We start from the raw sequence: 72,089 nt of genomic DNA on the forward strand, positions 1-72,089 counted from the left end.
GAATTGCCTACTGACAAATGTTTACAGTTTATGAATAGTTTCACATAAATAGTACTATTTCCACATAGTAAAGTGCAATGTGATGTCAGAAATGGCTGACAAAATTAGGTAATAACACGAAATATATGCAAGGCAATATAAGGTATATGTATAGCTTGGAAATTTTCACCGTTGCTCGCTCGCTCCGCTCGCTCGTAAAAATCTAGTCCAACGTCACAACCGATGCGACACGTTCGCAAATTCGAAATATGTCTCCACCATATCGAATACTGAACGCAAGATGGATTGGTTTTAGGTTAAGCTATAGCTTTCGAGCGAGCGTAGCGAGCGAGAGCCGTGTAATGGTGTGTCACAAACCAACCGTTTGGCACATAGAGACATTGAAATATTACCACCAGCCCGAGGAGCCGGAAGTCTTTATCGAATTGCCTACTGACAAATGTTTACAGTTTATGAATAGTTTCACATAAATAGTACTATTTCCACATACTACAGTGCAATGTGATGTCCGAAATGAGTGACAAAATTAGGTAATAACACGAAACAAATGCAATGCAATATAAGGTATATGTATAGCTTGGAAATTGTCACCGTTGCTCGCTCGCTCCGCTCGCTCGTAAAAATCTAGTCCAACCTCACAACCGATGCGACACGTTCGCAAATTCGAAATATGTCGCCACCATATCGATTACTGAACGCAAGATGTATGGTTTTAGGTTAGGCTATAGCTTTCGAGCGAGCGCAGCGAGTGAGAGACGCGTAATGGTGTGTCACAAACCAACGGTTTGGCACATAGGGACATTGAAATATTCCCACCAGCCCGAGGAGCCGGAAGTCTTTATAGAATTGCCTACTGACAAATGTTTACAGTTTATGAATAGTTTCACATAAATAGTACTATTTCCACATACTACAGTGCAATGTGATGTCCGAAATGAGTGACAAAATTAGGTAATAACACGAAACAAATGCAATGCAATATAAGGTATATGTATAGCTTGGAAATTGTCACCGTTGCTCGCTCGCTCCGCTCGCTCGTAAAAATCTAGTCCAACCTCACAACCGATGCGACACGTTCGCAAATTCGAAATATGTCGCCACCATATCGATTACTGAACGCAAGATGTATGGTTTTAGGTTAGGCTATAGCTTTCGCGCGAGCGCAGCGAGTGGGAGACGCGTAATGGTGTGTCACAAACCAACGGTTTGGCACATAGGGACATTGAAATATTCCCACCAGCCCGAGGAGCCGGAAGTCTTTATAGAATTGCCTACTGACAAATGTTTACAGTTTATGAATAGTTTCACATAAATAGTACTATTTCCACATACTACAGTGCAATGTGATGTCCGAAATGAGTGACAAAATTAGGTAATAACACGAAACAAATGCAATGCAATATAAGGTATATGTATAGCTTGGAAATTGTCACCGTTGCTCGCTTGCTCCGCTCGCTCGAAAAAAACTAGTCCAACCTCACAACCGATGCGACACGTTCGCAAATTGGAAATATGTCGCCACCATATCGATTACTGAACGCAAGATGTATGGTTTTAGGTTATGCTATAGCTTTCGAGCGAGCGCAGCGAGCGAGAGACGCGTAAAGGTGTGTCACAAACCAACGGTTTGGCACATACGGACATTGAAATATTCGCACCAGCCCGAGGAGCCGGAAGTCTTTATCGAATTGCCTACTGACAAATGTTTACAGTTTATGAATAGTTTCACATAAATAGTACTATTTCCACATACTACAGTGCAATGTGATGTTCGAAATGGCTGACAAAATTAGGTAATAACACGAAACAAATGCAATGCAATGTAAGGTATATGTATAGCTTGGTAATTGTCACCGTTGCTCGCTCGCTCCGCTCGCTCGTAAAAATCTAGTCCAACCTCACAACCGATGGGACACGTTCGCAAATTCGAAATATGTCGCTACCATATCGATTACTGAACGCAAGGTGTATGGTTTTGGGTTAGGCTATAGCTTTCGAGCGAGCGCAGCGAGCGAGATACGCGTAAAGGTGTGTCACAAACCAACGGTTTGGCACATACGGACATTGAAATATTCGCACCAGCCCGAGGAGCCGGAAGTCTTTATCGAATTGCCTACTGAGAAATGTTTACAGTTTATGAATAGTTTCACATAAATAGTACTATTTCCACATAGTAAAGTGCAATGTGATGTCAGAAATGGCTGACAAAATTAGGTAATAACACGAAATATATGCAAGGCAATATAAGGTATATGTATAGCTTGGAAATTGTGATCGTTGCTCGCTCGCTCCGCTCGCTCGTAAAAATCTAGTCCAACCTCACAACCGATGCGACACGTTCACAAATTCGAAATATGTCGCCACCATATCGATTACTGAACGCAAGATGTATGGTTTTAGGTTAGGCTATAGCTTTCGAGCGAGCGCAGCGAGCGAGAGACGCGTAATGGTGTGTCACAAACCAACGGTTTGGCACATAGGGACATTGAAATATTCCCACCAGCCCGAGGAGCCGGAAGTCTTTATCGAATTGCCTACTGACAAATGTTTACAGTTTATGAATAGTTTCACATAAATAGTACTATTTCCACATACTACAGTGCAATGTGATGTCCGAAATGAGTGACAAAATTAGGTAATAACACGAAACAAATGCAATGCAATATAAGGTATATGTATAGCTTGGAAATTGTCACCGTTGCTCGCTCGCTCCGCTCGCTCGTAAAAATCTAGTCCAACCTCACAACCGATGCGACACGTTCGCAAATTCGAAATATGTCGCCACCATATCGATTACTGAACGCAAGATGTATGGTTTTAGGTTAGGCTATAGCTTTCGAGCGAGCCCAGCGAGCGAGAGACGCGTAAAGGTGTGTCACAAACCAACGGTTGGGCACATACGGACATTGAAATAATCGCACCAGCCCGAGGAGCCGGAAGTCTTTATCGAATTGCCTACTGACAAATGTTTAGAGTTTATGAATAGTTTCACATAAATAGTACTATTTCCACATAGTAAAGTGCAATGTGATGTCCGAAATGGCTGAGAAAATTAGGCAATAGCACGAAACAAATGCAAGGCAATATAAGGTATATGTATAGCTTGGAAATTGTCACCGTTGCACGCTCGCTCCGCTCGCTCGAAAAAAACTAGTCCAACCTCACAACCGATGCGACACGTTCGCAAATTCGAAATATGTCGCCACCATATCTATAACTGAACGCAAGATGTATGGTTTTAGGTTAGGCTATAGCTTTCGAGAGAGCGCAGCGAGCGAGAGACGCGTAAAGGTGTGTCACAAACCAACGGTTTGGCACATACGGACATTGAAATATTCGCACCAGCCCGAGGAGCCGGTAGTCTTTATCGAATTGCCTTCTGACAAATGTTTACAGTTTATGAATAGTTTCACATAAATAGTACTATTTCCACATAGTAAAGTGCAATGTGATGTCAGAAATGGCTGACAAAATTAGGTAATAACACGAAATATATGCAAGGCAATATAAGGTATATGTATAGCTTGGAAATTGTGATCGTTGCTCGCTCGCTCCGCTCGCTCGTAAAAATCTAGTCCAACCTCACAACCGATGCGACACGTTCACAAATTCGAAATATGTCGCCACCATATCGATTACTGAACGCAAGATGTATGGTTTTAGGTTAGGCTATAGCTTTCGAGCGAGCGCAGCGAGCGAGAAACGCGTAATGGTGTGTCACAAACCAACGGTTTGGCACATAGGGACATTGAAATATTCCCACCAGCCCGAGGAGCCGGAAGTCTTTATCGAATTGCCTACTGACAAATGTTTACAGTTTATGAATAGTTTCACATAAATAGTACTATTTCCACATACTACAGTGCAATGTGATGTCCGAAATGAGTGACAAAATTAGGTAATAACACGAAACAAATGCAATGCAATATAAGGTATATGTATAGCTTGGTAATTGTCACCGTTGCTCGCCCGCTCCGCTCGCTCGTAAAAATCTAGTCCAACCTCACAACCGATGGGACACGTTCGCAAATTCGAAATATGTCGCTACCATATCGATTACTGAACGCAAGATGTATGGTTTTAGGTTAGGCTATAGCTTTCGAGCGAGCGCAGCGAGCGAGAGACGCGTAAAGGTGTGTCACAAACCAACGGTTTGGCACATACGGACATTGAAATAATCGCACCAGCCCGAGGAGCCGGAAGTCTTTATCCTATGGCCCACTGACAAATGTTTATAGTTTATGAATAGTTTCACATAAATAGTACTATTTCCACATGGTAAAGTGCAATGTGATGTCAGAAATGGCTGACAAAATTAGGTAATAACACGAAATATATGCAAGGCAATATAAGGTATATGTATAGCTTGGAAATTGTGAACGTTGCTCGCTCGCTCCGCACGCTCGTAAAAATCTAGTCCGACCTCACAACCGATGCGACACGTTCGCAAATTTGAAATAAGTCGCCACCATATCGAATAATGAACGCAAGATGGATTGGTTTTAGGTTAGGTTATAGCTTTCGAGCGAGCGCAGCGAGCGAGAGACGCGTAAAGGTGTGTCACAAACCAACGATTTGGCACATACGGACATTGAAATATTCGCACCAGCCCGAGGAGCCGGAAGTCTTTATCGAATTGCCTACTGACAAATGTTTACAGTTTATGAATAGTTTTACATAAATAGTACTATTTCCACATAGTAAAGTGCAATGTGATGTCCGAAATGGCTGACAAAATTAGGTAATAACACGAAACAAATGCAATGCAATATAAGGTATATGTATAGCTTGGAAATTGTGATCGTTGCTCGCCCGCTCCTCTCGCTCGTAAAAATCTAGTCCAACCTCACAACCGATGCGACACGTTCGCAAATTCGAAATATGTCGCCACCATATCGATTACTGAACGCAAGATGTATGGTTTTAGGTTAGGCTATAGCTTTCGAGCGAGCGCAGCGAGCGAGAGACGCGTAAAGGTGTGTCACAAACCAACGGTTTGGCACATACGGACATTCAAATAATCGCACCAGCCCGAGGAGCCGGAAGTCTTTATCGAATTGCCTACTGACAAATGTTTACAGTTTATGAATAGTTTCACATAAATAGTACTATTTCCACATACTACAGTGCAATGTGATGTCCGAAATGGCTGACAATATTAGGTAATAACACGAAACAAATGCAATGCAATATAAGGTATATGTATAGCTTGGTAATTGTCACCGTTGCTCGCTCGCTCCGCTCGCTCGTAAAAATCTAGTCCAACCTCCCAACCGATGCGACACGTTCGCAAATTCGAAATATGTCGCCACCATATCGAATAATGAACGCAAGATGGATTGGTTTTAGGTTAGGTTATAGCTTTCGAGCGAGCGCAGCGAGCGAGAGACGCGTAAAGGTGTGTCACAAACCAACGATTTGGCACATACGGACATTGAAATATTCGCACCAGCCCGAGGAGCCGGCAGTCTTTATCGAATTGCCTACTGGCAAATGTTTACAGTTTATGAATAGTTTCACATGAATAGTACTATTTCCACATAGTAAAGTGCAATGTGATGTCAGAAATGGCTGACAAAATTAGGTAATAACACGAAATATATGCAAGGCAATATTAGGTATATGTATAGCTTGGAAATTGTGATCGTTGCTCGCTCGCTCCGCTCGCTCGTAAAAATCTAGCCCAACCTCACAACCGATGCGACACGTTCGCAAATTCGAAATATGTCACCACCATATCGATTACTGAACGCGAGATGTATGTTTTTAGGTTAGGCTATAGCTTTCGAGCGAGCGCAGCGATCGAGAGACGTGTAAAGTTGTGTCACAAACCAACGGTTTGGCACATACGGACAATGAAATATTCGCACAAGCCCGAGGAGCCGGAAGTCTTTATCCTATTGCCTACTGACAAATGTTTACAGTTTATGAATAGTTTCACATAAATAGTACTATTTCCACATAGTAAAGTGCAATTTGATGTCAGAAATGGCTGACAAAATTAGGTAATAACACGAAATATATGCAAGGCAATATAAGGTATATGTATAGCTTGGAAATTGTAATCGTTGCTCGCTCGCTCCGCTCGCTCGTAAAAATCTAGTCCAACCTCACAACCGATGCGACACGTTCGCAAATTCGAAATATGTCGCCACCATATCGATTACTGAACGCAAGATGTATGGTTTTAGGTTGGGCAATAGTTTTCGGGCGAGCGCAGCGAGCGAGGGACGCGTAAAGGTGTGTCACAAACCAACGGTTTGGCACATACGGACATTGAAATATTCGCACCAGCCCGAGGAGCCGGAAGTCTTTATCCTATGGCCTACTGACAAATGTTTACAGTTTATGAATAGTTTCACATAAATAGTACTATTTCCACATAGTAAAGTGCAATGTGATGTCAGAAATGGCTGACAAAGTTAGGTAATAACACGAAATATATGCAAGGCAATATAAGGTATATGTATAGCTTGGAAATTGTGATCGTTGCTCGCTCGCTCCGCACGCTCGTAAAAATCTAGTCCGACCTCACAACCGATGCGACACGTTCGCAAATTTGAAATAAGTCGCCACCATATCGAATAATGAACGCAAGATGGATTGGTTTTAGGTTAGGTTATAGCTTTCGAGCGAGCGCAGCGAGCGAGAGACGCGTAAAGGTGTGTCACAAACCAACGGTTTGGCACATACGGACATTGAAATATTCGCACCAGCCCGAGGAGCCGGAAGTCTTTATCGAATTGCCTACTGACAAATGTTTACAGTTTATGAATAGTTTTACATAAATAGTACTATTTCCACATAGTAAAGTGCAATGTGATGTCCGAAATGGCTGACAAAATTAGGTAATAACACGAAACAAATGCAATGCAATATAAGGTATATGTATAGCTTGGAAATTGTGATCGTTGCTCGCCCGCTCCGCTCGCTCGTAAAAATCTAGTCCAACCTCACAACCGATGCAACACGTTCGCAAATTCGAAGTATGTCGCCACCATATCGAATAATGAACGCAAGATGGATTGGTTTTAGGTTAGGTTATAGCTCTCGAGCGAGCGCAGCGAGCGAGAGACGCGTAAAGGTGTGTCACAAACCAACGGTTTGGCACATACGGACATTGAAATATTCGCACCAGCCCGAGGAGCCGGAAGTCTTTATCGAATTGCCTACTGACAAATGTTTACAGTTTATGAATAGTTTTACATAAATAGTACTATTTCCACATAGTAAAGTGCAATGTGATGTCCGAAATGGCTGACAAAATTAGGTAATAACACGAAACAAATGCAATGCAATATAAGGTATATGTATAGCTTGGTAATTGTCACCGTTGCTCGCCCGCTCCGCTCGCTCGTAAAAATCTAGTCCAACCTCACAACCGATGGGACACGTTCGCAAATTCGAAATATGTCGCCACCATATCTATTACTGAACGCAAGATGTATGGTTTTAGGTTAGGCTATAGCTTTCGAGAGAGCGCAGCGAGCGAGAGACGCGTAAAGGTGTGTCACAAACCAACGGTTTGGCACATACGGACATTGAAATATTCGCACCAGCCCGAGGAGCCGGTAGTCTTTATCGAATTGCCTACTGACAAATGTTTACAGTTTATGAATAGTTTCACATAAATAGTACTATTTCCACATAGTAAAGTGCAATGTGATGTCAGAAATGGCTGACAAAATTAGGTAATAACACGAAATATATGCAAGGCAATATAAGGTATATGTATAGCAAGGAAATTTTCACCGTTGCTCGCTCGCTCCGCTCGCTCGTAAAAATCTAGTCCAACCTCACAACCGATGCGACACGTTCGCAAATTCGAAATATGTCGCCACCATATCGATTACTGATCGCAAGATGTATGGTTTTAGGTTAGGCTATAGCTTTCGAGCGAGCCCAGCGAGCGAGAGACGCGTAAAGGTGTGTCACAAACCAACGGTTGGGCACATACGGACATTGAAATAATCGCACCAGCCCGAGGAGCCGGAAGTCTTTATCGAATTGCCTACTGACAAATGTTTAGAGTTTATGAATAGTTTCACATAAATAGTACTATTTCCACATAATAAAGTGCAATGTGATGTCCGAAATGGCTGAGAAAATTAGGCAATAGCACGAAACAAATGCAAGGCAATATAAGGTATATGTATAGCTTGGAAATTGTCACCGTTGCACGCTCGCTCCGCTCGCTCGAAAAAAACTAGTCCAACCTCACAATCGATGCGACACGTTCGCAAATTCGAAATATGTCGCCACCATATCTATTACTGAACGCAAGATGTATGGTTTTAGGTTAGGCTATAGCTTTCGAGAGAGCGCAGCGAGCGAGAGACGCGTAAAGGTGTGTCACAAACCAACGGTTTGGCACATACGGACATTGAAATATTCACACCAGCCCGAGGAGCCGGTAGTCTTTATCGAATTGCCTACTGACAAATGTTTACAGTTTATGAATAGTTTCACATAAATAGTACTATTTCCACATAGTAAAGTGCAATGTGATGTCAGAAATGGCTGACAAAATTAGGTAATAACACGAAATATATGCAAGGCAATATAAGGTATATGTATAGCTTGGAAATTTTCACCGTTGCTCGCTCGCTCCGCTCGCTCGTAAAAATCTAGTCCAACGTCACAACCGATGCGACACGTTCGCAAATTCGAAATATGTCACCACCATATCGAATACTGAACGCAAGATGGATTGGTTTTAGGTTAAGCTATAGCTTTCGAGCGAGCGTAGCGAGCGAGAGCCGTGTAATGGTGTGTCACAAACCAACCGTTTGGCACATAGAGACATTGAAATATTACCACCAGCCCGAGGAGCCGGATGTCTTTATCGAATTGCCTACTAACAAATGTTTACAGTTTATGAGTAGTTTCACATAAATAGTACTATTTCCACATACTACAGTGCAATGTGATGTTCGAAATGGCTGACAAAATTAGGTAATAACACGAAACAAATGCAATGCAATATAAGGTATATGTATAGCTTGGTAATTGTCACCGTTGCTCGCTCGCTCCGCTCGCTCGTAAAAATCTAGTCCAACCTCACAACCGATGGGACACGTTCGCAAATTCGAAATATGTCGCTACCATATCGATTACTGAACGCAAGATGTATGGTTTTGGGTTAGGCTATAGCTTTCGAGCGAGCGCAGCGAGCGAGAGACGCCTAAAGGTGTGTCACAAACCAACGGTTTGGCACATACGGACATTGAAATATTCGCACCAGCCCGAGGAGCCGGAAGTCTTTATCGAATTGCCTACTGAGAAATGTTTACAGTTTATGAATAGTTTCACATAAATAGTACTATTTCCACATAGTAAAGTGCAATGTGATGTCAGAAATGGCTGACAAAATTAGGTAATAACACGAAATATATGCAAGGCAAAATAAGGTATATGTATAGCTTGGAAATTGTGATCGTTGCTCGCTCGCTCCGCACGCTCGTAAAAATCTAGTCCGACCTCACAACCGATGCGACACGTTCGCAAATTTGAAATAAGTCGCCACCATATCGAATAATGAACGCAAGATGGATTGGTTTTAGGTTAGGTTATAGCTTTCGAGCGAGCGCAGCGAGCGAGAGACGCGTAAAGGTGTGTCACAAACCAACGGTTTGGCACATACGGACATTGAAATATTCGCACCAGCCCGAGGAGCCGGAAGTCTTTATCGAATTGCCTACTGACAAATGTTTACAGTTTATGAATAGTTTTACATAAATAGTACTATTTCCACATAGTAAAGTGCAATGTGATGTCCGAAATGGCTGACAAAATTAGGTAATAACACGAAACAAATGCAATGCAATATAAGGTATATGTATAGCTTGGAAATTGTGATCGTTGCTCGCCCGCTCCGCTCGCTCGTAAAAATCTAGTCCAACCTCACAACCGATGCAACACGTTCGCAAATTCGAAGTATGTCGCCACCATATCGAATAATGAACGCAAGATGGATTGGTTTTAGGTTAGGTTATAGCTCTCGAGCGATCGCAGCGAGCGAGAGACGCGTAAAGGTGTGTCACAAACCAACGGTTTGGCACATACGGACATTGAAATATTCGCACCAGCCCGAGGAGCCGGAAGTCTTTATCGAATTGCCTACTGACAAATGTTTACAGTTTATGAATAGTTTTACATAAATAGTACTATTTCCACATAGTAAAGTGCAATGTGATGTCCGAAATGGCTGACAAAATTAGGTAATAACACGAAACAAATGCAATGCAATATAAGGTATATGTATAGCTTGGTAATTGTCACCGTTGCTCGCCCGCTCCGCTCGCTCGTAAAAATCTAGTCCAACCTCACAACCGATGGGACACGTTCGCAAATTCGAAATATGTCGCCACCATATCTATTACTGAACGCAAGATGTATGGTTTTAGGTTAGGCTATAGCTTTCGAGAGAGCGCAGCGAGCGAGAGACGCGTAAAGGTGTGTCACAAACCAACGGTTTGGCACATACGGACATTGAAATATTCGCACCAGCCCGAGGAGCCGGTAGTCTTTATCGAATTGCCTACTGACAAATGTTTACAGTTTATGAATAGTTTCACATAAATAGTACTATTTCCACATAGTAAAGTGCAATGTGATGTCAGAAATGGCTGACAAAATTAGGTAATAACACGAAATATATGCAAGGCAATATAAGGTATATGTATAGCAAGGAAATTTTCACCGTTGCTCGCTCGCTCCGCTCGCTCGTAAAAATCTAGTCCAACGTCACAACCGATGCGACACGTTCGCAAATTCGAAATATGTCACCACCATATCGAATACTGAACGCAAGATGGATTGGTTTTAGGTTAAGCTATAGCTTTCGAGCGAGCGCAGCGAGCGAGAGACGCGTAATGGTGTGTCACAAACCAACGGTTTGGCACATAGGAACATTGAAATATTCCCACCAGCCCGAGGAGCCGGAAGTCTTTATCGAATTGCCTACTGACAAATGTTTAGAGTTTATGAATAGTTTCACATAAATAGTACTATTTCCACATAATAAAGTGCAATGTGATGTCCGAAATGGCTGAGAAAATTAGGCAATAGCACGAAACAAATGCAAGGCAATATAAGGTATATGTATAGCTTGGAAATTGTCACCGTTGCACGCTCGCTCCGCTCGCTCGAAAAAAACTAGTCCAACCTCACAACCGATGCGACACGTTCGCAAATTCGAAATATGTCGCCACCATATCTATTACTGAACGCAAGATGTATGGTTTTAGGTTAGGCTATAGCTTTCGAGAGAGCGCAGCGAGCGAGAGACGCGTAAAGGTGTGTCACAAACCAACGGTTTGGCACATACGGACATTGAAATATTCGCACCAGCCCGAGGAGCCGGTAGTCTTTATCGAATTGCCTACTGACAAATGTTTACAGTTTATGAATAGTTTCACATAAATAGTACTATTTCCACATAGTAAAGTGCAATGTGATGTCAGAAATGGCTGACAAAATTAGGTAATAACACGAAATATATGCAAGGCAATATAAGGTATATGTATAGCTTGGAAATTGTCACCGTTGCTCGCTCGCTCCGCACGCTCGTAAAAATCTAGTCCGACCTCACAACCGATGCGACACGTTCGCAAATTCGAAATATGTCACCACCATATCGAATACTGAACGCAAGATGGATTGGTTTTAGGTTAAGCTATAGCTTTCGAGCGAGCGTAGCGAGCGAGAGCCGTGTAATGGTGTGTCACAAACCAACCGTTTGGCACATAGAGACATTGAAATATAACCACCAGCCCGAGGAGCCGGATGTCTTTATCGAATTGCCTACTAACAAATGTTTACAGTTTATGAGTAGTTTCACATAAATAGTACTATTTCCACATACTACAGTGCAATGTGATGTTCGAAATGGCTGACAAAATTAGGTAATAACACGAAACAAATGCAATGCAATATAAGGTATATGTATAGCTTGGTAATTGTCACCGTTGCTCGCTCGCTCCGCTCGCTCGTAAAAATCTAGTCCAACCTCACAACCGATGGGACACGTTCGCAAATTCGAAATATGTCGCTACCATATCGATTACTGAACGCAAGATGTATGGTTTTGGGTTAGGCTATAGCTTTCGAGCGAGCGCAGCGAGCGAGAGACGCCTAAAGGTGTGTCACAAACCAACGGTTTGGCACATACGGACATTGAAATATTCGCACCAGCCCGAGGAGCCGGAAGTCTTTATCGAATTGCCTACTGAGAAATGTTTACAGTTTATGAATAGTTTCACATAAATAGTACTATTTCCACATAGTAAAGTGCAATGTGATGTCAGAAATGGCTGACAAAATTAGGTAATAACACGAAATATATGCAAGGCAATATAAGGTATATGTATAGCTTGGAAATTGTGATCGTTGCTCGCTCGCTCCGCTCGCTCGTAAAAATCTAGTCCAACCTCACAACCGATGCGACACGTTCACAAATTCGAAATATGTCGCCACCATATCGATTACTGAACGCAAGATGTATGGTTTTAGGTTAGGCTATAGCTTTCGAGCGAGCGCAGCGAGCGAGAGACGCGTAATGGTGTGTCACAAACCAACGGTTTGGCACATAGGAACATTGAAATATTCCCACCAGCCCGAGGAGCCGGAAGTCTTTATCGAATTGCCTACTGACAAATGTTTACAGTTTATGAATAGTTTCACATAAATAGTACTATTTCCACATACTACAGTGCAATGTGATGTCCGAAATGAGTGACAAAATTAGGTAATAACACGAAACAAATGCAATGCAATATAAGGTATATGTATAGCTTGGAAATTGTCACCGTTGCTCGCTCGCTCCGCTCGCTCGTAAAAATCTAGTCCAACCTCACAACCGATGCGACACGTTCGCAAATTCGAAATATGTCGCCACCATATCGATTACTGAACGCAAGATGTATGGTTTTAGGTTAGGCTATAGCTTTCGAGCGAGCGCAGCGAGTGAGAGACGCGTAATGGTGTGTCACAAACCAACGGTTTGGCACATAGGGACATTGAAATATTCCCACCAGCCCGAGGAGCCGGAAGTCTTTATAGAATTGCCTACTGACAAATGTTTACAGTTTATGAATAGTTTCACATAAATAGTACTATTTCCACATACTACAGTGCAATGTGATGTCCGAAATGAGTGACAAAATTAGGTAATAACACGAAACAAATGCAATGCAATATAAGGTATATGTATAGCTTGGAAATTGTCACCGTTGCTCGCTCGCTCCGCTCGCTCGTAAAAATCTAGTCCAACCTCACAACCGATGCGACACGTTCGCAAATTCGAAATATGTCGCCACCATATCGATTACTGAACGCAAGATGTATGGTTTTAGGTTAGGCTATAGCTTTCGAGCGAGCGCGGCGAGTGAGAGACGCGTAATGGTGTGTCACAAACCAACGGTTTGGCACATAGGGACATTGAAATATTCCCACCAGCCCGAGGAGCCGGAAGTCTTTATAGAATTGCCTACTGACAAATGTTTACAGTTTATGAATAGTTTCACATAAATAGTACTATTTCCACATACTACAGTGCAATGTGATGTCCGAAATGAGTGACAAAATTAGGTAATAACACGAAACAAATGCAATGCAATATAAGGTATATGTATAGCTTGGAAATTGTCACCGTTGCTCGCTTGCTCCGCTCGCTCGAAAAAAACTAGTCCAACCTCACAACCGATGCGACACGTTCGCAAATTGGAAATATGTCGCCACCATATCGATTACTGAACGCAAGATGTATGGTTTTAGGTTATGCTATAGCTTTCGAGCGAGCGCAGCGAGCGAGAGACGCGTAAAGGTGTGTCACAAACCAACGGTTTGGCACATACGGACATTGAAATATTCGCACCAGCCCGAGGAGCCGGAAGTCTTTATCGAATTGCCTACTGACAAATGTTTACAGTTTATGAATAGTTTCACATAAATAGTACTATTTCCACATACTACAGTGCAATGTGATGTTCGAAATGGCTGACAAAATTAGGTAATAACACGAAACAAATGCAATGCAATGTAAGGTATATGTATAGCTTGGTAATTGTCACCGTTGCTCGCTCGCTCCGCTCGCTCGTAAAAATCTAGTCCAACCTCACAACCGATGGGACACGTTCGCAAATTCGAAATATGTCGCTACCATATCGATTACTGAACGCAAGGTGTATGGTTTTGGGTTAGGCTATAGCTTTCGAGCGAGCGCAGCGAGCGAGAGACGCGTAAAGGTGTGTCACAAACCAACGGTTTGGCACATACGGACATTGAAATATTCGCACCAGCCCGAGGAGCCGGAAGTCTTTATCGAATTGCCTACTGAGAAATGTTTACAGTTTATGAATAGTTTCACATAAATAGTATAATTTCCACATAGTAAAGTGCAATGTGATGTCAGAAATGGCTGACAAAATTAGGTAATAACACGAAATATATGCAAGGCAATATAAGGTATATGTATAGCTTGGAAATTGTGATCGTTGCTCGCTCGCTCCGCTCGCTCGTAAAAATCTAGTCCAACCTCACAACCGATGCGACACGTTCACAAATTCGAAATATGTCGCCACCATATCGATTACTGAACGCAAGATGTATGGTTTTAGGTTAGGCTATAGCTTTCGAGCGAGCGCAGCGAGCGAGCGACGCGTAATGGTGTGTCACAAACCAACGGTTTGGCACATAGGGACATTGAAATATTCCCACCAGCCCGAGGAGCCGGAAGTCTTTATCGAATTGCCTACTGACAAATGTTTAGAGTTTATGAATAGTTTCACATAAATAGTACTATTTCCACATAGTAAAGTGCAATGTGATGTCCGAAATGGCTGAGAAAATTAGGCAATAGCACGAAACAAATGCAAGGCAATATAAGGTATATGTATAGCTTGGAAATTGTCACCGTTGCACGCTCGCTCCGCTCGCTCGAAAAAAACTAGTCCAACCTCACAACCGATGCGACACGTTCGCAAATTCGAAATATGTCGCCACCATATCTATTACTGAACGCAAGATGTATGGTTTTAGGTTAGGCTATAGCTTTCGAGAGAGCGCAGCGAGCGAGAGACGCGTAAAGGTGTGTCACAAACCAACGGTATGGCACATACGGACATTGAAATATTCGCACCAGCCCGAGGAGCCGGTTGTCTTTATCGAATTGCCTACTGACAAATGTTTACAGTTTATGAATAGTTTCACATAAATAGTACTATTTCCACATAGTAAAGTGCAATGTGATGTCAGAAATGGCTGACAAAATTAGGTAATAACACGAAACAAATGCAATGCAATATAAGGTATATGTATAGCTTGGAAATTGTCACCGTTGCTCGCTCGCTCCGCACGCTCGTAAAAATCTAGTCCGACCTCACAACCGATGCGACACGTTCGCAAATTTGAAATAAGTCGCCACCATATCGAATAATGAACGCAAGATGGATTGGTTTTAGGTTAGGTTATAGCTTTCGAGCGAGCGCAGCGAGCGAGAGACGCATAAAGGTGTGTCACAAACCAACGGTTTGGCACATACGGACATTGAAATATTCGCACCAGCCCGAGGAGCCGGAAGTCTTTATCGAATTGCCTACTGACAAATGTTTACAGTTTATGAATAGTTTTACATAAATAGTACTATTTCCACATAGTAAAGTGCAATGTGATGTCCGAAATGGCTGACAAAATTAGGTAATAACACGAAACAAATGCAATGCAATATAAGGTATATGTATAGCTTGGTAATTGTCACCGTTGCTCGCCCGCTCCGCTCGCTCGTAAAAATCTAGTCCAACCTCACAACCGATGGGACACGTTCGCAAATTCGAAATATGTCGCTACCATATCGATTACTGAACGCAAGATGTATGGTTTTAGGTTAGGCTATAGCTTTCGAGCGAGCGCAGCGAGCGAGAGACGCGTAAAGGTGTGTCACAAACCAACGGTTTGGCACATACGGACATTGAAATAATCGCACCAGCCCGAGGAGCCGGAAGTCTTTATCCTATGGCCCACTGACAAATGTTTATAGTTTATGAATAGTTTCACATAAATAGTACTATTTCCACATGGTAAAGTGCAATGTGATGTCAGAAATGGCTGACAAAATTAGGTAATAACACGAAATATATGCAAGGCAATATAAGGTATATGTATAGCTTGGAAATTGTGAACGTTGCTCGCTCGCTCCGCACGCTCGTAAAAATCTAGTCCGACCTCACAACCGATGCGACACGTTCGCAAATTTGAAATAAGTCGCCACCATATCGAATAATGAACGCAAGATGGATTGGTTTAAGGTTAGGTTATAGCTTTCGAGCGAGCGCAGCGAGCGAGAGACGCGTAAAGGTGTGTCACAAACCAACGATTTGGCACATACGGACATTGAAATATTCGCACCAGCCCGAGGAGCCGGAAGTCTTTATCGAATTGCCTACTGACAAATGTTTACAGTTTATGAATAGTTTTACATAAATAGTACTATTTCCACATAGTAAAGTGCAATGTGATGTCCGAAATGGCTGACAAAATTAGGTAATAACACGAAACAAATGCAATGCAATATAAGGTATATGTATAGCTTGGAAATTGTGATCGTTGCTCGCCCGCTCCTCTCGCTCGTAAAAATCTAGTCCAACCTCACAACCGATGCGACACGTTCGCAAATTCGAAATATGTCGCCACCATATCGATTACTGAACGCAAGATGTATGGTTTTAGGTTAGGCTATAGCTTTCGAGCGAGCGCAGCGAGCGAGAGACGCGTAAAGGTGTGTCACAAACCAACGGTTTGGCACATACGGACATTCAAATAATCGCACCAGCCCGAGGAGCCGGAAGTCTTTATCGAATTGCCTACTGACAAATGTTTACAGTTTATGAATAGTTTCACATAAATAGTACTATTTCCACATACTACAGTGCAATGTGATGTCCGAAATGGCTGACAATATTAGGTAATAACACGAAACAAATGCAATGCAATATAAGGTATATGTATAGCTTGGTAATTGTCACCGTTGCTCGCTCGCTCCGCTCGCTCGTAAAAATCTAGTCCAACCTCACAACCGATGCGACACGTTCGCAAATTCGAAATATGTCGCCACCATATCGAATAATGAACGCAAGATGGATTGGTTTTAGGTTAGGTTATAGCCTTCGAGCGAGCGCAGCGAGCGAGAGACGCGTAAAGGTGTGTCACAAACCAACGATTTGGCACATACGGACATTGAAATATTCGCACCAGCCCGAGGAGCCGGTTGTCTTTATCGAATTGCCTACTGACAAATGTTTACAGTTTATGAATAGTTTCACATAAATAGTACTATTTCCACATAGTAAAGTGCAATGTGATGTCAGAAATGGCTGACAAAATTAGGTAATAACACGAAACAAATGCAATGCAATATAAGGCATATGTATAGCTTGGAAATTGTCACCGTTGCTCGCTCGCTCCGCACGCTCGTAAAAATCTAGTCCGACCTCACAACCGATGCGACACGTTCGCAAATTTGAAATAAGTCGCCACCATATCGAATAATGAACGCAAGATGGATTGGTTTTAGGTTAGGTTATAGCTTTCGAGCGAGCGCAGCGAGCGAGAGACGCATAAAGGTGTGTCACAAACCAACGGTTTGGCACATACGGACATTGAAATATTCGCACCAGCCCGAGGAGCCGGAAGTCTTTATCGAATTGCCTACTGACAAATGTTTACAGTTTATGAATAGTTTTACATAAATAGTACTATTTCCACATAGTAAAGTGCAATGTGATGTCCGAAATGGCTGACAAAATTAGGTAATAACACGAAACAAATGCAATGCAATATAAGGTATATGTATAGCTTGGTAATTGTCACCGTTGCTCGCCCGCTCCGCTCGCTCGTAAAAATCTAGTCCAACCTCACAACCGATGGGACACGTTCGCAAATTCGAAATATGTCGCTACCATATCGATTACTGAACGCAAGATGTATGGTTTTAGGTTAGGCTATAGCTTTCGAGCGAGCGCAGCGAGCGAGAGACGCGTAAAGGTGTGTCACAAACCAACGGTTTGGCACATACGGACATTGAAATAATCGCACCAGCCCGAGGAGCCGGAAGTCTTTATCCTATGGCCCACTGACAAATGTTTATAGTTTATGAATAGTTTCACATAAATAGTACTATTTCCACATGGTAAAGTGCAATGTGATGTCAGAAATGGCTGACAAAATTAGGTAATAACACGAAATATATGCAAGGCAATATAAGGTATATGTATAGCTTGGAAATTGTGAACGTTGCTCGCTCGCTCCGCACGCTCGTAAAAATCTAGTCCGACCTCACAACCGATGCGACACGTTCGCAAATTTGAAATAAGTCGCCACCATATCGAATAATGAACGCAAGATGGATTGGTTTTAGGTTAGGTTATAGCTTTCGAGCGAGCGCAGCGAGCGAGAGACGCGTAAAGGTGTGTCACAAACCAACGATTTGGCACATACGGACATTGAAATATTCGCACCAGCCCGAGGAGCCGGAAGTCTTTATCGAATTGCCTACTGACAAATGTTTACAGTTTATGAATAGTTTTACATAAATAGTACTATTTCCACATAGTAAAGTGCAATGTGATGTCCGAAATGGCTGACAAAATTAGGTAATAACACGAAACAAATGCAATGCAATATAAGGTATATGTATAGCTTGGAAATTGTGATCGTTGCTCGCCCGCTCCTCTCGCTCGTAAAAATCTAGTCCAACCTCACAACCGATGCGACACGTTCGCAAATTCGAAATATGTCGCCACCATATCGATTACTGAACGCAAGATGTATGGTTTTAGGTTAGGCTATAGCTTTCGAGCGAGCGCAGCGAGCGAGAGACGCGTAAAGGTGTGTCACAAACCAACGGTTTGGCACATACGGACATTCAAATAATCGCACCAGCCCGAGGAGCCGGAAGTCTTTATCGAATTGCCTACTGACAAATGTTTACAGTTTATGAATAGTTTCACATAAATAGTACTATTTCCACATACTACAGTGCAATGTGATGTCCGAAATGGCTGACAATATTAGGTAATAACACGAAACAAATGCAATGCAATATAAGGTATATGTATAGCTTGGTAATTGTCACCGTTGCTCGCTCGCTCCGCTCGCTCGTAAAAATCTAGTCCAACCTCACAACCGATGCGACACGTTCGCAAATTCGAAATATGTCGCCACCATATCGAATAATGAACGCAAGATGGATTGGTTTTAGGTTAGGTTATAGCCTTCGAGCGAGCGCAGCGAGCGAGAGACGCGTAAAGGTGTGTCACAAACCAACGATTTGGCACATACGGACATTGAAATATTCGCACCAGCCCGAGGAGCCGGCAGTATTTATCGAATTGCCTACTGGCAAATGTTTACAGTTTATGAATAGTTTCACATGAATAGTACTATTTCCACATAGTAAAGTGCAATGTGATGTCAGAAATGGCTGACAAAATTAGGTAATAACACGAAATATATGCAAGGCAATATTAGGTATATGTATAGCTTGGAAATTGTGATCGTTGCTCGCTCGCTCCGCTCGCTCGTAAAAATCTAGCCCAACCTCACAACCGATGCGACACGTTCGCAAATTCGAAATATGTCACCACCATATCGATTACTGAACGCGAGATGCATGTTTTTAGGTTAGGCTATAGCTTTCGAGCGAGCGCAGCGATCGAGAGACGTGTAAAGTTGTGTCACAAACCAACGGTTTGGCACATACGGACAATGAAATATTCGCACAAGCCCGAGGAGCCGGAAGTCTTTATCCTATTGCCTACTGACAAATGTTTACAGTTTATGAATAGTTTCACATAAATAGTACTATTTCCACATAGTAAAGTGCAATGTGATGTCAGAAATGGCTGACAAAATTAGGTAATAACAGGAAATATATGCAAGGCAATATAAGGTATATGTATAGCTTGGAAATTGTAATCGTTGCTCGCTCGCTCCGCTCGCTCGTAAAAATCTAGTCCAACCTCACAACCGATGCGACACGTTCGCAAATTCGAAATATGTCGCCACCATATCGATTACTGAACGCAAGATGTATGGTTTTAGGTTGGGCAATAGTTTTCGGGCGAGCGCAGCGAGCGAGGGACGCGTAAAGGTGTGTCACAAACCAACGGTTTGGCACATACGGACATTGAAATATTCGCACCAGCCCGAGGAGCCGGAAGTCTTTATCCTATGGCCTACTGACAAATGTTTACAGTTTATGAATAGTTTCACATAAATAGTACTATTTCCACATAGTAAAGTGCAATGTGATGTCAGAAATGGCTGACAAAGTTAGGTAATAACACGAAATATATGCAAGGCAATATAAGGTATATGTATAGCTTGGAAATTGTGATCGTTGCTCGCTCGCTCCGCACGCTCGTAAAAATCTAGTCCGACCTCACAACCGATGCGACACGTTCGCAAATTTGAAATAAGTCGCCACCATATCGAATAATGAACGCAAGATGGATTGGTTTTAGGTTAGGTTATAGCTTTCGAGCGAGCGCAGCGAGCGAGAGACGCGTAAAGGTGTGTCACAAACCAACGGTTTGGCACATACGGACATTGAAATATTCGCACCAGCCCGAGGAGCCGGAAGTCTTTATCGAATTGCCTACTGACAAATGTTTACAGTTTATGAATAGTTTTACATAAATAGTACTATTTCCACATAGTAAAGTGCAATGTGATGTCCGAAATGGCTAACAAAATTAGGTAATAACACGAAACAAATGCAATGCAATATAAGGTATATGTATAGCTTGGAAATTGTGATCGTTGCTCGCCCGCTCCGCTCGCTCGTAAAAATCTAGTCCAACCTCACAACCGATGCAACACGTTCGCAAATTCGAAGTATGTCGCCACCATATCGAATAATGAACGCAAGATGGATTGGTTTTAGGTTAGGTTATAGCTCTCGAGCGAGCGCAGCGAGCGAGAGACGCGTAAAGGTGTGTCACAAACCAACGGTTTGGCACATACGGACATTGAAATATTCGCACCAGCCCGAGGAGCCGGAAGTCTTTATCGAATTGCCTACTGACAAATGTTTACAGTTTATGAATAGTTTTACATAAATAGTACTATTTCCACATAGTAAAGTGCAATGTGATGTCCGAAATGGCTGACAAAATTAGGTAATAACACGAAACAAATGCAATGCAATATAAGGTATATGTATAGCTTGGTAATTGTCACCGTTGCTCGCCCGCTCCGCTCGCTCGTAAAAATCTAGTCCAACCTCACAACCGATGGGACACGTTCGCAAATTCGAAATATGTCGCTACCATATCGATTACTGAACGCAAGATGTATGGTTTTAGGTTAGGCTATAGCTTTCGAGCGAGCGCAGCGAGCGAGAGACGCGTAAAGGTGTGTCACAAACCAACGGTTTGGCACATACGGACATTGAAATAATCGCACCAGCCCGAGGAGCCGGAAGTCTTTATCGAATTGCCTACTGACAAATGTTTACAGTTTATGAATAGTTTCACATTAATAGTACTATTTCCACATAGTAAAGTGCAATGTGATGTCAGAAATGGCAGACAAAATTAGGTAATAAAACGAAATATATGCAAGGCAATATAAGGTATATGTATAGCTTGGAAATTGTGATCGTTGCTCGCTCGCTCCGCTCGCTCGTAAAAATCTAGCCCAACCTCACAACCGATGTGACACGTTCGCAAATTCGAAATATGTCACCACCATATCGATTACTGAACGCAAGATGTATGGTTTTAGGTTGGGCTTTAGCTTTCGAACGAGCGCAGCGAGCGAGAAACGCGTAAAGGTGTGTCACAAACCAACGGTTTGGCACATACGGACATTGAAATATTCGCACCAGCCCGAGGAGCCGGAAGCCTTTATCGAATTGCCTACTGAGAAATGTTTACAGTTTATGAATAGTTTCACATAAATAGTACTATTTCCACATGGTAAGTTGCAATGTGATGTCAGAAATGGCTGACAAAATTAGGTAATAACACGAAATATATGCAAGGCAATATAAGGTATATGTATAGCTTGGAAATTGTGAACGTTGCTCGCTCGCTCCGCACGCTCGTAAAAATCTAGTCCGACCTCACAACCGATTCGCAAATTTGAAATAAGTCGCCACCATATCGAATAATGAACGCAAGATGGATTGGTTTTAGGTTAGGTTATAGCTTTCGAGCGAGCGCAGCGAGCGAGAGACGCGTAAAGGTGTGTCACAAACCTACGATTTGGCACATACGGACATTGAAATATTCGCACCAACCCGAGGAGCCGGAAGTCTTTATCGAATTGCCTACTGACAAATGTTTACAGTTTATGAATAGTTTCACATAAATAGTACTATTTCCACATAGTAAAGTGCAATGTGATGTCAGAAATGGCTGACAAAATTAGGTAATAACAGGAAATATATGCAAGGCAATATAAGGTATATGTATAGCTTGGAAATTGTAATCGTTGCTCGCTCGCTCCGCTCGCTCGTAAAAATCTAGTTCAACCTCACAACCGATGCGACACGTTCGCAAATTCGAAATATGTCGCCACCATATCGATTACTGAACGCAAGATGTATGGTTTTAGGTTGGGCAATAGTTTTCGGGCGAGCGCAGCGAGCGAGGGACGCGTAAAGGTGTGTCACAAACCAACGGTTTGGCACATACGGACATTGAAATATTCGCACCAGCCCGAGGAGCCGGAAGTCTTTATCCTATGGCCTACTGACAAATGTTTACAGTTTATGAATAGTTTCACATAAATAGTACTATTTCCACATAGTAAAGTGCAATGTGATGTCAGAAATGGCTGACAAAGTTAGGTAATAACACGAAATATATGCAAGGCAATATAAGGTATATGTATAGCTTGGAAATTGTGATCGTTGCTCGCTCGCTCCGCACGCTCGTAAAAATCTAGTCCGACCTCACAACCGATGCGACACGTTCGCAAATTTGAAATAAGTCGCCACCATATCGAATAATGAACGCAAGATGGATTGGTTTTAGGTTAGGTTATAGCTTTCGAGCGAGCGCAGCGAGCGAGAGACGCGTAAAGGTGTGTCACAAACCAACGGTTTGGCACATACGGACATTGAAATATTCGCACCAGCCCGAGGAGCCGGAAGTCTTTATCGAATTGCCTACTGACAAATGTTTACAGTTTATGAATAGTTTTACATAAATAGTACTATTTCCACATAGTAAAGTGCAATGTGATGTCCGAAATGGCTAACAAAATTAGGTAATAACACGAAACAAATGCAATGCAATATAAGGTATATGTATAGCTTGGAAATTGTGATCGTTGCTCGCCCGCTCCGCTCGCTCGTAAAAATCTAGTCCAACCTCACAACCGATGCAACACGTTCGCAAATTCGAAGTATGTCGCCACCATATCGAATAATGAACGCAAGATGGATTGGTTTTAGGTTAGGTTATAGCTCTCGAGCGAGCGCAGCGAGCGAGAGACGCGTAAAGGTGTGTCACAAACCAACGGTTTGGCACATACGGACATTGAAATATTCGCACCAGCCCGAGGAGCCGGAAGTCTTTATCGAATTGCCTACTGACAAATGTTTACAGTTTATGAATAGTTTTACATAAATAGTACTATTTCCACATAGTAAAGTGCAATGTGATGTCCGAAATGGCTGACAAAATTAGGTAATAACACGAAACAAATGCAATGCAATATAAGGTATATGTATAGCTTGGTAATTGTCACCGTTGCTCGCCCGCTCCGCTCGCTCGTAAAAATCTAGTCCAACCTCACAACCGATGGGACACGTTCGCAAATTCGAAATATGTCGCTACCATATCGATTACTGAACGCAAGATGTATGGTTTTAGGTTAGGCTATAGCTTTCGAGCGAGCGCAGCGAGCGAGAGACGCGTAAAGGTGTGTCACAAACCAACGGTTTGGCACATACGGACATTGAAATAATCGCACCAGCCCGAGGAGCCGGAAGTCTTTATCGAATTGCCTACTGACAAATGTTTACAGTTTATGAATAGTTTCACATTAATAGTACTATTTCCACATAGTAAAGTGCAATGTGATGTCAGAAATGGCAGACAAAATTAGGTAATAAAACGAAATATATGCAAGGCAATATAAGGTATATGTATAGCTTGGAAATTGTGATCGTTGCTCGCTCGCTCCGCTCGCTCGTAAAAATCTAGCCCAACCTCACAACCGATGTGACACGTTCGCAAATTCGAAATATGTCACCACCATATCGATTACTGAACGCAAGATGTATGGTTTTAGGTTGGGCTTTAGCTTTCGAACGAGCGCAGCGAGCGAGAAACGCGTAAAGGTGTGTCACAAACCAACGGTTTGGCACATACGGACATTGAAATATTCGCACCAGCCCGAGGAGCCGGAAGTCTTTATCGAATTGCCTACTGAGAAATGTTTACAGTTTATGAATAGTTTCACATAAATAGTACTATTTCCACATGGTAAGGTGCAATGTGATGTCAGAAATGGCTGACAAAATTAGGTAATAACACGAAATATATGCAAGGCAATATAAGGTATATGTATAGCTTGGAAATTGTGAACGTTGCTCGCTCGCTCCGCACGCTCGTAAAAATCTAGTCCGACCTCACAACCGATTCGCAAATTTGAAATAAGTCGCCACCATATCGAATAATGAACGCAAGATGGATTGGTTTTAGGTTAGGTTATAGCTTTCGAGCGAGCGCAGCGAGCGAGAGACGCGTAAAGGTGTGTCACAAACCTACGATTTGGCACATACGGACATTGAAATATTCGCACCAACCCGAGGAGCCGGAAGTCTTTATCGAATTGCCTACTGACAAATGTTTACAGTTTATGAATAGTTTCACATAAATAGTACTATTTCCACATAGTAAAGTGCAATGTGATGTCAGAAATGGCTGACAAAATTAGGTAATAACAGGAAATATATGCAAGGCAATATAAGGTATATGTATAGCTTGGAAATTGTGATCGTTGCTCGCTCGCTCCGCTCGCTCGTAAAAATCTAGTCCAACCTCACAACCGATGCGACACGTTCGCAAATTCGAAATATGTCGCCACCATATCGATTACTGAACGCAAGATGTATGGTTTTAGGTTAGGCTATAGCTTTCGAGCGAGCGCAGCGAGCGAGGGACGCGTAAAGGTGTGCCACAAACCAACGGTTTGGCACATAGGAACATTGAAATATTCCCACCAGCCCGAGGAGCCGGAAGTATTTATCCTATTGCCTACTGACAAATGTTTACAGTTTATGAATAGCTTCACATAAATAGTACTATTCCCACATAGTACAGTGGAATGTGATGTCCGAAATGGCTGACAAAATTAGGTAATAGCACGAAACACATGCAAGGCTATATAAGGTATATGTATAGCTTGGAAATTATCACCGTTGCTCGCTCGCTCCGCTCGCTCGTAAAAATATAGTTCAACCTCACAACCGATGCGACACGTTCGCAAATTCGAAATATGTCGCCACCATATCGATTACTGAACGCAAGATGTATAGTTTTAGGTTAGGCTATAGCTTTCGAGCGAGCGCAGCGAGCGAGAGACGCGTAAAGGTGTGTCACAAACCAACGGTTTGGCACATACGGACATTGAAATATTCGCACCAGCCCGAGGAGCCGGAAGTCTTTATCGAATTGCCTACTGACAAATGTTTACTGTTTATGAATAGTTTCACATAAATAGTACTATTTCCACATAGTAAAGTGCAATGTGATGTCAGAAATGGCTGACAAAATTAGGTAATAACACGAAATATATGCAAGGCAATATAAGGTATATGTATAGCTTGGAAATTTGATCGTTGCTCGCTCGCTCCGCGCGCTCGTAAAAATCTAGTCCAACCTCACAACCGATGCGACAAGTTCGCAAATTCGAAATATGTCACCACCATATCGATTACTGAACGCAAGATGTATGGTTTTAGGTTAGGCTATAGCTTTCGAGAGAGCGCAGCGAGCGAGAGACGCGTAAAGATGTGTCACAAACCAACGGTTTGGCACATACGGACATTGAAATATTCGCACCAGCCCGAGGAGCCGGAAGTCTTTATCGAATTGCCTAGTGACAAATGTTTACAGTTTATGAATAGTTTCACATAAATAGTACTATTTCCACACAGTAAAGTGCAATGTGATGTCAGAAATGGCAGACAAAATTAGGTAATAAAACGAAATATATGCAAGGCAATATAAGGTATATGTATAGCTTGGAAATTGTGATCGTTGCTCGCTCGCTCCGCTCGCTCGTAAAAATCTAGCCCAACCTCACAACCGATGTGACACGTTCGCAAATTCGAAATATGTCACCACCATATCGATTACTGAACGCAAGATGTATGGTTTTAGGTTGGGCTTTAGCTTTCGAACGAGCGCAGCGAGCGAGAAACGCGTAAAGGTGTGTCACAAACCAACGGTTTGGCACATACGGACATTGAAATATTCGCACCAGCCCGAGGAGCCGGAAGTCTTTATCGAATTGCCTACTGAGAAATGTTTACAGTTTATGAATAGTTTCACATAAATAGTACTATTTCCACATGGTAAGGTGCAATGTGATGTCAGAAATGGCTGACAAAATTAGGTAATAACACGAAATATATGCAAGGCAATATAAGGTATATGTATAGCTTGGAAATTGTGAACGTTGCTCGCTCGCTCCGCACGCTCGTAAAAATCTAGTCCGACCTCACAACCGATTCGCAAATTTGAAATAAGTCGCCACCATATCGAATAATGAACGCAAGATGGATTGGTTTTAGGTTAGGTTATAGCTTTCGAGCGAGCGCAGCGAGCGAGAGACGCGTAAAGGTGTGTCACAAACCTACGATTTGGCACATACGGACATTGAAATATTCGCACCAACCCGAGGAGCCGGAAGTCTTTATCGAATTGCCTACTGACAAATGTTTACAGTTTATGAATAGTTTCACATAAATAGTACTATTTCCACATAGTAAAGTGCAATGTGATGTCAGAAATGGCTGACAAAATTAGGTAATAACAGGAAATATATGCAAGGCAATATAAGGTATATGTATAGCTTGGAAATTGTGATCGTTGCTCGCTCGCTCCGCTCGCTCGTAAAAATCTAGTCCAACCTCACAACCGATGCGACACGTTCGCAAATTCGAAATATGTCGCCACCATATCGATTACTGAACGCAAGATGTATGGTTTTAGGTTAGGCTATAGCTTTCGAGCGAGCGCAGCGAGCGAGGGACGCGTAAAGGTGTGCCACAAACCAACGGTTTGGCACATAGGAACATTGAAATATTCCCACCAGCCCGAGGAGCCGGAAGTATTTATCCTATTGCCTACTGACAAATGTTTACAGTTTATGAATAGCTTCACATAAATAGTACTATTCCCACATAGTACAGTGGAATGTGATGTCCGAAATGGCTGACAAAATTAGGTAATAGCACGAAACACATGCAAGGCTATATAAGGTATATGTATAGCTTGGAAATTATCACCGTTGCTCGCTCGCTCCGCTCGCTCGTAAAAATATAGTTCAACCTCACAACCGATGCGACACGTTCGCAAATTCGAAATATGTCGCCACCATATCGATTACTGAACGCAAGATGTATAGTTTTAGGTTAGGCTATAGCTTTCGAGCGAGCGCAGCGAGCGAGAGACGCGTAAAGGTGTGTCACAAACCAACGGTTTGGCACATACGGACATTGAAATATTCGCACCAGCCCGAGGAGCCGGAAGTCTTTATCGAATTGCCTACTGACAAATGTTTACTGTTTATGAATAGTTTCACATAAATAGTACTATTTCCACATAGTAAAGTGCAATGTGATGTCAGAAATGGCTGACAAAATTAGGTAATAACACGAAATATATGCAAGGCAATATAAGGTATATGTATAGCTTGGAAATTTGATCGTTGCTCGCTCGCTCCGCGCGCTCGTAAAAATCTAGTCCAACCTCACAACCGATGCGACAAGTTCGCAAATTCGAAATATGTCACCACCATATCGATTACTGAACGCAAGATGTATGGTTTTAGGTTAGGCTATAGCTTTCGAGAGAGCGCAGCGAGCGAGAGACGCGTAAAGATGTGTCACAAACCAACGGTTTGGCACATACGGACATTGAAATATTCGCACCAGCCCGAGGAGCCGGAAGTCTTTATCGAATTGCCTAGTGACAAATGTTTACAGTTTATGAATAGTTTCACATAAATAGTACTATTTCCACACAGTAAAGTGCAATGTGATGTCAGAAATGGCTGACAAAATTAGGTAATAACTCGAAACAAATGTAATGCAATATAAGGTATATGTATAGCTTGGAAGTGTGATCGTTGCTCGCTCGCTCCGTTCGCTCGTAAAAATCTAGTCCAGCGTCACAACCGATGCGACACGTTCGCAAATTCGAAATATGTCACCACCATATCGAATACTGAACGCAAGATGGATTGGATTTAGGTTAAGCTATAGCTTTCGAGCGAGCGTAACGAGCGATAGCCGTGTAATGGTGTGTCACAAACCAACGGTTTGGCACATAGGGACATTGAAATATTCCCACCAGCCCGAGGAGCCGGAAGTCTTTATCGAATTGCCTACTGACAAATGTTTACAGTTTATGAATAGTTTCACATAACTAGTACTATTTCCACATACTACAGTGCAATGTGATGTCCGAAATGGCTGACAAAATTAGGTAATAACACGAAACAAATGCAATGCAATATAAGGTATATGTATAGCTTGGAAATTGTCACCGTTGCTCGCTCGCTCCGCTCGCTCGTAAAAATCTAGTCCAACCTCACAACCGATGCGACACGTTCGCAAATTCGAAATATGTCGCCACCATATCGATTACTGAACGCAAGATGTATGGTTTTAGGTTAGGCTATAGCTTTCGAGCGTGCGCAGCGAGCGAGAGATGTGTAAAGGTGTGTCACAAAGCAACGGTTTGGCACATACGGACATTGAAATATTCGCACCAGCCCGAGGAGCCGGAAGTCTTTATCGAATTGCCTACTGACAAATGTTTACAGTTTATGAATAGTTTCACATAAATAGTACTATTTCCACATAGTAAAGTGCAATGTGATGTCAGAAATGGCTGAGAAAATTAGGTAATAACACGAAACAAATGCAAGGCAATATAAGGTATATGTATAGCTTGGAAATTGTCACCGTTGCTCGCTCGCTCCGCTCGCTCGTAAAAAACTAGTCCAACCTCACAACCGATGCGACACGTTCGCAAATTCGAAATATGTCGCCACCATATCGATTACTGCACGCAAGATGTATGGTTTTAGGTTAGGCTATAGCTTTCGAGCGAGCGCAGCGAGCGAGAGACGCGTAAAGGTGTTTCACAAACCAACGGTTTGGCACATACGGACATTGAAATATTCGCACCAGCCCGAGGAGCCGGAAGTCTTTATCGAATTGCCTACTGAGAAATGTTTACAGTTTATGAATAGTTTCACATAAATAGTACTATTTCCACATAGTAAAGTGCAATGTCATGTCAGAAATGGCTGACAAAATTAGGTAATAACACGAAATATATGCAAGGCAATATAAGGTATATGTATAGCTTGGAAATTGTGATCGTTGCTCGCTCGCTCCGCTCGTTCGTAAAAATCTAGTCCAACCTCACAACCGATGCGACATGTTCGCAAATTCGAAATATGTCACCACCATATCGAATACTGAACGCAAGATGGATTGGTTTTAGGTTAAGCTATAGCTTTCTAGCGAGCGTAGCGAGCGAGAGACGTGTAAAGGTGTGTCACAAACCACGGTTTGGCACATACGGACATTGAAATATTCGCACCAGCCCGAGGAGCCGGAAGTCTTTATCGAATTGCCTACTGACAAATGTTTACAGTTTATGAATAGTTTCACATAACTAGTACTATTTCCACATACTACAGTGCAATGTGATGTCCGAAATGGCTGACAAAATTAGGTAATAACACGAAACAAATGCAATGCAATATAAGGTATATGTATAGCTTGGAAATTGTCACCGTTGCTCGCTCGCTCCGCTCGCTCGTAAAAATCTAGTCCAACCTCACAACCGATGCGACATGTTCGCAAATTCGAAATATGTCACCACCATATCGAATACTGAACGCAAGATGGATTGGTTTTAGGTTAAGCTATAGCTTTCTAGCGAGCGTAGCGAGCGAGAGACGTGTAAAGGTGTGTCACAAACCACGGTTTGGCACATACGGACATTGAAATATTCGCACCAGCCCGAGGAGCCGGAAGTCTTTATCGAATTGCCTACTGAGAAATGTTTACAGTTTATGAATAGTTTCACATAAATAGTACTATTTCCACACAGTAAAGTGCAATGTGATGTCAGAAATGGCTGACAAAATTAGGTAATAACACGAAATATATGCAAGGCAATATAAGGTATATGTATAGCTTGGAAATTGTGATCGTTGCTCGCTCGCTCCGCTCGCTCGTAAAAATCTAGTCCAACCTCACAACCGATGCGACATGTTCGCAAATTCGAAATATGTCACCACCATATCGAATACTGAACGCAAGATGGATTGGTTTTAGGTTAAGCTATAGCTTGCGAGCGAGCGTAGCGAGCGAGAGACGTGTAAAGGTGTGTCACAAACCACGGTTTGGCACATACGGACATTGAAATATTCGCACCAGCCCGAGGAGCCGGAAGTCTTTATCGAATTGCCTACTGAGAAATGTTTACAGTTTATGAATAGTTTCACATAAATAGTACTATTTCCACATGGTAAAGTGCAATGTGATGTCAGAAATGGCTGACAAAATTAGGTAATAACACGAAATATATGCAAGGCAATATAAGGTATATGTATAGCTTGGAAATTGTGAACGTTGCTCGCTCGCTCCGCACGCTCGTAAAAATCTAGTCCGACCTCACAACCGATGCGACACGTTCGCAAATTTGAAATAAGTCGCCACCATATCGAATAATGAACGCAAGATGGATTGGTTTTAGGTTAGGTTATAGCTTTCGAGCGAGCGCAGCGAGCGAGAGACGCGTAAAGGTGTGTCACAAACCAACGATTTGGCACATACGGACATTGAAATATTCGCACCAGCCCGAGGAGCCGGAAGTCTTTATCGAATTGCCTACTGACAAATGTTTACAGTGTATGAATAGTTTTACATAAATAGTACTATTTCCACATAGTAAAGTGCAATGTGATGTCAGAAATGGCTGACAAAATTAGATAATATCACGAAATATATGCAAGGCAATATAAGGTATATGTATAGCTTGGAAATTGTGAACGTTGCTCGCTCGCTCCGCACGCTCGTAAAAATCTAGTCCGACCTCACAACCGATGCGACACGTTCGCAAATTTGAAATAAGTCGCCACCATATCGAATAATGAACGCAAGATGGATTGGTTTTAGGTTAGGTTATAGCTTTCGAGCGAGCGCAGCGAGCGAGAGACGCGTAAAGGTGTGTCACAAACCAACGATTTGGCACATACGGACATTGAAATATTCGCACCAGCCCGAGGAGCCGGAAGTCTTTATCGAATTGCCTACTGACAAATGTTTACAGTTTATGAATAGTTTTACATAAATAGTACTATATCCACATACTACAGTGCAATGTGATGTCCGAAATGGCTGACAAAATTAGGTAATAACACGAAACAAATGCAATGCAATATAAGGTATATGTATAGCTTGGTAATTGTCACCGTTGCTCGCTCGCTCCGCTCGCTCGTAAAAATCTAGTCCAACCTCACAACCGATGGGACACGTTCGCAAATTCGAAATATGTCGCTACCATATCGATTACTGAATGCAAGATGTATGGTTTTAGGTTAGGCTATAGCTTTCGAGCGAGCGCAGCGAGCGAGAGACGCGTAAAGGTGTGTCACAAACCAACGGTTTGGCACATACGGACATTGAAATAATCGCACCAGCCCGAGGAGCCGGCAGTCTTTATCGAATTGCCTACTGACAAATGTTTACAGTTTATGAATAGTTTCACATGAATAGTACTATTTCCACATAGTAATGTGCAATGTGATGTCAGAAATGGCTGACAAAATTAGGTAATAACACGAAATATATGCAAGGCAATATTAGGTATATGTATAGCTTGGAAATTGTGATCGTTGCTCGCTCGCTCCGCTCGCTCGTAAAAATCTAGCCCAACCTCACAACCGATGCGACACGTTCGCAAATTCGAAATATGTCACCACCATATCGATTACTGAACGCGAGATGTATGTTTTTAGGTTAGGCTATAGCTTTCGAGCGAGCGCAGCGATCGAGAGACGTGTAAAGGTGTGTCACAAACCAACGGTTTGGCACATACGGACAATGAAATATTCGCACAAGCCCGAGGAGCCGGAAGTCTTTATCCTATTGCCTACTGACAAATGTTTACAGTTTATGAATAGTTTCACATAAATAGTACTATTTCCACATAGTAAAGTGCAATGTGATGTCAGAAATGGCTGACAAAATTAGGTAATAACACGAAATATATGCAAGGCAATATAAGGTATATGTATAGCTTGGAAATTGTAATCGTTGCTCGCTCGCTCCGCTCGCTCGTAAAAATCTAGTCCAACCTCACAACCGATGCGACACGTTCGCAAATTCGAAATATGTCGCCACCATATCGATTACTGAACGCAAGATGTATGGTTTTAGGTTGGGCAATAGTTTTCGGGCGAGCGCAGCGAGCGAGGGACGCGTAAAGGTGTGTCACAAACCAACTGTTTGGCACATACGGACATTGAAATATTCGCACCAGCCCGAGGAGCCGGAAGTCTTTATCCTATGGCCTACTGACAAATGTTTACAGTTTATGAATAGTTTCACATAAATAGTACTATTTCCACATAGTAAAGTGCAATGTGATGTCAGAAATGGCTGACAAAATTAGATAATATCACGAAATATATGCAAGGCAATATAAGGTATATGTATAGCTTGGAAATTGTAATCGTTGCTCGCTCGCTCGGCTCGCTCGTAAAAATCTAGTCCAACCTCCCAACCGATGCGACACGTTCGCAAATTCGAAATATGTCGCCACCATATCGATTACTGAACGCAAGATGTATGGTTTTAGGTTAGGCTATAGCTTTCGAGCGAGCGCAGCGAGCGAGGGACGCGTAAAGGTGTGCCACAAACCAACGGTTTGGCACATAGGAACATTGAAATATTCCCACCAGCCCGAGGAGCCGGAAGTATTTATCCTATTGCCTACTGACAAATGTTTACAGTTTATGAATAGCTTCACATAAATAGTACTATTCCCACATAGTACAGTGGAATGTGATGTCCGAAATGGCTGACAAAATTAGGTAATAGCACGAAACACATGCAAGGCTATATAAGGTATATGTATAGCTTGGAAATTATCACCGTTGCTCGCTCGCTCCGCTCGCTCGTAAAAATCTAGTCCAACCTCACAACCGATGCGACACGTTCGCAAATTCGAAATATGTCGCCACCATATCGATTACTGAACGCAAGATGTATGGTTTTAGGTTAGGCTATAGCTTTCGAGCGTGCGCAGCGAGCGAGAGATGTGTAAAGGTGTGTCACAAAGCAACGGTTTGGCACATACGGACATTGAAATATTCGCACCAGCCCGAGGAGCCGGAAGTCTTTATCGAATTGCCTACTGACAAATGTTTACAGTTTATGAATAGTTTCACATAAATAGTACTATTTCCACATAGTAAAGTGCAATGTGATATCAGAAATGGCTGAGAAAATTAGGTAATAACACGAAACAAATGCAAGGCAATATAAGGTATATGTATAGCTTGGAAATAGTCACCGTTGCTCGCTCGCTCCGCTCGCTCGTAAAAAACTAGTCCAACCTCACAACCGATGCGACACGTTCGCAAATTCGAAATATGTCGCCACCATATCGATTACTGCACGCAAGATGTATGGTTTTAGGTTAGGCTATAGCTTTCGAGCGAGCGCAGCGAGCGAGAGACGCGTAAAGGTGTTTCACAAACCAACGGTTTGGCACATACGGACATTGAAATATTCGCACCAGCCCGAGGAGCCGGAAGTCTTTATCGAATTGCCTACTGAGAAATGTTTACAGTTTATGAATAGTTTCACATAAATAGTACTATTTCCACATAGTAAAGTGCAATGTGATGTCAGAAATGGCTGACAAAATTAGGTAATAACACGAAATATATGCAAGGCAATATAAGGTATATGTATAGCTTGGAAATTGTGATCGTTGCTCGCTCGCTCCGCTCGCTCGTAAAAATCTAGTCCAACCTCACAACCGATGCGACATGTTCGCAAATTCGAAATATGTCACCACCATATCGAATACTGAACGCAAGATGGATTGGTTTTAGGTTAAGCTATAGCTTTCTAGCGAGCGTAGCGAGCGAGAGACGTGTAAAGGTGTGTCACAAACCACGGTTTGGCACATACGGACATTGAAATATTCGCACCAGCCCGAGGAGCCGGAAGTCTTTATCGAATTGCCTACTGAGAAATGTTTACAGTTTATGAATAGTTTCACATAAATAGTACTATTTCCACATAGTAGAGTGCAATGTGATGTCAGAAATGGCTGACAAAATTAGGTAATAACACGAAATATATGCAAGGCAATATAAGGTATATGTATAGCTTGGAAATTGTGATCGTTGCTCGCTCGCTCCGCTCGCTCGTAAAAATCTAGTCCAACCTCACAACCGATGCGACATGTTCGCAAATTCGAAATATGTCACCACCATATCGAATACTGAACGCAAGATGGATTGGTTTTAGGTTAAGCTATAGCTTTCGAGCGAGCGTAGCGAGCGAGAGACGTGTAAAGGTGTGTCACAAACCAACGGTTTGGCACATACGGACATTGAAATATTCGCACCAGCCCGAGGAGCCGGAAGTCTTTATCGAATTGCCTACTGAGAAATGTTTACAGTTTATGAATAGTTTCACATAAATAGTACTATTTCCACATAGTAAAGTGCAATGTGATGTCAGAAATGGCTGACAAAATTAGGTAATAACTCGAAACAAATGCAATGCAATATAAGGTATATGTATAGCTTGGAATTGTGATCGTTGCTCGCTCGCTCCGTTCGCTCGTAAAAATCTAGTCCAGCGTCACAACCGATGCGACACGTTCGCAAATTCGAAATATGTCACCACCATATCGAATACTGAACGCAAGATGGATTGGATTTAGGTTAAGCTATAGCTTTCGAGCGAGCGTAGCGAGCGATAGCCGTGTAATGGTGTGTCACAAACCAACGGTTTGGCACATAGGGACATTGAAATATTCCCACCAGCCCGAGGAGCCGGAAGTCTTTATCGAATTGCCTACTGACAAATGTTTACAGTTTATGAATAGTTTCACATAACTAGTACTATTTCCACATACTACAGTGCAATGTGATGTCCGAAATGGCTGACAAAATTAGGTAATAACACGAAACAAATGCAATGCAATATAAGGTATATGTATAGCTTGGAAATTGTCACCGTTGCTCGCTCGCTCCGCTCGCTCGTAAAAATCTAGTCCAACCTCACAACCGATGCGACACGTTCGCAAATTCGAAATATGTCGCTACCATATCGATTACTGAACGCAAGATGTATGGTTTTAGGTTAGGCTACAGCTTTCGAGCGAGCGCGGCGAGCGAGAGACGCGTAAAGGTGTGTCACAAACCAACGGATTGGCACATACGGACATTGAAATAATCGCACCAGCCCGAGGAGCCGGAAGTCTTTATCGAATTGCCTACTGACAAATGTTTACAGTTTATGAATAGTTTCACATAAATAGTACTATTTCCACATAGTAAAGTGGAATGTGATGTCCGAAATGGCTGACAAAATTAGGTAATAGCACGAAACACATGCAAGGCTATATAAGGTATATGCATAGCTTGGAAATTATCACCGTTGCTCGCTCGCTCCGCTCGCTCGTAAAAATCTAGTCCAACCTCACAACCGATGCGACATGTTCGCAAATTCGAAATATGTCACCACCATATCGAATACTGAACGCAAGATGGATTGGTTTTAGGTTAAGCTATAGCTTTCTAGCGAGCGTAGCGAGCGAGAGACGTGTAAAGGTGTGTCACAAACCACGGTTTGGCACATACGGACATTGAAATATTCGCACCAGCCCGAGGAGCCGGAAGTCTTTATCGAATTGCCTACTGAGAAATGTTTACAGTTTATGAATAGTTTCACATAAATAGTACTATTTCCACATGGTAAAGTGCAATGTGATGTCAGAAATGGCTGACAAAATTAGGTAATAACACGAAATATATGCAAGGCAATATAAGGTATATGTATAGCTTGGAAATTGTGATCGTTGCTCGCTCGCTCCGCACGCTCGTAAAAATCTAGTCCGACCTCACAACCGATGCGACACGTTCGCAAATTTGAAATAAGTCGCCACCATATCAAATAATGAACGCAAGATGGATTGGTTTTAGGTTAGGTTATAGCTTTCGAGCGAGCGCAGCGAGCGAGAGACGCGTAAAGGTGTGTCACAAACCAACGGTTTGGCACATACGGACATTGAAATATTCGCACCAGCCCGAGGAGCCGGAAGTCTTTATCGAATTGCCTACTGACAAATGTTTACAGTTTATGAATAGTTTTACATAAATAGTACTATTTCCACATAGTAAAGTGCAATGTGATGTCCGAAATGGCTGACAAAATTAGGTAATAACACGAAACAAATGCAATGCAATATAAGGTATATGTATAGCTTGGAAATTGTGATCGTTGCTCGCCCGCTCCTCTCGCTCGTAAAAATCTAGTCCAACCTCACAACCGATGCGACACGTTCGCAAATTCGAAATATGTCGCCACCATATCGATTACTGAACGCAAGATGTATGGTTTTAGGTTAGGCTATAGCTTTCGAGCGAGCGCAGCGAGCGAGAGACGCGTAAAGGTGTGTCACAAACCAACGGTTTGGCACATACGGACATTGAAATAATCGCACCAGCCCGAGGAGCCGGAAGTCTTTATCGAATTGCCTACTGACAAATGTTTACTGTTTATGAATAGTTTCACATAAATAGTACTATTTCCACATAGTAAAGTGCAATGTGATGTCAGAAATGGCTGACAAAATTAGGTAATAACACGAAATATATGCAAGGCAATATAAGGTATATGTATAGCTTGGAAATTTGATCGTTGCTCGCTCGCTCCGCTCGCTCGTAAAAATCTAGTCCAACCTCACAACCGATGCGACAAGTTCGCAAATTCGAAATATGTCACCACCATATCGATTACTGAACGCAAGATGAATGGTTTTAGGTTAGGCTATAGCTTTCGAGAGAGCGCAGCGAGCGAGAGACGCGTAAAGATGTGTCACAAACCAACGGTTTGGCACATACGGACATTGAAATATTCGCACCAGCCCGAGGAGCCGGAAGTCTTTATCGAATTGCCTAGTGACAAATGTTTACAGTTTATGAATAGTTTCACATAAATAGTACTATTTCCACACAGTAAAGTGCAATGTGATGTCAGAAATGGCTGACAAAATTAGATAATAACTCGAAACAAATGCAATGCAATATAAGGTATATGTATAGCTTGGAATTGTGATCGTTGCTCGCTCGCTCCGTTCGCTCGTAAAAATCTAGTCCAGCGTCACAACCGATGCGACACGTTCGCAAATTCGAAATATGTCACCACCATATCGAATACTGAACGCAAGATGTATGGTTTTAGGTTAGGCTATAGCTTTCGAGCGAGCGCAGCGAGCGAGAGACGCGTAAAGGTGTTTCACAAACCAACGGTTTGGCACATACGGACATTGAAATATTCGTACCAGCCCGAGGAGCCGGAAGTCTTTATCGAATTGCCTACTGACAAATGTTTACAGTTTATGAATAGTTTCACATAAATAGTACTATTTCCACATAGTAAAGTGCAATGTGATGTCAGAAATGGCTGACAAAATTAGGTAATAACACGAAATATATGCAAGGCAATATAAGGTATATGTATAGCTTGGAAATTGTAATCGTTGCTCGCTCGCTCGGCTCGCTCGTAAAAATCTAGTCCAACCTCCCAACCGATGCGACACGTTCGCAAATTCGAAATATGTCGCCACCATATCGATTACTGAACGCAAGATGTATGGTTTTAGGTTAGGCTATAGCTGTCGAGCGAGCGCAGCGAGCGAGAGACGCGTAAAGGTGTGTCACAAACCAACGGTTTGGCACATACGGACATTGAAATATTCGCACCAGCCCGAGGAGCCGGAAGTATTTATCCTATTGCCTACTGACAAATGTTTACAGTTTATGAATAGCTTCACATAAATAGTACTATTCCCACATAGTACAGTGGAATGTGATGTCCGAAATGGCTGACAAAATTAGGTAATAGCACGAAACACATGCAAGGCTATATAAGGTATATGTATAGCTTGGAAATTATCACCGTTGCTCGCTCGATCCGCTCGCTCGTAAAAATATAGTTCAACCTCACAACCGATGCGACACGTTCGCAAATTCGAAATATGTCGCCACCATATCGATTACTGAACGCAAGATGTATGGTTTTAGGTTAGGCTATAGCTTTCGAGCGTGCGTAGCGAGCGAGAGACGTGTAAAGGTGTGTCACAAACCAACGGTTTGGCACATACGGACATTGAAATATTCGCACCAGCCCGAGGAGCCGGAAGTCTTTATCGAATTGCCTACTGACAAATGTTTACAGTTTATGAATAGTTTCACATAAATACTACTATGTCCACATAGTAAAGTGCAATGTGATGTCAGAAATGGCTGAGAAAATTAGGTAATAACACGAAACAAATGCAAGGCAATATAAGGTATATGTATAGCTTGGAAATTGTCATCGTTGCTCGCTCGCTCCGCTCGCTCGTAAAAAACTAGTCCAACCTCACAACCGATGCGACACGTTCGCAAATTCGAAATATGTCGCCACCATATCGTTTACTGCACGCAAGATGTATGGTTTTAGGTTAGGCTATAGCTTTCGAGCGAGCGCAGCGAGCTAGAGACGCGTAAAGGTGTTTCACAAACCAACGGTTTGGCACATACGGACATTGAAATATTCGCACCAGCCCGAGGAGCCGGAAGTCTTTATCGAATTGCCTACTGAGAAATGTTTACAGTTTATGAATAGTTTCACATAAATAGTACTATTTCCACATAGTAAAGTGCAATGTGATGTCAGAAATGGCTGACAAAATTAGGTAATAACACGAAATATATGCAAGGCAATATAAGGTATATGTATAGCTTGGAAATTGTGATCGTTGCTCGCTCGCTCCGCTCGCTCGTAAAAATCTAGTCCAACCTCACAACCGATGCGACATGTTCGCAAATTCGAAATATGTCACCACCATATCGAATACTGAACGCAAGATGGATTGGTTTTAGGTTAAGCTATAGCTTTCTAGCGAGCGTAGCGAGCGAGAGACGTGTAAAGGTGTGTCACAAACCACGGTTTGGCACATACGGACATTGAAATATTCGCACCAGCCCGAGGAGCCGGAAGTCTTTATCGAATTGCCTACTGAGAAATGTTTACAGTTTATGAATAGTTTCACATAAATAGTACTATTTCCACATGGTAAAGTGCAATGTGATGTCAGAAATGGCTGACAAAATTAGGTAATAACACGAAATATATGCAAGGCAATATAAGGTATATGTATAGCTTGGAAATTGTGATCGTTGCTCGCTCGCTCCGCACGCTCGTAAAAATCTAGTCCGACCTCACAACCGATGCGACACGTTCGCAAATTTGAAATAAGTCGCCACCATATCGAATAATGAACGCAAGATGGATTGGTTTTAGGTTAGGTTATAGCTTTCGAGCGAGCGCAGCGAGCGAGAGACGCGTAAAGGTGTGTCACAAACCCACGGTTTGGCACATACGGACATTGAAATATTCGCACCAGCCCGAGGAGCCGGAAGTCTTTATCGAATTGCCTACTGACAAATGTTTACAGTTTATGAATAGTTTTACATAAATAGTACTATTTCCACATAGTAAAGTGCAATGTGATGTCCGAAATGACTGACAAAATTAGGTAATAACACGAAACAAATGCAATGCAATATGAGGTATATGTATAGCTTGGAAATTGTAATCGTTGCTCGCCCGCTCCGCTCGCTCGTAAAAATCTAGTCCAACCTCACAACCGATGCGACACGTTCGCAAATTTGAAATAAGTCGCCACCATATCGAATAATGAACGCAAGATGGATTGGTTTTAGGTTAGGTTATAGCTTTCGAGCGAGCGCAGCGAGCGAGAGACGCGTAAAGGTGTGTCACAAACCAACGATTTGGCACATACGGACATTGAAATATTCGCACCAGCCCGAGGAGCCGGAAGTCTTTATCGAATTGCCTACTGACAAATGTTTACAGTTTATGAATAGTTTTACATAAATAGTACTATATCCACATACTACAGTGCAATGTGATGTCCGAAATGGCTGACAAAATTAGGTAATAACACGAAACAAATGCAATGCAATATAAGGTATATGTATAGCTTGGTAATTGTCACCGTTGCTCGCTCGCTCCGCTCGCTCGTAAAAATCTAGTCCAACCTCACAACCGATGGGACACGTTCGCAAATTCGAAATATGTCGCTACCATATCGATTACTGAATGCAAGATGTATGGTTTTAGGTTAGGCTATAGCTTTCGAGCGAGCGCAGCGAGCGAGAGACGCGTAAAGGTGTGTCACAAACCAACGGTTTGGCACATACGGACATTGAAATAATCGCACCAGCCCGAGGAGCCGGCAGTCTTTATCGAATTGCCTACTGACAAATGTTTACAGTTTATGAATAGTTTCACATGAATAGTACTATTTCCACATAGTAAAGTGCAATGTGATGTCAGAAATGGCTGACAAAATTAGGTAATAACACGAAATATATGCAAGGCAATATTAGGTATATGTATAGCTTGGAAATTGTGATCGTTGCTCGCTCGCTCCGCTCGCTCGTAAAAATCTAGCCCAACCTCACAACCGATGCGACACGTTCGCAAATTCGAAATATGTCACCACCATATCGATTACTGAACGCGAGATGTATGTTTTTAGGTTAGGCTATAGCTTTCGAGCGAGCGCAGCGATCGAGAGACGTGTAAAGGTGTGTCACAAACCAACGGTTTGGCACATACGGACAATGAAATATTCGCACAAGCCCGAGGAGCCGGAAGTCTTTATCCTATTGCCTACTGACAAATGTTTACAGTTTATGAATAGTTTCACATAAATAGTACTATTTCCACATAGTAAAGTGCAATGTGATGTCAGAAATGGCTGACAAAATTAGGTAATAACACGAAATATATGCAAGGCAATATAAGGTATATGTATAGCTTGGAAATTGTAATCGTTGCTCGCTCGCTCCGCTCGCTCGTAAAAATCTAGTCCAACCTCACAACCGATGCGACACGTTCGCAAATTCGAAATATGTCGCCACCATATCGATTACTGAACGCAAGATGTATGGTTTTAGGTTGGGCAATAGTTTTCGGGCGAGCGCAGCGAGCGAGGGACGCGTAAAGGTGTGTCACAAACCAACGGTTTGGCACATACGGACATTGAAATATTCGCACCAGCCCGAGGAGCCGGAAGTCTTTATCCTATGGCCTACTGACAAATGTTTACAGTTTATGAATAGTTTCACATAAATAGTACTATTTCCACATAGTAAAGTGCAATGTGATGTCAGAAATGGCTGACAAAATTAGATAATATCACGAAATATATGCAAGGCAATATAAGGTATATGTATAGCTTGGAAATTGTAATCGTTGCTCGCTCGCTCGGCTCGCTCGTAAAAATCTAGTCCAACCTCCCAACCGATGCGACACGTTCGCAAATTCGAAATATGTCGCCACCATATCGATTACTGAACGCAAGATGTATGGTTTTAGGTTAGGCTATAGCTTTCGAGCGAGCGCAGCGAGCGAGGGACGCGTAAAGGTGTGCCACAAACCAACGGTTTGGCACATAGGAACATTGAAATATTCCCACCAGCCCGAGGAGCCGGAAGTATTTATCCTATTGCCTACTGACAAATGTTTACAGTTTATGAATAGCTTCACATAAATAGTACTATTCCCACATAGTACAGTGGAATGTGATGTCCGAAATGGCTGACAAAATTAGGTAATAGCACGAAACACATGCAAGGCTATATAAGGTATATGTATAGCTTGGAAATTATCACCGTTGCTCGCTCGCTCCGCTCGCTCGTAAAAATCTAGTCCAACCTCACAACCGATGCGACACGTTCGCAAATTCGAAATATGTCGCCACCATATCGATTACTGAACGCAAGATGTATGGTTTTAGGTTAGGCTATAGCTTTCGAGCGTGCGCAGCGAGCGAGAGATGTGTAAAGGTGTGTCACAAAGCAACGGTTTGGCACATACGGACATTGAAATATTCGCACCAGCCCGAGGAGCCGGAAGTCTTTATCGAATTGCCTACTGACAAATGTTTACAGTTTATGAATAGTTTCACATAAATAGTACTATTTCCACATAGTAAAGTGCAATGTGATGTCAGAAATGGCTGAGAAAATTAGGTAATAACACGAAACAAATGCAAGGCAATATAAGGTATATGTATAGCTTGGAAATAGTCACCGTTGCTCGCTCGCTCCGCTCGCTCGTAAAAAACTAGTCCAACCTCACAACCGATGCGACACGTTCGCAAATTCGAAATATGTCGCCACCATATCGATTACTGCACGCAAGATGTATGGTTTTAGGTTAGGCTATAGCTTTCGAGCGAGCGCAGCGAGCGAGAGACGCGTAAAGGTGTTTCACAAACCAACGGTTTGGCACATACGGACATTGAAATATTCGCACCAGCCCGAGGAGCCGGAAGTCTTTATCGAATTGCCTACTGAGAAATGTTTACAGTTTATGAATAGTTTCACATAAATAGTACTATTTCCACATAGTAAAGTGCAATGTGATGTCAGAAATGGCTGACAAAATTAGGTAATAACACGAAATATATGCAAGGCAATATAAGGTATATGTATAGCTTGGAAATTGTAATCGTTGCTCGCTCGCTCCGCTCGCTCGTAAAAATCTAGTCCAACCTCACAACCGATGCGACACGTTCGCAAATTCGAAATATGTCGCCACCATATCGATTACTGAACGCAAGATGTATGGTTTTAGGTTGGGCAATAGTTTTCGGGCGAGCGCAGCGAGCGAGGGACGCGTAAAGGTGTGTCACAAACCAACGGTTTGGCACATACGGACATTGAAATATTCGCACCAGCCCGAGGAGCCGGAAGTCTTTATCCTATGGCCTACTGACAAATGTTTACAGTTTATGAATAGTTTCACATAAATAGTACTATTTCCACATAGTAAAGTGCAATGTGATGTCAGAAATGGCTGACAAAATTAGGTAATAACACGAAATATATGCAAGGCAATATAAGGTATATGTATAGCTTGGAAATTGTAATCGTTGCTCGCTCGCTCCGCTCGCTCGTAAAAATCTAGTCCAACCTCACAACCGATGCGACACGTTCGCAAATTCGAAATATGTCGCCACCATATCGATTACTGAACGCAAGATGTATGGTTTTAGGTTGGGCAATAGTTTTCGGGCGAGCGCAGCGAGCGAGGGACGCGTAAAGGTGTGTCACAAACCAACGGTTTGGCACATACGGACATTGAAATATTCGCACCAGCCCGAGGAGCCGGAAGTCTTTATCCTATGGCCTACTGACAAATGTTTACAGTTTATGAATAGTTTCACATAAATAGTACTATTTCCACATAGTAAAGTGCAATGTGATGTCAGAAATGGCTGACAAAATTAGGTAATAACACGAAACAAATGCAAGGCAATATAAGGTATATGTATAGCTTGGAAATAGTCACCGTTGCTCGCTCGCTCCGCTCGCTCGTAAAAAACTAGTCCAACCTCACAACCGATGCGACACGTTCGCAAATTCGAAATATGTCGCCACCATATCGATTACTGCACGCAAGATGTATGGTTTTAGGTTAGGCTATAGCTTTCGAGCGAGCGTAGCGAGCGAGAGACGTGTAAAGGTGTGTCACAAACCACGGTTTGGCACATACGGACATTGAAATATTCGCACCAGCCCGAGGAGCCGGAAGTCTTTATCGAATTGCCTACTGAGAAATGTTTACAGTTTATGAATAGTTTCACATAAATAGTACTATTTCCACATAGTAAAGTGCAATGTGATGTCAGAAATGGCTGACAAAATTAGGTAATAACACGAAATATATGCTAGGCAATATAAGGTATATGTATAGCTTGGAAATTGTGATCGTTGCTCGCTCGCTCCGCTCGCTCGTAAAAATCTAGTCCAACCTCACAACCGATGCGACATGTTCGCAAATTCGAAATATGTCACCACCATATCGAATACTGAACGCAAGATGGATTGGTTTTAGGTTAAGCTATAGCTTTCGAGCGAGCGTAGCGAGCGAGAGACGTGTAAAGGTGTGTCACAAACCAACGGTTTGGCACATACGGACATTGAAATATTCGCACCAGCCCGAGGAGCCGGAAGTCTTTATCGAATTGCCTACTGAGAAATGTTTACAGTTTATGAATAGTTTCACATAAATAGTACTATTTCCACATAGTAAAGTGCAATGTGATGTCAGAAATGGCTGACAAAATTAGGTAATAACTCGAAACAAATGCAATGCAATATAAGGTATATGTATAGCTTGGAATTGTGATCGTTGCTCGCTCGCTCCGTTCGCTCGTAAAAATCTAGTCCAGCGTCACAACCGATGCGACACGTTCGCAAATTCGAAATATGTCACCACCATATCGAATACTGAACGCAAGATGGATTGGATTTAGGTTAAGCTATAGCTTTCGAGCGAGCGTAGCGAGCGATAGCCGTGTAATGGTGTGTCACAAACCAACGGTTTGGCACATAGGGACATTGAAATATTCCCACCAGCCCGAGGAGCCGGAAGTCTTTATCGAATTGCCTACTGACAAATGTTTACAGTTTATGAATAGTTTCACATAACTAGTACTATTTCCACATACTACAGTGCAATGTGATGTCCGAAATGGCTGACAAAATTAGGTAATAACACGAAACAAATGCAATGCAATATAAGGTATATGTATAGCTTGGAAATTGTCACCGTTGCTCGCTCGCTCCGCTCGCTCGTAAAAATCTAGTCCAACCTCACAACCGATGCGACACGTTCGCAAATTCGAAATATGTCGCTACCATATCGATTACTGAACGCAAGATGTATGGTTTTAGGTTAGGCTACAGCTTTCGAACGAGCGCGGCGAGCGAGAGACGCGTAAAGGTGTGTCACAAACCAACGGATTGGCACATACGGACATTGAAATAATCGCACCAGCCCGAGGAGCCGGAAGTCTTTATCGAATTGCCTACTGACAAATGTTTACAGTTTATGAATAGTTTCACATAAATAGTACTATTTCCACATAGTAAAGTGGAATGTGATGTCCGAAATGGCTGACAAAATTAAGTAATAGCACGAAACACATGCAAGGCTATATAAGGTATATGCATAGCTTGGAAATTATCACCGTTGCTCGCTCGCTCCGCTCGCTCGTAAAAATCTAGTCCAACCTCACAACCGATGCGACATGTTCGCAAATTCGAAATATGTCACCACCATATCGAATACTGAACGCAAGATGGATTGGTTTTAGGTTAAGCTATAGCTTTCTAGCGAGCGTAGCGAGCGAGAGACGTGTAAAGGTGTGTCACAAACCACGGTTTGGCACATACGGACATTGAAATATTCGCACCAGCCCGAGGAGCCGGAAGTCTTTATCGAATTGCCTACTGAGAAATGTTTACAGTTTATGAATAGTTTCACATAAATAGTACTATTTCCACATGGTAAAGTGCAATGTGATGTCAGAAATGGCTGACAAAATTAGGTAATAACACGAAATATATGCAAGGCAATATAAGGTATATGTATAGCTTGGAAATTGTGATCGTTGCTCGCTCGCTCCGCACGCTCGTAAAAATCTAGTCCGACCTCACAACCGATGCGACACGTTCGCAAATTTGAAATAAGTCGCCACCATATCGAATAATGAACGCAAGATGGATTGGTTTTAGGTTAGGTTATAGCTTTCGAGCGAGCGCAGCGAGCGAGAGACGCGTAAAGGTGTGTCACAAACCAACGGTTTGGCACATACGGACATTGAAATATTCGCACCAGCCCGAGGAGCCGGAAGTCTTTATCGAATTGCCTACTGACAAATGTTTACAGTTTATGAATAGTTTTACATAAATAGTACTATTTCCACATAGTAAAGTGCAATGTGATGTCCGAAATGGCTGACAAAATTAGGTAATAACACGAAACAAATGCAATGCAATATAAGGTATATGTATAGCTTGGAAATTGTGATCGTTGCTCGCCCGCTCCTCTCGCTCGTAAAAATCTAGTCCAACCTCACAACCGATGCGACACGTTCGCAAATTCGAAATATGTCGCCACCATATCGATTACTGAACGCAAGATGTATGGTTTTAGGTTAGGCTATAGCTTTCGAGCGAGCGCAGCGAGCGAGAGACGCGTAAAGGTGTGTCACAAACCAACGGTTTGGCACATACGGACATTGAAATAATCGCACCAGCCCGAGGAGCCGGCAGTCTTTATCGAATTGCCTACTGACAAATGTTTACAGTTTATGAATAGTTTCACATGAATAGTACTATTTCCACATAGTAAAGTGCAATGTGATGTCAGAAATGGCTGACAAAATTAGGTAATAACACGAAATATATGCAAGGCAATATTAGGTATATGTATAGCTTGGAAATTGTGATCGTTGCTCGCTCGCTCTGCTCGCTCGTAAAAATCTAGCCCAACCTCACAACCGATGCGACACGTTCGCAAATTCGAAATATGTCACCACCATATCGATTACTGAACGCGAGATGTATGTTTTTAGGTTAGGCTCTAGCTTTCGAGCGAGCGCAGCGATCGAGAGACGTGTAAAGGTGTGTCACAAACCAACGGTTTGGCACATACGGACAATGAAATATTCGCACAAGCCCGAAGAGCCGGAAGTCTTTATCCTATTGCCTACTGACAAATGTATACAGTTTATGAATAGTTTCACATAAATAGTACTATTTCCACATAGTAAAGTGCAATGTGATGTCAGAAATGGCTGACAAAATTAGGTAATAACACGAAATATATGCAAGGCAATATAAGGTATATGTATAGCTTGGAAATTGTAATCGTTGCTCGCTCGCTCCGCTCGCTCGTAAAAATCTAGTCCAACCTCACAACCGATGCGACACGTTCGCAAATTCGAAATATGTCGCCACCATATCGATTACTGAACGCAAGATGTATGGTTTTAGGTTGGGCAATAGTTTTCGGGCGAGCGCAGCGAGCGAGGGACGCGTAAAGGTGTGTCACAAACCAACGGTTTGGCACATACGGACATTGAAATATTCGCACCAGCCCGAGGAGCCGGAAGTCTTTATCCTATGGCCTACTGACAAATGTTTACAGTTTATGAATAGCTTCACATAAATAGTACTATTCCCACATAGTACAGTGGAATGTGATGTCCGAAATGGCTGACAAAATTAGGTAATAGCACGAAACACATGCAAGGCTATATAAGGTATATGTATAGCTTGGAAATTATCACCGTTGCTCGCTCGCTCCGCTCGCTCGTAAAAATATAGTTCAACCTCACAACCGATGCGACACGTTCGCAAATTCGAAATATGTCGCCACCATATCGATTACTGAACGCAAGATGTATAGTTTTAGGTTAGGCTATAGCTTTCGAGCGAGCGCAGCGAGCGAGAGACGCGTAAAGGTGTGTCACAAACCAACGGTTTGGCACATACGGACATTGAAATATTCGCACCAGCCCGAGGAGCCGGAAGTCTTTATCGAATTGCCTACTGACAAATGTTTACTGTTTATGAATAGTTTCACATAAATAGTACTATTTCCACATAGTAAAGTGCAATGTGATGTCAGAAATGGCTGACAAAATTAGGTAATAACACGAAATATATGCAAGGCAATATAAGGTATATGTATAGCTTGGAAATTTGATCGTTGCTCGCTCGCTCCGCTCGCTCGTAAAAATCTAGTCCAACCTCACAACCGATGCGACAAGTTCGCAAATTCGAAATATGTCACCACCATATCGATTACTGAACGCAAGATGAATGGTTTTAGGTTAGGCTATAGCTTTCGAGAGAGCGCAGCGAGCGAGAGACGCGTAAAGATGTGTCACAAACCAACGGTTTGGCACATACGGACATTGAAATATTCGCACCAGCCCGAGGAGCCGGAAGTCTTTATCGAATTGCCTAGTGACAAATGTTTACAGTTTATGAATAGTTTCACATAAATAGTACTATTTCCACACAGTAAAGTGCAATGTGATGTCAGAAATGGCTGACAAAATTAGGTAATAACTCGAAACAAATGCAATGCAATATAAGGTATATGTATAGCTTGGAATTGTGATCGTTGCTCGCTCGCTCCGTTCGCTCGTAAAAATCTAGTCCAGCGTCACAACCAATGCGACACGTTCGCAAATTCGAAATATGTCACCACCATATCGAATACTGAACGCAAGATGTATGGTTTTAGGTTAGGCTATAGCTTTCGAGCGAGCGCAGCGAGCGAGAGACTCGTAAAGGTGTTTCACAAACCAACGGTTTGGCACATACGGACATTGAAATATTCGCACCAGCCCGAGGAGCCGGAAGTCTTTATCGAATTGCCTACTGACAAATGTTTACAGTTTATGAATAGTTTCACATAAATAGTACTATTTCCACATAGTAAAGTGCAATGTGATGTCAGAAATGGCTGACAAAATTAGGTAATAACACGAAATATATGCAAGGCAATATAAGGTATATGTATAGCTTGGAAATTGTAATCGTTGCTCGCTCGCTCGGCTCGCTCGTAAAAATCTAGTCCAACCTCCCAACCGATGCGACACGTTCGCAAATTCGAAATATGTCGCCACCATATCGATTACTGAACGCAAGATGTATGGTTTTAGGTTAGGCTATAGCTGTCGAGCGAGCGCAGCGAGCGAGAGACGCGTAAAGGTGTGTCACAAACCAACGGTTTGGCACATACGGACATTGAAATATTCGCACCAGCCCGAGGAGCCGGAAGTATTTATCCTATTGCCTACTGACAAATGTTTACAGTTTATGAATAGCTTCACATAAATAGTACTATTCCCACATAGTACAGTGGAATGTGATGTCCGAAATGGCTGACAAAATTAGGTAATAGCACGAAACACATGCAAGGCTATATAAGGTATATGTATAGCTTGGAAATTATCACCGTTGCTCGCTCGATCCGCTCGCTCGTAAAAATATAGTTCAACCTCACAACCGATGCGACACGTTCGCAAATTCGAAATATGTCGCCACCATATCGATTACTGAACGCAAGATGTATGGTTTTAGGTTAGGCTATAGCTTTCGAGCGTGCGCAGCGAGCGAGAGACGTGTAAAGGTGTGTCACAAACCAACGGTTTGGCACATACGGACATTGAAATATTCGCACCAGCCCGAGGAGCCGGAAGTCTTTATCGAATTGCCTACTGACAAATGTTTACAGTTTATGAATAGTTTCACATAAACACTACTATGTCCACATAGTAAAGTGCAATGTGATGTCAGAAATGGCTGAGAAAATTAGGTAATAACACGAAACAAATGCAAGGCAATATAAGGTATATGTATAGCTTGGAAATTGTCATCGTTGCTCGCTCGCTCCGCTCGCTCGTAAAATACTAGTCCAACCTCACAACCGATGCGACACGTTCGCAAATTCGAAATATGTCGCCACCATATCGTTTACTGCACGCAAGATGTATGGTTTTAGGTTAGGCTATAGCTTTCGAGCGAGCGCAGCGAGCTAGAGACGCGTAAAGGTGTTTCACAAACCAACGGTTTGGCACATACGGACATTGAAATATTCGCACCAGCCCGAGGAGCCGGAAGTCTTTATCGAATTGCCTACTGAGAAATGTTTACAGTTTATGAATAGTTTCACATAAATAGTACTATTTCCACATAGTAAAGTGCAATGTGATGTCAGAAATGGCTGACAAAATTAGGTAATAACACGAAATATATGCAAGGCAATATAAGGTATATGTATAGCTTGGAAATTGTGATCGTTGCTCGCACGCTCCGCTCGCTCGTAAAAATCTAGTCCAACCTCACAACCGATGCGACATGTTCGCAAATTCGAAATATGTCACCACCATATCGAATACTGAACGCAAGATGGATTGGTTTTAGGTTAAGCTATAGCTTTCTAGCGAGCGTAGCGAGCGAGAGACGTGTAAAGGTGTGTCACAAACCACGGTTTGGCACATACGGACATTGAAATATTCGCACCAGCCCGAGGAGCCGGAAGTCTTTATCGAATTGCCTACTGAGAAATGTTTACAGTTTATGAATAGTTTCACATAAATAGTACTATTTCCACATGGTAAAGTGCAATGTGATGTCAGAAATGGCTGACAAAATTAGGTAATAACACGAAATATATGCAAGGCAGTATAAGGTATATGTATAGCTTGGAAATTGTGATCGTTGCTCGCTCGCTCCGCACGCTCGTAAAAATCTAGTCCGACCTCACAACCGATGCGACACGTTCGCAAATTTGAAATAAGTCGCCACCATATCGAATAATGAACGCAAGATGGATTGGTTTTAGGTTAGGTTATAGCTTTCGAGCGAGCGCAGCGAGCGAGAGACGCGTAAAGGTGTGTCACAAACCCACGGTTTGGCACATACGGACATTGAAATATTCGCACCAGCCCGAGGAGCCGGAAGTCTTTATCGAATTGCCTACTGACAAATGTTTACAGTTTATGAATAGTTTTACATAAATAGTACTATTTCCACATAGTAAAGTGCAATGTGATGTCCGAAATGACTGACAAAATTAGGTAATAACACGAAACAAATGCAATGCAATATGAGGTATATGTATAGCTTGGAAATTGTAATCGTTGCTTGCTCGCTCCTCTCGCTCGTAAAAATCTAGTCCAACCTCACAACCGATGCGACACGTTCGCAAATTCGAAATATGTCGCCACCATATCGATTACTGAACGCAAGATGTATGGTTTTAGGTTAGGCTATAGCTTTCGAGCGAGCGCAGCGAGCGAGAGACGCGTAAAGGTGTGTCACAAACCAACGGTTTGGCACATACGGACATTGAAATAATCGCACCAGCCCGAGGAGCCGGCAGTCTTTATCGAATTGCCTACTGACAAATGTTTACAGTTTATGAATAGTTTCACATGAATAGTACAATTTCCACATAGTAAAGTGCAATGTGATGTCAGAAATGGCTGACAAAATTAGGTAATAACACGAAATATATGCAAGGCAATATTAGGTATATGTATAGCTTGGAAATTGTGATCGTTGCTCGCTCGCTCCGCTCGCTCGTAAAAATCTAGCCCAACCTCACAACCGATGCGACACGTTCGCAAATTCGAAATATGTCACCACCATATCGATTACTGAACGCGAGATATATGTTTTTAGGTTAGGCTATAGCTTTCGAGCGAGCGCAGCGATCGAGAGACGTGTAAAGGTGTGTCACAAACCAACGGTTTGGCACATACGGACAATGAAATATTCGCACAAGCCCGAGGAGCCGGAAGTCTTTATCCTATTGCCTACTGACAAATGTTTACAGTTTATGAATAGTTTCACATAAATAGTACTATTTCCACATAGTAAAGTGCAATGTGATGTCAGAAATGGCTGACAAAATTAGGTAATAACACGAAATATATGCAAGGCAATATAAGGTATATGTATAGCTTGGAAATTGTAATCGTTGCTCGCTCGCTCCGCTCGCTCGTAAAAATCTAGTCCAACCTCACAACCGATGCGACACGTTCGCAAATTCGAAATATGTCGCCACCGTATCGATTACTGAACGCAAGATGTATGGTTTTAGGTTGGGCAATAGTTTTCGGGCGAGCGCAGCGAGCGAGGGACGCGTAAAGGTGTGTCACAAACCAACGGTTTGGCACATACGGACATTGAAATATTCGCACCAGCCCGAGGAGCCGGAAGTCTTTATCCTATGGCCTACTGACAAATGTTTACAGTTTATGAATAGCTTCACATAAATAGTACTATTCCCACATAGTACAGTGGAATGTGATGTCCGAAATGGCTGACAAAATTAGGTAATAGCACGAAACACATGCAAGGCTATATAAGGTATATGTATAGCTTGGAAATTATCACCGTTGCTCGCTCGCTCCGCTCGCTCGTAAAAATATAGTTCAACCTCACAACCGATGCGACACGTTCGCAAATTCGAAATATGTCGCCACCATATCGATTACTGAACGCAAGATGTATAGTTTTAGGTTAGGCTATAGCTTTCGAGCGAGCGCAGCGAGCGAGAGACGCGTAAAGGTGTGTCACAAACCAACGGTTTGGCACATACGGACATTGAAATATTCGCACCAGCCCGAGGAGCCGGAAGTCTTTATCGAATTGCCTACTGACAAATGTTTACTGTTTATGAATAGTTTCACATAAATAGTACTATTTCCACATAGTAAAGTGCAATGTGATGTCAGAAATGGCTGACAAAATTAGGTAATGACACGAAATATATGCAAGGCAATATAAGGTATATGTATAGCTTGGAAATTTGATCGTTGCTCGCTCGCTCCGCTCGCTCGTAAAAATCTAGTCCAACCTCTCAACCGATGCGACAAGTTCGCAAATTCGAAATATGTCACCACCATATCGATTACTGAACGCAAGATGAATGGTTTTAGGTTAGGCTATAGCTTTCGAGAGAGCGCAGCGAGCGAGAGTCGCGTAAAGATGTGTCACAAACCAACGGTTTGGCACATACGGACATTGAAATATTCGCACCAGCCCGAGGAGCCGGAAGTCTTTATCGAATTGCCTAGTGACAAATGTTTACAGTTTATGAATAGTTTCACATAAATAGTACTATTTCCACACAGTAAAGTGCAATGTGATGTCAGAAATGGCTGACAAAATTAGGTAATAACTCGAAACAAATGCAATGCAATATAAGGTATATGTATAGCTTGGAATTGTGATCGTTGCTCGCTCGCTCCGTTCGCTCGTAAAAATCTAGTCCAGCGTCACAACCGATGCGACACGTTCGCAAATTCGAAATATGTCACCACCATATCGAATACTGAACGCAAGATGGATTGGATTTAGGTTAAGCTATAGCTTTCGAGCGAGCGTAGCGAGCGATAGCCGTGTAATGGTGTGTCACAAACCAACGGTTTGGCACATAGGGACATTGAAATATTCCCACCAGCCCGAGGAGCCGGAAGTCTTTATCGAATTGCCTACTGACAAATGTTTACAGTTTATGAATAGTTTCACATAACTAGTACTATTTCCACATACTACAGTGCAATGTGATGTCCGAAATGGCTGACAAAATTAGGTAATAACACGAAACAAATGCAATGCAATATAAGGTATATGTATAGCTTGGAAATTGTCACCGTTGCTCGCTCGCTCCGCTCGCTCGTAAAAATCTAGTCCAACCTCACAACCGATGCGACACGTTCGCAAATTCGAAATATGTCGCTACCATATCGATTACTGAACGCAAGATGTATGGTTTTAGGTTAGGCTACAGCTTTCGAGCGAGCGTGGCGAGCGAGAGACGCGTAAAGGTGTGTCACAAACCAACGGATTGGCACATACGGACATTGGAATAATCGCACCAGCCCGAGGAGCCGGAAGTCTTTATCGAATTGCCTACTGACAAATGTTTACAGTTTATGAATAGTTTCACATAAATAGTACTATTTCCACATACTACAGTGCAATGTGATGTCCGAAATGGCTGACAAAATTAGGTAATAGCACGAAACACATGCAAGGCTATATAAGGTATATGCATAGCTTGGAAATTATCACCCTTGCTCGCTCGCTCCGCTCGCTCGTAAAAATATAGTTCAACCTCACAACCGATGCGACACGTTCGCAAATTCGAAATATGTCGCCACCATATCGATTACTGAACGCAAGATGTATGGTTTTAGGTTAGGCTATAGCTTTCGAGCGTGCGCAGCGAGCGAGAGACGTGTAAAGGCGTGTCACAAAGCAACGGTTTGGCACATACGGACATTGAAATATTCGCACCAGCCCGAGGAGCCGGAAGTCTGTATAGAATTGCCTACTGACAAATGTTTACAGTTTATGAATAGTTTCACATAAATAGTACTATTTCCACATAGTAAAGTGCAATGTGATGTCAGAAATGGCTGAGAAAATTAGGTAATAACACGAAACAAATGCAAGGCAATATAAGGTATATGTATAGCTTGGAAATTGTCACCGTTGCTCGCTCGCTCCGCTCGCTCGTAAAAAACTAGTCCAACCTCACAACCGATGCGACACGTTCGCAAATTCGAAATATGTCGCCACCATATCGATTACTGCACGCAAGATGTATGGTTTTAGGTTAGGCTATAGCTTTCGAGCGAGCGCAGCGAGCGAGAGACGCGTAAAGGTGTTTCACAAACCAACGGTTTGGCACATACGGACATTGAAATATTCGCACCAGCCCGAGGAGCCGGAAGTCTTTATCGAATTGCCTACTGACAAATGTTTACAGTTTATGAATAGTTTCACATAAATAGTACTATTTCCACATAGTAAAGTGCAATGTGATGTCAGAAATGGCTGACAAAATTAGGTAATAACACGAAATATATGCAAGGCAATATAAGGTATATGTATAGCTTGGAAATTGTAATCGTTGCTCGCTCGCTCGGCTCGCTCGTAAAAATCTAGTCCAACCTCCCAACCGATGCGACACGTTCGCAAATTCGAAATATGTCGCCACCATATCGATTACTGAACGCAAGATGTATGGTTTTAGGTTAGGCTATAGCTTTCGAGCGAGCGCAGCGAGCGAGAGACGTGTAAAGGTGTGTCACAAACCAACGGTTTGGCACATACGGACATTGAAATATTCGCACCAGCCCGAGGAGCCGGAAGTCTTTATCGAATTGCCTACTGACAAATGTTTACAGTTTATGAATAGTTTCACATAAATACTACTATGTCCACATAGTAAAGTGCAATGTGATGTCAGAAATGGCTGAGAAAATTAGGTAATAACACGAAACAAATGCAAGGCAATATAAGGTATATGTATAGCTTGGAAATTGTCACCGTTGCTCGCTCGCTCCGCTCGCTCGTAAAAATCTAGTCCAACCTCACAACCGATGCGACATGTTCGCAAATTCGAAATATGTCACCACCATATCGAATACTGAACGCAAGATGGATTGGTTTTAGGTTAAGCTATAGCTTTCTAGCGAGCGTAGCGAGCGAGAGACGTGTAAAGGTGTGTCACAAACCACGGTTTGGCACATACGGACATTGAAATATTCGCACCAGCCCGAGGAGCCGGAAGTCTTTATCGAATTGCCTACTGAGAAATGTTTACAGTTTATGAATAGTTTCACATAAATAGTACTATTTCCACATGGTAAAGTGCAATGTGATGTCAGAAATGGCTGACAAAATTAGGTAATAACACGAAATATATGCAAGGCAATATAAGGTATATGTATAGCTTGGAAATTGTGATCGTTGCTCGCTCGCTCCGCACGCTCGTAAAAATCTAGTCCGACCTCACAACCGATGCGACACGTTCGCAAATTTGAAATAAGTCGCCACCATATCGAATAATGAACGCAAGATGGATTGGTTTTAGGTTAGGTTATAGCATTCGAGCGAGCGCAGCGAGCGAGAGACGCGTAAAGGTGTGTCACAAACCAACGGTTTGGCACATACGGACATTGAAATATTCGCACCAGCCCGAGGAGCCGGAAGTCTTTATCGAATTGCATACTGACAAATGTTTACAGTTTATGAATAGTTTTACATAAATAGTACTATTTCCACATAGTAAAGTGCAATGTGATGTCCGAAATGGCTGACAAAATTAGGTAATAACACGAAACAAATGCAATGCAATATAAGGTATATGTATAGCTTGGAAATTGTGATCGTTGCTCGCCCGCTCCTCTCGCTCGTAAAAATCTAGTCCAACCTCACAACCGATGCGACACGTTCGCAAATTCGAAATATGTCGCCACCATATCGATTACTGAACGCAAGATGTATGGTTTTAGGTTAGGCTATAGCTTTCTAGCGAGCGCAGCGAGCGAGAGACGCGTAAAGGTGTGTCACAAACCAACGGTTTGGCACATACGGACATTGAAATAATCGCACCAGCCCGAGGAGCCGGCAGTCTTTATCGAATTGCCTACTGACAAATGTTTACAGTTTATGAATAGTTTCACATGAATAGTACTATTTCCACATAGTAAAGTGCAATGTGATGTCAGAAATGGCTGACAAAATTAGGTAATAACACGAAATATATGCAAGGCAATATTAGGTATATGTATAGCTTGGAAATTGTGATCGTTGCTCGCTCGCTCCGCTCGCTCGTAAAAATCTAGCCCAACCTCACAACCGATGCGACACGTTCGCAAATTCGAAATATGTCACCACCATATCGATTACTGAACGCGAGATGTATGTTTTTAGGTTAGGCTATAGCTTTCGAGCGAGCGCAGCGATCGAGAGACGTGTAAAGGTGTGTCACAAACCAACGGTTTTGCACATACGGACAATGAAATATTCGCACAAGCCCGAGGAGCCGGAAGTCTTTATCCTATTGCCTACTGACAAATGTTTACAGTTTATGAATAGTTTCACATAAATAGTACTATTTCCACATAGTAAAGTGCAATGTGATGTCAGAAATGGCTGACAAAATTAGGTAATAACACGAAATATATGCAAGGCAATATAAGGTATATGTATAGCTTGGAAATTGTAATCGTTGCTCGCTCGCTCCGCTCGCTCGTAAAAATCTAGTCCAACCTCACAACCGATGCGACACGTTCGCAAATTCGAAATATGTCGCCACCATATCGATTACTGAACGCAAGATGTATGGTTTTAGGTTGGGCAATAGTTTTCGGGCGAGCGCAGCGAGCGAGGGACGCGTAAAGGTGTGTCACAAACCAACGGTTTGGCACATACGGACATTGAAATATTCGCACCAGCCCGAGGAGCCGGAAGTCTTTATCCTATGGCCTACTGACAAATGTTTACAGTTTATGAATAGCTTCACATAAATAGTACTATTCCCACATAGTACAGTGGAATGTGATGTCCGAAATGGCTGACAAAATTAGGTAATAGCACGAAACACATGCAAGGCTATATAAGGTATATGTATAGCTTGGAAATTATCACCGTTGCTCGCTCGCTCCGCTCGCTCGTAAAAATATAGTTCAACCTCACAACCGATGCGACACGTTCGCAAATTCGAAATATGTCGCCACCATATCGATTACTGAACGCAAGATGTATAGTTTTAGGTTAGGCTATAGCTTTCGAGCGAGCGCAGCGAGCGAGAGACGCGTAAAGGTGTGTCACAAACCAACGGTTTGGCACATACGGACATTGAAATATTCGCACCAGCCCGAGGAGCCGGAAGTCTTTATCGAATTGCCTACTGACAAATGTTTACTGTTTATGAATAGTTTCACATAAATAGTACTATTTCCACATAGTAAAGTGCAATGTGATGTCAGAAATGGCTGACAAAATTAGGTAATAACACGAAATATATGCAAGGCAATATAAGGTATATGTATAGCTTGGAAATTTGATCGTTGCTCGCTCGCTCCGCTCGCTCGTAAAAATCTAGTCCAACCTCACAACCGATGCGACAAGTTCGCAAATTCGAAATATGTCACCACCATATCGATTACTGAACGCAAGATGAATGGTTTTAGGTTAGGCTATAGCTTTCGAGAGAGCGCAGCGAGCGAGAGACGCGTAAAGATGTGTCACAAACCAACGGTTTGGCACATACGGACATTGAAATATTCGCACCAGCCCGAGGAGCCGGAAGTCTTTATCGAATTGCCTAGTGACAAATGTTTACAGTTTATGAATAGTTTCACATAAATAGTACTATTTCCACACAGTAAAGTACAATGTGATGTCAGAAATGGCTGACAAAATTAGGTAATAACTCGAAACAAATGCAATGCAATATAAGGTATATGTATAGCTTGGAATTGTGATCGTTGCTCGCTCGCTCCGTTCGCTCGTAAAAATCTAGTCCAGCGTCACAACCGATGCGACACGTTCGCAAATTCGAAATATGTCACCACCATATCGAATACTGAACGCAAGATGGATTGGATTTAGGTTAAGCTATAGCTTTCGAGCGAGCGTAGCGAGCGATAGCCGTGTAATGGTGTGTCACAAACCAACGGTTTGGCATATAGGGACATTGAAATATTCCCACCAGCCCGAGGAGCCGGAAGTCTTTATCGAATTGCCTACTGACAAATGTTTACAGTTTATGAATAGTTTCACATAACTAGTACTATTTCCACATACTACAGTGCAATGTGATGTCCGAAATGGCTGACAAAATTAGGTAATAACACGAAACAAATGCAATGCAATATAAGGTATATGTATAGTTTGGAAATTGTCACCGTTGCTCGCTCGCTCCGCTCGCTCGTAAAAATCTAGTCCAACCTCACAACCGATGCGACACGTTCGCAAATTCGAAATATGTCGCTACCATATCGATTACTGAACGCAAGATGTATGGTTTTAGGTTAGGCTACAGCTTTCGAGCGAGCGCGGCGAGCGAGAGACGCGTAAAGGTGTGTCACAAACCAACGGATTGGCACATACGGACATTGAAATAATCGCACCAGCCCGAGGAGCCGGAAGTCTTTATCGAATTGCCTACTGACAAATGTTTACAGTTTATGAATAGTTTCACATAAATAGTACTATTTCCACATAGTAAAGTGGAATGTGATGTCCGAAATGGCTGACAAAATTAGGTAATAGCACGAAACACATGCAAGGCTATATAAGGTATATGCATAGCTTGGAAATTATCACCGTTGCTCGCTCGCTCCGCTCGCTCGTAAAAATGTAGTTCAACCTCACAACCGATGCGACACGTTCGCAAATTCGAAATATGTCGCCACCATATCGATTACTGAACGCAAGATGTATGGTTTTAGGTTAGGCTATAGCTTTCGAGCGTGCGCAGCGAGCGAGAGACGTGTAAAGGTGTGTCACAAAGCAACGGTTTGGCACATACGGACATTGAAATATTCGCACCAGCCCGAGGAGCCGGAAGTCTTTATCGAATTGCCTACTGACAAATGTTTACAGTTTATGAATAGTTTCACATGAATAGTACTATTTCCACATAGTAAAGTGCAATGTGATGTCAGAAATGGCTGAGAAAATTAGGTAATAACACGAAACAAATGCAAGGCAATATAAGGTATAAGTATAGCTTGGAAATTGTCACCGTTGCTCGCTCGCTCCGCTCGCTCGTAAAAAACTAGTCCAACCTCACAACCGATGCGACACGTTCGCAAATTCGAAATATGTCGCCACCATATCGATTACTGCACGCAAGATGTATGGTTTTAGGTTAGGCTATAGCTTTCGAGCGAGCGCAGCGAGCGAGAGACGCGTAAAGGTGTTTCACAAACCAACGGTTTGGCACATACGGACATTGAAATATTCGCACCAGCCCGAGGAGCCGGAAGTCTTTATCGAATTGCCTACTGACAAATGTTTACAGTTTATGAATAGTTTCACATAAATAGTACTATTTCCACATAGTAAAGTGCAATGTGATGTCAGAAATGGCTGACAAAATTAGGTAATAACACGAAATATATGCAAGGCAATATAAGGTATATGTATAGCTTGGAAATTGTAATCGTTGCTCGCTCGCTCGGCTCGCTCGTAAAAATCTATTCCAACATCCCAACCGATGCGACACGTTCGCAAATTCGAAATATGTCGCCACCATATCGATTACTGAACGCAAGATGTATGGTTTTAGGTTAGGCTATAGCTTTCGAGCGAGCGCAGCGAGCGAGAGACGCGTAAAGGTGTGTCACAAACCAACGGTTTGGCACATACGGACATTGAAATATTCGCACCAGCCCGAGGAGCCGGAAGTATTTATCCTATTGCCTACTGACAAATGTTTACAGTTTATGAATAGCTTCACATAAATAGTACTATTCCCACATAGTACAGTGGAATGTGATATTCGAAATGGATGACAAAATTAGGTAATAGCACGAAACACATGCAAGGCTATATAAGGTATATGTATAGCTTGGAAATTATCACCGTTGCTCGCTCGCTCCGCTCGCTCGTAAAAATATAGTTCAACCTCACAACCGATGCGGCACGTTCGCAAATTCGAAATATGTCGCCACCATATCGAATAATGAACGCAAGATGGATTGGTTTTAGGTTAGGTTATAGCTTTCGAGCGAGCGCAGCGAGCGAGAGACGCGTAAAGGTGTGTCACAAACTAACGGTTTGGCACATACGGACATTGAAATATTCGCACCAGCCCGAGGAGCCGGAAGTCTTTATCGAATTGCCTACTGACAAATGTTTACAGTTTATGAATAGTTTTACATAAATAGTACTATTTCCACATAGTAAAGTGCAATGTGATGTCCGAAATGGCTGACAAAATTAGGTAATAACACGAAACAAATGCAATGCAATATAAGGTATATGTATAGCTTGGAAATTGTGATCGTTGCTCGCCCGCTCCTCTCGCTCGTAAAAATCTAGTCCAACCTCACAACCGATGCGACACGTTCGCAAATTCGAAATATGTCGCCACCATATCGATTACTGAACGCAAGATGTATGGTTTTAGGTTAGGCTATAGCTTTCGAGCGAGCGCAGCGAGCGAGAGACGCGTAAAGGTGTGTCACAAACCAACGGTTTGGCACATACGGACATTGAAATAATCGCACCAGCCCGAGGAGCCGGCAGTCTTTATCGAATTGCCTACTGACAAATGTTTACAGTTTATGAATAGTTTCACATGAATAGTACTATTTCCACATAGTAAAGTGCAATGTGATGTCAGAAATGGCTGACAAAATTAGGTAATAACACGAAATATATGCAAGGCAATATTAGGTATATGTATAGCTTGGAAATTGTGATCGTTGCTCGCTCGCTCCGCTCGCTCGTAAAAATCTAGCCCAACCTCACAACCGATGCGACACGTTCGCAAATTCGAAATATGTCACCACCATATCGATTACTGAACGCAAGATGTATGGTTTTAGGTTAGGCTATAGCTTTCGAGCGAGCGCAGCGAGCGAGAGACGCGTAAAGGTGTGTCACAAACCAACGGTTTGGCACATACGGACATTGAAATATTCGCACCAGCCCGAGGAGCCGGAAGTATTTATCCTATTGCCTACTGACAAATGTTTACAGTTTATGAATAGCTTCACATAAATAGTACTATTCCCTCATAGTACAGTGGAATGTGATATCCGAAATGGCTGACAAAATTAGGTAATAGCACGAAACACATGCAAGGCTATATAAGGTATATGTATAGCTTGGAAATTATCACCGTTGCTCGCTCGCTCCGCTCGCTCGTAAAAATATAGTTCAACCTCACAACCGATGCGACACGTTCGCAAATTCGAAATATGTCGCCACCATATCGAATAATGAACGCAAGATGGTTTGGTTTTAGGTTAGGTTATAGCTTTCGAGCGAGCGCAGCGAGCGAGAGACGCGTAAAGGTGTGTCACAAACCAACGGTTTGGCACATACGGACATTGAAATATTCGCACCAGCCCGAGGAGCCGGAAGTCTTTATCGAATTGCCTACTGACAAATGTTTACAGTTTATGAATAGTTTTACATAAATAGTACTATTTCCACATAGTAAAGTGCAATGTGATGTCCGAAATGGCTGACAAAATTAGGTAATAACACGAAACAAATGCAATGCAATATAAGGTATATGTATAGCTTGGAAATTGTGATCGTTGCTCGCCCGCTCCTCTCGCTCGTAAAAATCTAGTCCAACCTCACAACCGATGCGACACGTTCGCAAATTCGAAATATGTCGCCACCATATCGATTACTGAACGCAAGATGTATGGTTTTAGGTTAGGCTATAGCTTTCGAGCGAGCGCAGCGAGCGAGAGACGCGTAAAGGTGTGTCACAAACCAACGGTTTGGCACATACGGACATTGAAATAATCGCACCAGCCCGAGGAGCCGGCAGTCTTTATCGAATTGCCTACTGACAAATGTTTACAGTTTATGAATAGTTTCACATGAATAGTACTATTTCCACATAGTAAAGTGCAATGTGATGTCAGAAATGGCTGACAAAATTAGGTAATAACACGAAATATATGCAAGGCAATATTAGGTATATGTATAACTTGGAAATTGTCACCGTTGCTCGCTCGCTCCGCTCGCTCGTAAAAAACTAGTCCAACCTCACAACCGATGCGACACGTTCGCAAATTCGAAATATGTCGCCACCATATCGATTACTGAACGCAAGATGTATGGTTTTAGGTTAGGCTATAGCTTTCGAGCGAGCGCAGCGAGCGAGAGACGCGTAAAGGTGTGTCACAAACCAACGGTTTGGCACATACGGACATTGAAATATTCGCACCAGCCCGAGGAGCCGGAAGTCTTTATAGAATTGCCTACTGACAAATGTTTACAGTTTATGAATAGTTTCACATAAATAGTACTATTTCCACATAGTAAAGTGCAATGTGATGTCAGAAATGGCTGAGAAAATTAGGTAATAACACGAAACAAATGCAAGGCAATATAAGGTATATGTATAGCTTGGAAATTGTCACCGTTGCTCGCTCGCTCCGCTCGCTCGTAAAAAACTAGTCCAACCTCACAACCGATGCGACACGTTCGCAAATTCGAAATATGTCGCCACCATATCGATTACTGCACGCAAGATGTATGGTTTTAGGTTAGGCTATAGCTTTCGAGCGAGCGCAGCGAGCGAGAGACGCGTAAAGGTGTTTCACAAACCAACGGTTTGGCACATACGGACATTGAAATATTCGCACCAGCCCGAGGAGCCGGAAGTCTTTATCGAATTGCCTACTGACAAATGTTTACAGTTTATGAATAGTTTCACATAAATAGTACTATTTCCACATAGTAAAGTGCAATGTGATGTCAGAAATGGCTGACAAAATTAGGTAATAACACGAAATATATGCAAGGCAATATAAGGTATATGTATAGCTTGGAAATTGTAATCGTTGCTCGCTCGCTCGGCTCGCTCGTAAAAATCTAGTCCAACCTCCCAACCGATGCGACACGTTCGCAAATTCGAAATATGTCGCCACCATATCGATTACTGAACGCAAGATGTATGGTTTTAGGTTAGGCTATAGCTTTCGAGCGAGCGCAGCGAGCGAGAGACGTGTAAAGGTGTGTCACAAACCAACGGTTTGGCACATACGGACATTGAAATATTCGCACCAGCCCGAGGAGCCGGAAGTCTTTATCGAATTGCCTACTGACAAATGTTTACAGTTTATGAATAGTTTCACATAAATACTACTATGTCCACATAGTAAAGTGCAATGTGATGTCAGAAATGGCTGAGAAAATTAGGTAATAACACGAAACAAATGCAAGGCAATATAAGGTATATGTATAGCTTGGAAATTGTCACCGTTGCTCGCTCGCTCCGCTCGCTCGTAAAAATCTAGTCCAACCTCACAACCGATGCGACATGTTCGCAAATTCGAAATATGTCACCACCATATCGAATACTGAACGCAAGATGGATTGGTTTTAGGTTAAGCTATAGCTTTCTAGCGAGCGTAGCGAGCGAGAGACGTGTAAAGGTGTGTCACAAACCACGGTTTGGCACATACGGACATTGAAATATTCGCACCAGCCCGAGGAGCCGGAAGTCTTTATCGAATTGCCTACTGAGAAATGTTTACAGTTTATGAATAGTTTCACATAAATAGTACTATTTCCACATGGTAAAGTGCAATGTGATGTCAGAAATGGCTGACAAAATTAGGTAATAACACGAAATATATGCAAGGCAATATAAGGTATATGTATAGCTTGGAAATTGTGATCGTTGCTCGCTCGCTCCGCACGCTCGTAAAAATCTAGTCCGACCTCACAACCGATGCGACACGTTCGCAAATTTGAAATAAGTCGCCACCATATCGAATAATGAACGCAAGATGGATTGGTTTTAGGATAGGCTATAGCTTTCGAGCGAGCGCAGCGATCGAGAGACGTGTAAAGGTGTGTCACAAACCAACGGTTTTGCACATACGGACAATGAAATATTCGCACAAGCCCGAGGAGCCGGAAGTCTTTATCCTATTGCCTACTGACAAATGTTTACAGTTTATGAATAGTTTCACATAAATAGTACTATTTCCACATAGTAAAGTGCAATGTGATGTCAGAAATGGCTGACAAAATTAGGTAATAACACGAAATATATGCAAGGCAATATAAGGTATATGTATAGCTTGGAAATTGAAATCGTTGCTCGCTCGCTCCGCTCGCTCGTAAAAATCTAGTCCAACCTCACAACCGATGCGACACGTTCGCAAATTCGAAATATGTCGCCACCATATCGATTACTGAACGCAAGATGTATGGTTTTAGGTTGGGCAATAGTTTTCGGGCGAGCGCAGCGAGCGAGGGACGCGTAAAGGTGTGTCACAAACCAACGGTTTGGCACATACGGACATTGAAATATTCGCACCAGCCCGAGGAGCCGGAAGTCTTTATCCTATGGCCTACTGACAAATGTTTACAGTTTATGAATAGCTTCACATAAATAGTACTATTCCCACATAGTACAGTGGAATGTGATGTCCGAAATGGCTGACAAAATTAGGTAATAGCACGAAACACATGCAAGGCTATATAAGGTATATGTATAGCTTGGAAATTATCACCGTTGCTCGCTCGCTCCGCTCGCTCGTAAAAATATAGTTCAACCTCACAACCGATGCGACACGTTCGCAAATTCGAAATATGTCGCCACCATATCGATTACTGAACGCAAGATGTATAGTTTTAGGTTAGGCTATAGCTTTCGAGCGAGCGCAGCGAGCGAGAGACGCGTAAAGGTGTGTCACAAACCAACGGTTTGGCACATACGGACATTGAAATATTCGCACCAGCCCGAGGAGCCGGAAGTCTTTATCGAATTGCCTACTGACAAATGTTTACTGTTTATGAATAGTTTCACATAAATAGCACTATTTCCACATAGTAAAGTGCAATGTGATGTCAGAAATGGCTGACAAAATTAGGTAATAACACGAAATATATGCAAGGCAATATAAGGTATATGTATAGCTTGGAATTGTGATCGTTGCTCGCTCGCTCCGTTCGCTCGTAAAAATCTAGTCCAGCGTCACAACCGATGCGACACGTTCGCAAATTCGAAATATGTCACCACCATATCGAATACTGAACGCAAGATGGATTGGATTTAGGTTAAGCTATAGCTTTCGAGCGAGCGTAGCGAGCGATAGCCGTGTAATGGTGTGTCACAAACCAACGGTTTGGCACATAGGGACATTGAAATATTCCCACCAGCCCGAGGAGCCGGAAGTCTTTATCGAATTGCCTACTGACAAATGTTTACAGTTTATGAATAGTTTCACATAACTAGTACTATTTCCACATACTACAGTGCAATGTGATGTCCGAAATGGCTGACAAAATTAGGTAATAACACGAAACAAATGCAATGCAATATAAGGTATATGTATAGTTTGGAAATTGTCACCGTTGCTCGCTCGCTCCGCTCGCTCGTAAAAATCTAGTCCAACCTCACAACCGATGCGACACGTTCGCAAATTCGAAATATGTCGCTACCATATCGATTACTGAACGCAAGATGTATGGTTTTAGGTTAGGCTACAGCTTTCGAGCGAGCGCGGCGAGCGAGAGACGCGTAAAGGTGTGTCACAAACCAACGGATTGGCACATACGGACATTGAAATAATCGCACCAGCCCGAGGAGCCGGAAGTCTTTATCGAATTGCCTACTGACAAATGTTTACAGTTTATGAATAGTTTCACATAAATAGTACTATTTCCACATAGTAAAGTGGAATGTGATGTCCGAAATGGCTGACAAAATTAGGTAATAGCACGAAACACATGCAAGGCTATATAAGGTATATGCATAGCTTGGAAATTATCACCGTTGCTCGCTCGCTCCGCTCGCTCGTAAAAATGTAGTTCAACCTCACAACCGATGCGACACGTTCGCAAATTCGAAATATGTCGCCACCATATCGATTACTGAACGCAAGATGTATGGTTTTAGGTTAGGCTATAGCTTTCGAGCGTGCGCAGCGAGCGAGAGACGTGTAAAGGTGTGTCACAAAGCAACGGTTTGGCACATACGGACATTGAAATATTCGCACCAGCCCGAGGAGCCGGAAGTCTTTATCGAATTGCCTACTGACAAATGTTTACAGTTTATGAATAGTTTCACATGAATAGTACTATTTCCACATAGTAAAGTGCAATGTGATGTCAGAAATGGCTGAGAAAATTAGGTAATAACACGAAACAAATGCAAGGCAATATAAGGTATAAGTATAGCTTGGAAATTGTCACCGTTGCTCGCTCGCTCCGCTCGCTCGTAAAAAACTAGTCCAACCTCACAACCGATGCGACACGTTCGCAAATTCGAAATATGTCGCCACCATATCGATTACTGCACGCAAGATGTATGGTTTTAGGTTAGGCTATAGCTTTCGAGCGAGCGCAGCGAGCGAGAGACGTGTAAAGGTGTGTCACAAACCAACGGTTTGGCACATACGGACATTGAAATATTCGCACCAGCCCGAGGAGCCGGAAGTCTTTATCGAATTGCCTACTGACAAATGTTTACAGTTTATGAATAGTTTCACATAAATACTACTATGTCCACATAGTAAAGTGCAATGTGATGTCAGAAATGGCTGAGAAAATTAGGTAATAACACGAAACAAATGCAAGGCAATATAAGGTATATGTATAGCTTGGAAATTGTCACCGTTGCTCGCTCGCTCCGCTCGCTCGTAAAAATCTAGTCCAACCTCACAACCGATGCGACATGTTCGCAAATTCGAAATATGTCACCACCATATCGAATACTGAACGCAAGATGGATTGGTTTTAGGTTAAGCTATAGCTTTCTAGCGAGCGTAGCGAGCGAGAGACGTGTAAAGGTGTGTCACAAACCACGGTTTGGCACATACGGACATTGAAATATTCGCACCAGCCCGAGGAGCCGGAAGTCTTTATCGAATTGCCTACTGAGAAATGTTTACAGTTTATGAATAGTTTCACATAAATAGTACTATTTCCACATGGTAAAGTGCAATGTGATGTCAGAAATGGCTGACAAAATTAGGTAATAACACGAAATATATGCAAGGCAATATAAGGTATATGTATAGCTTGGAAATTGTGATCGTTGCTCGCTCGCTCCGCACGCTCGTAAAAATCTAGTCCGACCTCACAACCGATGCGACACGTTCGCAAATTTGAAATAAGTCGCCACCATATCGAATAATGAACGCAAGATGGATTGGTTTTAGGTTAGGTTATAGCTTTCGAGCGAGCGCAGCGAGCGAGAGACGCGTAAAGGTGTGTCACAAACCAACGGTTTGGCACATACGGACATTGAAATATTCGCACCAGCCCGAGGAGCCGGAAGTCTTTATCGAATTGCCTACTGACAAATGTTTAGAGTTTATGAATAGTTTTACATAAATAGTACTATTTCCACATAGTAAAGTGCAATGTGATGTCCGAAATGGCTGACAAAATTAGGTAATAACACGAAACAAATGCAATGCAATATGAGGTATATGTATAGCTTGGAAATTGTGATCGTTGCTCGCCCGCTCCTCTCGCTCGTAAAAATCTAGTCCAACCTCACAACCGATGCGACACGTTCGCAAATTCGAAATATGTCGCCACCATATCGATTACTGAACGCAAGATGTATGGTTTTAGGTTAGGCTATAGCTTTCGAGCGAGCGCAGCGAGCGAGAGACGCGTAAAGGTGTGTCACAAACCAACGGTTTGGCACATACGGACATTGAAATAATCGCACCAGCCCGAGGAGCCGGAAGTCTTTATCCTATTGCCTACTGACAAATGTTTACAGTTTATGAATAGTTTCACATAAATAGTACTATTTCCACATAGTAAAGTGCAATGTGATGTCAGAAATGGCTGACAAAATTAGGTAATAACACGAAATATATGCAAGGCAATATAAGGTATATGTATAGCTTGGAATTGTGATCGTTGCTCGCTCGCTCCGTTCGCTCGTAAAAATCTAGTCCAGCGTCACAACCGATGCGACACGTTCGCAAATTCGAAATATGTCACCACCATATCGAATACTGAACGCAAGATGGATTGGATTTAGGTTAAGCTATAGCTTTCGAGCGAGCGTAGCGAGCGATAGCCGTGTAATGGTGTGTCACAAACCAACGGTTTGGCACATAGGGACATTGAAATATTCCCACCAGCCCGAGGAGCCGGAAGTCTTTATCGAATTGCCTACTGACAAATGTTTACAGTTTATGAATAGTTTCACATAACTAGTACTATTTCCACATACTACAGTGCAATGTGATGTCCGAAATGGCTGACAAAATTAGGTAATAACACGAAACAAATGCAATGCAATATAAGGTATATGTATAGTTTGGAAATTGTCACCGTTGCTCGCTCGCTCCGCTCGCTCGTAAAAATCTAGTCCAACCTCACAACCGATGCGACACGTTCGCAAATTCGAAATATGTCGCTACCATATCGATTACTGAACGCAAGATGTATGGTTTTAGGTTAGGCTACAGCTTTCGAGCGAGCGCGGCGAGCGAGAGACGCGTAAAGGTGTGTCACAAACCAACGGATTGGCACATACGGACATTGAAATAATCGCACCAGCCCGAGGAGCCGGAAGTCTTTATCGAATTGCCTACTGACAAATGTTTACAGTTTATGAATAGTTTCACATAAATAGTACTATTTCCACATAGTAAAGTGGAATGTGATGTCCGAAATGGCTGACAAAATTAGGTAATAGCACGAAACACATGCAAGGCTATATAAGGTATATGCATAGCTTGGAAATTATCACCGTTGCTCGCTCGCTCCGCTCGCTCGTAAAAATGTAGTTCAACCTCACAACCGATGCGACACGTTCGCAAATTCGAAATATGTCGCCACCATATCGATTACTGAACGCAAGATGTATGGTTTTAGGTTAGGCTATAGCTTTCGAGCATGCGCAGCGAGCGAGAGACGTGTAAAGGTGTGTCACAAAGCAACGGTTTGGCACATACGGACATTGAAATATTCGCACCAGCCCGAGGAGCCGGAAGTCTTTATCGAATTGCCTACTGACAAATGTTTACAGTTTATGAATAGTTTCACATGAATAGTACTATTTCCACATAGTAAAGTGCAATGTGATGTCAGAAATGGCTGAGAAAATTAGGTAATAACACGAAACAAATGCAAGGCAATATAAGGTATAAGTATAGCTTGGAAATTGTCACCGTTGCTCGCTCGCTCCGCTCGCTCGTAAAAAACTAGTCCAACCTCACAACCGATGCGACACGTTCGCAAATTCGAAATATGTCGCCACCATATCGATTACTGCACGCAAGATGTATGGTTTTAGGTTAGGCTATAGCTTTCGAGCGAGCGCAGCGAGCGAGAGACGCGTAAAGGTGTTTCACAAACCAACGGTTTGGCACATACGGACATTGAAATATTCGCACCAGCCCGAGGAGCCGGAAGTCTTTATCGAATTGCCTACTGACAAATGTTTACAGTTTATGAATAGTTTCACATAAATAGTACTATTTCCACATAGTAAAGTGCAATGTGATGTCAGAAATGGCTGACAAAATTAGGTAATAACACGAAATATATGCAAGGCAATATAAGGTATATGTATAGCTTGGAAATTGTAATCGTTGCTCGCTCGCTCGGCTCGCTCGTAAAAATCTAGTCCAACCTCCCAACCGATGCGACACGTTCGCAAATTCGAAATATGTCGCCACCATATCGATTACTGAACGCAAGATGTATGGTTTTAGGTTAGGCTATAGCTTTCGAGCGAGCGCAGCGAGCGAGAGACGCGTAAAGGTGTGTCACAAACCAACGGTTTGGCACATACGGACATTGAAATATTCGCACCAGCCCGAGGAGCCGGAAGTATTTATCCTATTGCCTACTGACAAATGTTTACAGTTTATGAATAGCTTCACATAAATAGTACTATTCCCACATAGTACAGTGGAATGTGATATCCGAAATGGCTGACAAAATTAGGTAATAGCACGAAACACATGCAAGGCTATATAAGGTATATGTATAGCTTGGAAATTATCACCGTTGCTCGCTCGCTCCGCTCGCTCGTAAAAATATAGTTCAACCTCACAACCGATGCGACACGTTCGCAAATTCGAAATATGTCGCCACCATATCGAATAATGAACGCAAGATGGATTGGTTTTAGGTTAGGTTATAGCTTTCGAGCGAGCGCAGCGAGCGAGAGACGCGTAAAGGTGTGTCACAAACCAACGGTTTGGCACATACGGACATTGAAATATTCGCACCAGCCCGAGGAGCCGGAAGTCTTTATCGAATTGCCTACTGACAAATGTTTACAGTTTATGAATAGTTTTACATAAATAGTACTATTTCCACATAGTAAAGTGCAATGTGATGTCCGAAATGGCTGACAAAATTAGGTAATAACACGAAACAAATGCAATGCAATATAAGGTATATGTATAGCTTGGAAATTGTGATCGTTGCTCGCCCGCTCCTCTCGCTCGTAAAAATCTAGTCCAACCTCACAACCGATGCGACACGTTCGCAAATTCGAAATATGTCGCCACCATATCGATTACTGAACGCAAGATGTATGGTTTTAGGTTAGGCTATAGCTTTCGAGCGAGCGCAGCGAGCGAGAGACGCGTAAAGGTGTGTCACAAACCAACGGTTTGGCACATACGGACATTGAAATAATCGCACCAGCCCGAGGAGCCGGCAGTCTTTATCGAATTGCCTACTGACAAATGTTTACAGTTTATGAATAGTTTCACATGAATAGTACTATTTCCACATAGTAAAGTGCAATGTGATGTCAGAAATGGCTGACAAAATTAGGTAATAACACGAAATATATGCAAGGCAATATTAGGTATATGTATAGCTTGGAAATTGTGATCGTTGCTCGCTCGCTCCGCTCGCTCGTAAAAATCTAGCCCAACCTCACAACCGATGCGACACGTTCGCAAATTCGAAATATGTCACCACCATATCGATTACTGAACGCAAGATGTATGGTTTTAGGTTAGGCTATAGCTTTCGAGCGAGCGCAGCGAGCGAGAGACGCGTAAAGGTGTGTCACAAACCAACGGTTTGGCACATACGGACATTGAAATATTCGCACCAGCCCGAGGAGCCGGAAGTATTTATCCTATTGCCTACTGACAAATGTTTACAGTTTATGAATAGCTTCACATAAATAGTACTATTCCCTCATAGTACAGTGGAATGTGATATCCGAAATGGCTGACAAAATTAGGTAATAGCACGAAACACATGCAAGGCTATATAAGGTATATGGATAGCTTGGAAATTATCACCGTTGCTCGCTCGCTCCGCTCGCTCGTAAAAATATAGTTCAACCTCACAACCGATGCGACACGTTCGCAAATTCGAAATATGTCGCCACCATATCGAATAATGAACGCAAGATGGATTGGTTTTAGGTTAGGTTATAGCTTTCGAGCGAGCGCAGCGAGCGAGAGACGCGTAAAGGTGTGTCACAAACCAACGGTTTGGCACATACGGACATTGAAATATTCGCACCAGCCCGAGGAGCCGGAAGTCTTTATCGAATTGCCTACTGACAAATGTTTACAGTTTATGAATAGTTTTACATAAATAGTACTATTTCCACATAGTAAAGTGCAATGTGATGTCCGAAATGG

The sequence above is a fragment of the Bombus affinis genome, unplaced genomic scaffold, assembly GCF_024516045.1.
Source record: "Bombus affinis isolate iyBomAffi1 unplaced genomic scaffold, iyBomAffi1.2 ctg00000058.1, whole genome shotgun sequence".
NCBI classification, from domain to species: Eukaryota; Metazoa; Arthropoda; class Insecta; order Hymenoptera; family Apidae; genus Bombus; species Bombus affinis.